Source organism: Amborella trichopoda, chromosome 3 (genome assembly GCF_054954075.1).
Source record: "Amborella trichopoda isolate Santa Cruz 75 chromosome 3, AtrichopodaSantaCruz75HAP2 v2.0, whole genome shotgun sequence".
NCBI lineage: Eukaryota > Viridiplantae > Streptophyta > Magnoliopsida > Amborellales > Amborellaceae > Amborella > Amborella trichopoda.
In genome coordinates this window covers 12,331,995-12,394,264 of record NC_142338.1, presented here as the reverse complement: position 1 = coordinate 12,394,264, position 62,270 = coordinate 12,331,995, and the positions used below count along the sequence as shown (strand labels likewise).

Here is a 62,270-nt window from a genome sequence, read left to right as displayed (position 1 = left end):
CTCCCCGCACAACGCCATCGTGGCGATGTGGAAATCTCTCCCCGCAATTTTCATCTCTACTATTTGTGTAATAAATATTCAATTTTATTAAAAAGAAATATTAGTTAATATTTTCCCCGCAGATTTTAAAAATAATAATTTTTAAGAGAAAAGCTTTATAATAATATTTTTTAACGAAAGAAGAGCTCAAAATATTTTGTTTTTGACTCTGGACCAACTATTTTTTTATAGGAAGATAAATAGACCAATTTGCCCCTCTTTTGAAAACAAAATTTGTCATTTTTTTTAATGGTTTTTTTCTCTCCTCTCCTAACCTAACACATTTTTCCCCTCTCATTCTCTCTCTAAAGAATGAGAGATGGGGTTTACATAGAAAACATGAGTGGCGGTAAAAATAAGATTGGATTTTTTATAGAGTACGAGAGGAGGGAAGAATGGGTTGGGTTTTTAGAGAGAGAATATGATAGTGGATAATAATAACTTTGATTTTTAGAGAGAGAATGTGAGAATGTGAAATAATGGTTTTTGTTTTTAGAGAGAGAATGTGAGAGATAAGAGCTTAAAAATTAGGTTTTTAAGAGAGATAATGAGGTGGGAAGAGGAAGAAACTACGAGAAAAAAATGTGGAAAAAATGGGACCCTAGAATTTTGTTTTTAAAAAGGAAAAAAATTATCCATTTACCCCTCCACAAAAAGAAAGGAACCTAAAGTAAAAACTAAACTTTCAGTATGTCCAATGTCTAAAAATAGAAACTAGTAAGGCGTTTTTCATAAAAAGCCCTTTAAAATATATCACTTGTATTTTGAAATTGATGCTCATGTTTTTTTTTATTTTCTTTTTATTTTTAAAAAAATGCACCTAGGGGAAACTCAAGTTTCGGCCTAAGTTATTTCTTTTTTATTCGTAGCTTTTGGGTTGTACCTCCGAGTTCCGATCCTAAGGTTTTTTAAAAAGACAATGTAGAATATGAGATTCCAATATGGTATTAAAAACTATTTTTTTTTTTTAATAAACGAGTTGGATCTTCATCTTAAAATTTTATATAATCTTTTTGCAAATTATTAGAGAAATCCTTTTTTATTTTCTAAATTTAACAATAATTCGATATTTTATATTTTACCCTTAAACCCCTATTCTTTAGTGGATATTATATATATATATATATATATATATATATATATATATATATATATATATATATATATATATATATATATATATATATATATATATATATATATATATATATATACTAGACACCAATTCTTCTCACTACAAAGCAATTAAAAAATATAATTAAGTGAAATAAAATTGACCACATTAGCCCAACCGTTCATTCTGAATGGAGGGCTAAGATTGCCCTAATCACAATGTCACGTCTCTACACTATTTTATTTGTAATTTTTTTTCTATAAACTATTTTGACATCGAAATTTGGACGTCCATTTCTCTATTAAACTCTCACTAGCGAAAAATATATAACAAATATTTTCAATACAATAAAATGGCCAAAATACTGCTGAAAGTTTCAAAGGGTATTTTAGTTATTATATTTTATCGAATTTTTTTATTTATTTTTTATATGTGCACCCAAATGAGAAGATAGCACGTACCAAATTCATATTCATACAATTTGTATAAAAAAAATAAAAAATAAAATACTTTGAAATGTCCGATCTAAAATCAAACGGTGAGTGGTGATCAAAATTGGATGGCTAGATGATAAAGCGTGGATAGAACATATATGCTGTAGAGAAAGCGTAGAAACCTTTCCCATGCAGAATAAGACTTTTTTATATCCCAAGAGATGCATCTTGCGGTTCGGTCTTTTATTCAAGGGGAGCAAGCATACTATGTGCTCCCGCGGGATCGCAAATCAGCGTTCTAGAAGGAAGCCCCTGCGCACAACGCTGCAAAAGTTGGAAACCTCCTATTCTCTCTCAAAATCTTCCGTCCTTTTTCTCTCTCAACGTAATAAATTATAAGAAATAGGAAACTAATAAATCGCGTATTACGGCAGAGGACGCTTTAGCCGAAATAAACATTTGTTATAATAATAGCTGCAGGAGAGGCCGGATCATACTAAAGACGATATGACGTCAAGTCAATAAATAATGGCGTTCTCCTCTCATAATCTTAAGCGTCCTTTTTTTTCAAACCTTCTTACTCTATCATCTTCTTCTGATTCTTTCGCAGTGGGGAGAAGAAAGAGGAAGGCACCACGCATCCCCACCCACCTACCTCGCGTAATTTGCAGGCAGACTTTGCGAAAGAAGAAGAAGAAGAAATAGTAAAATACTAAACCTATGTTGAATTTGAATAGTTTTTCCTTTTGTGTGGCTTCCATTATATGGGCATCCCTTCACTGGTGGGATGGTGATGCTGCAGCCTGAACTGGCTTTGGGCTTCCTGGGTTAGGGTTAAGGGGTTTGAAGCCCTTTCAATTTGAGAGAGAGAGAGAGATGGGGGCTTGTGCTTCGAAGGAGAGATCGTGTGTTGGGCATCGAAGAAGGAAGAAGATCGTGAGGACAAGACTCTCTTTGAAGATCGGCCAGGATCACAGGGATTTAGTAGATAAGAGTGATGGCTCTGGTTCTTTGGCCGTTGCTCTTCCAAATCATGGTGAGTTCAAAAATTGTCTTCTCGTTGTGATGAGAGATCTCTCTTTATCTGCCTTTTCAGTGAATTTTGATCATGTTTCTCTTGATCTTTTGCATATGGGTTTTTGATCTGGATATACGATGACTTTGTCAATGCTTTGTTTCAATTATGAGGAAATCATCAAGTTGGAGATTGTATTTCTTTTTTTTGACAATGAGATTGTATATTTTTATGACAATGTAACTTGGGTTACCTGATGCCGCTGTTTTCATTTATTTCAAATTTTAAAATTTTTTCCTGTTGTTCATCATATGGAAGTCATGCAATGCTAGTTGTTTCTTTGGTGATAAACTGTGAGTACAGCGAAGAGAAGTGTAACTCCCTTAACAAAACATGTAGGATATCAAGCATAGAATCTAAAGGCTAAGAAATTTATTCTTCTCAGATTAACACCTGAATTCCTAGAAATTCCAATAAATGGAAAGCCTTAAGGGGAAGGAAGAGTAGAGAAGGAGGAAAATATCACAAAAACAAAGAGGAATCCACCTCCCCAAATTTTATTAGCTCAAAATTCTTATAATTGATTCTACCTTAAAACCTTTAATAACAAGTATTTAAGTAACTCAGAAACCCTAAAAATCTCTTAAGTATTCCTAGCCATCCATTATTAACTTAAAGCAAAAGAGTAACCCCGCCCTCAATAAAATCATAAATAAGAATTGAAATACAAAATAGAAACCCAAAATAACTTCCCCTAATTACAATATTGTGCCCTTTTGGCCTCCATTGTTCTGCAACACTTCTTTCCCCAGCCATGAACTATTGGTTGTGGCTTGAGCATGGCTGCTTTATTCCCCTTGGTTGAAAGGAACTTGCGTGTGGCTAGTTGTCTTCAACATAGAGGCAGTACAAATCTGGATCTACCCTTTTGAACTCTTGCTTTAAAATCCACAGGCTATTGGAATATGGTCTCCCCTTCCATTTGATTAGATATTAGCGATACAAAGTCTTTCGAGTTTGAAAGCTTTCAGTTTTCAAAACTTGCTTAATTTCTTCTTCGTTATTTCTCGGTTGTGGACGCTCACTTTTTAATGGTTAAGATTGAACCAACCTCATCCATCATCCTCATCATCATAGGCTTTTTTCAATTAATTGGGGTCGGCTACATGAATCGTGGTCTGCCATTCTGCCCTATAAAAGGCCATACCATCAGTGAGACCATAAGTCTCCATATCTTTTTGGACTATTTCAAACCACATCCTTTTGGGCTTACCCCTTGCCCTTTTCAGTTCTTCCACTTGAACTGACTCATACCTCCTAATAGGTGTTGTACTTGGCCGGCGCCAAACATGGCCAGCCCACTTAAGTCTACTCTCTCTCATCTTATCGCCTATTGGTGACACACTTAAATTCTCCCGAATGGACTCATTTCAAATTCTATCCTTTCTTGTCTTCTCACTCATCCATCTCAACATTCTCATCTCCGCTACACTCATTCTATGGGTATATTGTTTTTTGTCCACCCAACATTCCGCCCAATAGAGCAAAGCTGGTTTCACAGTTGTCCTATAGAACTTGCCCTTCAGCTTCATTGGTATGCGGCGATCACATAAAATTCCAGTTGTATGTCTCCACTTCGCCCACCCAGCCCTAATTCTGTGTGTGATATCTTCTTCAGTCTTTCCATTTTCTTGGATTGTTGATCTAAGATATCGAAAGTACGATATTTTTTGTACCTTTTGGCCATCAATCTTAACTACTTCCTTGTCTCTACTCTTATTATTACTAAACTTGCATTCCATATACTTTTACTCCAACTAATCTTAAAACCTTTGGATTCTAAGGCATCCCTCTAAAGTTCTAACTTTGTGTTGACGGCGTTTCGGGTCTCATCGATCAAAACTATGTCATCTGCGAGCAACATGTACCACAGTATCTCATCCTGTAGGTGCTCAGTTAAGTCGTCCATAATTAAGACAGAGAGGTATAGGCTCAATGCTGACCTTTGATGTAGACCTATTGTCACTGAAAACTTATTCGTCTCTCCACTTATTGTTTGTACACTAGTTAGCGCTCCATCGTACATATCTCTCACTAAGTCGATGTAGTGTTTGGAGACTCTTTTCTTTTTCAACACCCGCCAAATCAACTCTCGAGCAGTGTTTTAAAATGCGGTCGCATCGCCGCATATGTGGCCGCATCAGGCGTTATGTGCCACCTAGCGCATCGCACTTTCCTGCATATGTAGTTTGGAGAGATGCGCCAGCATCAGAGCCGTATCCCTCCGCATTAGAGCCGCATCCCGCATGGACCGCATCAGGCCACATAATCTGTCTGCCATGTTTTTCAAAACTGTACCCCTCAAGCAGGGGCAATAAGGTCATTTTGACCTTTGAAAATGGGGGGAAGGGTTTGGGGGATATTAAACCTTCTAAACCGCATTTTTCAGCCACATCCATAACTTTTCCTAGGTCGATTGAATCAAGAAAAATTCTGGGCAGAAATTTTATTTGTTGAAGTTCTTCAATTTGTAATACAAGATACTACAAACTAAAAGTCCATGAAGATTAAACAAAGAACTTTACCCAGTACTTTTAAAATAAAATTTATAACTTTAAAGAGTTTCATGGACTAATACAGTAAAGTTACAAATTAATGAGTTTATAAAATTTGTTGATCTTCATAAATGCTCTGATATCGTAAAGTTACAACATTTTTATAAATTTATAAAAGTTTACATATCGAGTCGAAGAACTTCATGGACTTCATGGACTATTTTCAAGATTAAAGTGTTTATAAAATTTGTAACTTTAAAGTTTTTGATTGCAGATTTGTGCTTATGGTTGTTGCTTTTTGAATGTTTTCTGAAGCTAGTTTCAAGTTTCTAGTTTCTATCAGGGGATAGTGGATACAAAATCTTCGACAGCTAATACTTTTGGAGTTAATGAATAATTTAAATACTTACTATCACATATATCACCTCCATATTTTTTTATGCATTAACCTATTTTTTTAGAATTTTTATAATCGCATCGCCGCGATGCACCCGCATCCGGACCACATCGAGCTGCATCACCACATTGGCCCCCCCAATGCTTTTGGCCGCATCACCATTGCTCAATTAATTTCACTTTTTATTTCTAATTTTTATTTAAAAATTATATGAATTTGAAATTTGGGGTTTTAGCTTTATTTTTATAAGCATAATTAAGCAAAAATAATAAATGTTTTTTGAATAAATTGTTTGATCAAAATAAAGTTTGGGGTATTTTGCTCATTTTTATTTAAAATATTTGTTAGTTATTTTTACTTAGTTTTCTTTATAAAAATAAACCTACACCCCAAAATTTAATTAAATATTTTATTTAAATAAAAAATTAGTTTTTGGCCATTAGATATGGCATTGTGAAATCTCAACCAGTGGAAGGACTGGAAGGGTGCACACCCTTACACCTGTCTACATGATATGGTCAGGATGTGGACGGGATGCTTTTCCTCTCGGTAATTTCTGAATCATATCAACAACTACTTCTACTTGGAGACGTAGTGGTTCTCCATGTAATTCAAATAAATCAGCAACATTAAATATTGGGAGATATCCAATTTCATTAGTAAGTCCTCCTCATATGCATTATTCTCATATTTCTTCAAAATTCGGTAGGGAACCACCTTCTTGGACTTGTGCTAATTGTAAGTCCCCAATGGAAAATGTCTCATCTCACAATTACACTATTACTAAATCACCCTACTTGAAAATCTTCTCTCTTTGATGCTCATTTGATGCTTCTCGATACTCTGCATTACTTTCTTCAATTTTCTTCTTGATTTGAGTTAGCAAGTATTGAACATTCTCAACAAAAGCATTGACATCATCACTTCCCTTGCCTTACACAGGTAATGGTGCTAGGTAAGGCACGCGATTACTAGATTTTTTCAAGGAGTTTGAAGTTGAATTAGATGCGTCAAATGTTGGCATAGGGACAGATCTTAGTCAAGAGGGGCGACCAGTGGATTTTTTTAGTGAGAAGTTGAATGAAGCACGTAAGACTTATTCAATCTATGACCTTGAGGTTTATGCAATAGTGCAAATTATTGGAGACACTGCTTGATCCATAAGGAGTTTATTTTGTGCTTCAATCATGCGTCACTTTGGTACTTGAATTCCCAAAAGAAGTTAAATTCACGTCATGCTAAGTGGGTAGCTACCCTTCAAGAATACACCAGCGCAAGGCCAAAACCCAAAAAACGGTAGCTAATGCTTTAAGTAGGCTTTGCGTGGAACTTTGTCTATTGAAGTCTTGAGGTTTGAAATGATAAAAGATCAATATATGGATGACTCAATTTTCAGCAAGGTTCTAGAAAGATGTACTAATGTGTGAGACCCCATGGGTAAGTATTTAATGTATGATGGCTATTTAGTTAAAGGTGTATGGTTATGTATACATAAACGCTCTCCAAGGGAAAAGATAATTATGGAGCTTCATGATGGAGGCTTAGGTGGGCACTTTGGAAGATACAAAACCATGGCTATGATAGAAGAAAAATAGTTTTGGCCACGCATGTGAAGGGATGTTGCCAGATTTGTGTTCTGATGTCAAATTTGCTAAGTATCTAAATGTCACACAAAATTCTGGTCGTTATACTCCCCTTCCTGTTCTAGCTGCTTCATGAGCTGCTATCTCTATGGAATTTGTACTTGGACTCCCGTGATCTAGTTTCCAAAACAAGATGTTTTATTTAGGAAAACTATGAATGCTACACTCATTACCAATATCTTTTTCATATATATCATGAGGTTACATGGTGTCCTCAAGTCATTACTTCTGATCGGGTTGCAAAGTTCTTTCATAATTTTTGGCAGACTTTGTGGAAGCACTTGAGAACCACGCTTCAATTTCTAGCACTTGCGACCCTCAAATAGATGGGCAAAATGAAGTGGTGAATAAGAGCCTTGGTAACCTCTTGAGGAGTATTGTTGGTGATAACATATCTGAGTATGATCTTACTTTACTCCATGCTGAATTTTCTTACAATAGTTCGGTGAGTGGGTCTACGGGAAGATCACCATTTGAGATTGTTAATGGGAGGAATCCTAATCATGTGTAGGGGTGGCAATCAGGTCGGGTCCGGGTCCATGTGGAACTTGTTGGGTCGGGTCCGGGTCGATCTCGGATTCGACCCGATTTGTTGTCACCCCTAATCATGTGCTTGACCTAGTGCCATTGCTAGTATAAGACAAGGCAAGTGATGCTGCCAGTGCTTTTGCTAAGAATGTTTGAGATTTGCCAGCTTGACTCAAGAAGAAAATAATGCAAAGTGTTGAGAAACTTCAAATGAGTATCGAAGAGAGAAGATTTTCAAGGAGGGTGACTTAATAATGGCGTACTTGCGAATCGAGAGGTTTCAATTTGGGATCTACAATAACTCAAGTCTAAGAAGGTAGGCCCTTATTGAGTTTCAAATAAATATGGGAATAACGCATATGAAGTGGAATTACCAAATTCATTGGATATCTCTACGATATTTAATGTTGTTGATATATTTGACTTTCATGATGACCCTCTAGAAGCGCAAGAAGAAGTAGTTATGGATATGATGAAGCCATTACCGATAAAAGTAAGGTGCACCTCAAAAACCCACTGGAAAAGGTTGCGCCGATGCTGGAAAACCCTCCAAGTGATGTATTACTATGAAGAGAGAAGGATTTCATGCCCTAAAAATAGTGTACCTTGTAACATATGATCTAAACTGTCTATATTCAAGATTTTTGATGTTTATAGATTTGCTTGATCCCCACCATTTTTAGATCTTTAAGTTTCATAATTATAGTTGGAAATAGAGTTTTAGGCCATCATAAGGGTTTCCTGCATTGGAATTGCATCTTCTATTAGGGTTTGGAGGTGCACTTTATTTTGATTGTTTTAGGTTGATGCCTTACGTAAACCGCATCATACACACACACACATATATATGCATATATATATATATATATATATATTATGTATGTATTTAGTCCTTTGCAATTTCACAATCCAAGCATTATTTGCTATGAAAAATGGATATTCGACTATATATTTTTCTCATATCCACTGGGGCAAATTGCATTTTGGACTGATAGTGCAGTTGACTTCCTACTGATTTAGTGGTGAGTTCTCTTGATGGCCCATCCTTAAAAACTTGTTTTCAATTGGTAAAGGAGGGAGACTTGTTTTCAATTAATAAAGGAGGGAGGTTTCCCACTCTGACTCAATTGATGGTGCTGATAACTGTGGGAGTTGTCCCGGAAAATGATGCCATCTATAATACTATAGATTTATGAGAGCTGCAAATTTCAAAGTTGATACTTGACTAAATTGACCATTTTGATGAAAATTGATCTTCATAGATTTAACATGCTATGAGAGAACTTGGCCTTGCTTCCCTATCAGTTACCTGACATTTGATAACTGTTGGATGCTGTTTCATATATCCCTGCATATTGAGGTTGATAGAATATACTTTGACATTGTCTCAAATTGATTTAGGAGCAAAGTTCATGCGGAATGCCTTGTTTTGCATGTGAAGAATTCTTTCCTTTTATCAAATTACACCAAACATTGTTGAAATTCCTAACATAAAGTCACAAGTATTTGTATCTTAAGATATCATTTTTTGTAGAGTTTATATGTAATAAATGTGAGATATGTTAACATGCTCGATACTTATGAGCAATGGTGACCTGTTAATGTGCTGTTTTTATTCCCGTATGCTTTTATAATACTTTTAGGACCATTCTCATGTTTGATTTAGTCCAGTTTCTGAAGGATCTATACAGATTTGGGGATGGGTGTTCCTTTACTGCAGTTGCATGATTCACAAGTGTGGACCTGTTCTCATTTGCAAATAATTGTTGGAATAGGTCCACAATGTCCTATGCCCCATGCCATTAGTTTGTTTTATGGTTCATTACTGTAATTTCTTGATCCACAAGTGGGAACCCCTTAATATGTACAAGTATCTGTTGGAATCGGTCTCACCACGTCTCTATTCTCCTCTAGGTTATTTTTGTGGCTATCCAGTTAGATATGAATGAGTTCTGTCCATTTCATATTGTCTTGTGTATGGACCAGGTATGAATTGTTTGTATATCTCACTTATGTGGGAGGTTTTGTCATAAATTTATTAAAGTTGGTATGTTTTTGATTTTCTTACTCCATAATATACACTTGTGCTATTTTTTAGACTAATTTCCTCTCAGATACTCTTTCTTCCTAACTTTGCTAAAGGTAGGTATCATCATTCAAATTTTTTGTGAATGATAGGGTGATGTATTTTATGGCATCATGATTCTTAAGTTTATCTTAAACTGAACTTGTAGACTATTGGTTTCCCACTTAATGTGCTTTATATTTCATTTCGTCTATAGGGAGTGTTGAAGAGGCTTGGTTTGACTGTGTCACAGTGTTAGAATCTGACTGTGATGATGATTTTCTGAGTGTTCAAGGAGGTATGTTGCCTGAGTTGCATGTGTTCTCTTGGGGCTCATGAGGCTCAATTAACATAAAACACTGGCTCATCATAGTGTCCATTGGCTTTCTCATTCTCTGTGAGCAAGTATTTCCTCGGATGAACTCTCCGTCCATTATTTGTGCAGATTTTTCATCTTCACAGAGCCTCGAAAAAACACCAAGGTTCAGTATTTCCTCTGTGGAAGACCTTATGTTAAACCAAGAAAATCTGATTGGAAATGCGTCAGCAGTGTCTACTGCTTACAAGGGAACAAAACAAGCTCCATCGGCAAATTCATCGTGTGGTGATGCTACGTTCCAGTCCATGGTTCCTGGCAGTGGTGATGTTGTGCATTCTAAATCTGATGGTCTTGGATCTGATATTAGGCCTTCAGAAATTCATGGTGAAAACCCTACACAATCAGTCGATGAAACTACAGCGAGGGAGGATGGTAAAGCATTAGACAACTGTGGGATGCTGTCAAACAAGTCCTGCTTGCCTTGTCTAATTCCAATAGATGCCACTGAAAAGAGGAGGACTCTGAGTCCTGGCCCACCTGCTTCAAGGAAAAGAGGAGCATTGAAACTTTCTTTTAAATGGAAGTCAATGGAGGGACATACTAGTCCCAGGCTATGTGAGTATCATTTCTTCTATTGGATTATTTGGTTGTCAGTAGTTCTTCCTTCGTACCTATTTTGTTGTTATAACTTCTTTCATGTTTTTGTGGTTATTTGAATGTTATCATTTATTTAATCTTGTTAGATGTTATCGTCAAGTTAATATTGTTAACTAAAAAAAGTTTAAATAAATGCAATAATAGTTGTACGGCATTTGAGGGAAGTATCAATTCCCACTAGGTTCAGGATTTTAGTACTTATGCGAAAGCGGTAAGTCTTTTTTCTAGTTTTGTTATATTAGTGTCATAACTTCTTTTAGATTATTTGATTGTCATTAGGTCATCCTTTGTACCTATTTTGTTGTTACAACTTCTTTCATGTTTTTGTGGTTATTTGAATGTTGTTATCATGTAATCTTTTTAGATGTTGGTCAAGTTAATATTTTTAACCAAGAATAAGCTTAAATAACTGCAATATTAATTGTACGGCATTTGAGGGAAGTGTCAATTCCCACTAGGTTTAGGATTTTTGTATTTATGTGACAGCTCTGTGTCTTTTTTCTGGGTTTTAACCATTATAGCTGCATCCAAATCATGATGTTGAAACAGGGTGCTTATAGGCATGTGCATACCCACAAGTACACATGCATGAACACACACATGCGTGCACACCAAGTATGCATGTATCAACACCAATGGTTTAAAAAACGGATCGGTGACCTGGATCGGGCTTCCAAAAAACCGATCCGGATCGGCGAATCAGCGATCCAGATCGGGAATCGGGTGAATCGGTCCGAATAAACCTTAAAAATAATCCAAAAAAATGATTAAAATTCATTATAAATATTATTTTTTAGGAATTCAATAAGAAATGAGGGTACTCCATTAAGAATTTTCATGTTTTTGAATGAATATGCGAATATTGATATGTTCTTTCCCTGCATGAACCGCCATTCAGCATTTAATTTACATCACACAAAAGGATAAACATATAATTATCATGGAATAAGTATATCAACATACATGGACTGCAATAAAGCATAAAATTAGTAACATACGATCCAAAAATAAAATGATAGACGACGTTGTTGTTCTTCTTGGTCACGCTGGTGCCATTGATTGAATTCGTTTGACAATTCATTGATTCGATCTAAAAACGAATCATCGATATTAGCAGGCGTCTGACTATTCCCAAATCCTTGAGTGTTAGTGTTTTGTTGTGTTCCCAATCTAAAATCCCCGAAGCTTGTCCATCCTTCATGCTCACCTGCACTGTCGTGCTCATCCCTACACTGTTGCTGTTGGGACTCGATATATGAATAATTGGCTGGGATAGGGTGGCCTCAGAATCATCATCTCTCTCATTTTCTCTTTGACCCCCTTCCCACTCTCCCTCATTAGGTGCAATATCACTGACATATTGTGGATACATTGACTGGCTGCTTCCTCTTTCATGCTGCTCATCACTTTCTTCAATATCTTCATCACCGATAGCCTCAAGGAACGCTCTCTTGTGCAACACTGGCTCCTCCTCTTCTACTATCCATTGGTCTGCTGGGTCTGTGACAAATATTGTGTCTAAGTCGATCGGCCCATAGTCTTCAAGCTTCCTTCTTATTTGTCGCTCTCTGAGGTTTAAATTATAATGAACGTAGACTAGTTTATGAAGCTTCTCAGAAGCGAGTCGATTCTTCCTAGTAGTGTGCAACCATTGGAACGTACTCCAGTTGCGCTCACAGCCAGTAGCAGAACATGTCTGGGAGAGCACCTGGATTGCTATCCTCTTTAGGTGAGGTGCATCAGTACTATATATCTCCCACCATTCAGCTGGATTAAAATGTAAAAAGCATTGTAAGGGCAAGAACAATTCATAAGATTAAATATATGAATGAACAAAATATTAGCGAGGGGATAACCTGGATCCATCATAGTTCGAGAATTTCTGACAAGTCTAGTTCCGAAGGATCCTATAGCATCCCTATACATAGCAAGCAAAAACAAATATATTACGTTTTAATGCATTATTCCTCACAAATATAACAACTCAATGAAGTTCTTACCCAAACATTAAATAATACCTCTTGTATTGCTGCTACTTGGTTTCGATGGCTTCTCTCCAACCTTGCAATAATGTATCTGACCCCTTCCATAATCTTGTGGGGTTGTTCAGGTGTCAAATAGAAAAATTTTGGGTTGAAGTAGTAACCTAAAAAATATATAGGTAGAAAAATGTCATTTACAATTTCATAAAACAATGATTTAAACTGAAACATTGTAATGATATAAATATATATTTACCAGCATAATGAATTGGACGTCCGAATTTGGTGTTCCACCTCTTTTCTATAATCTCGATCACTTTGCTAGCAAAATTACACTTCTCCCCAATAGCTGATTTCGCCCTCTCAATACCTTCATAAAGGATACCCATGGTAGCTTTCTTATCAGCATCCACCATTCTTAACACCGTGACCAAAGGGGCAGTGGCCTCTACAACACTGAAACATCGAGACCAGAACAGCCTATTTGAGATTATGTTATCCACTTTTATACCGGTACTGGACTTCGAGAGGCGGTCATTTAACCACTCTTCACAAGTAAACAATCTCTTTAATGCACCTTCGGATTGTCGAATGGAGTCCACAGCTAAGTAATCGGTCGCAAAGCGGGTTATGGCAGGCCTGATTATCTTTTTTTTCTTAGAGTGTTCTCTAAACAGAAATAATATTTTAGAGTGGTTGTATATAAATCTCGACACCAACCTTGTTTCATCAAGAGTCTCCTTCACAATTTTGATCTCACCGATTTCCTCTAACATAAGATCGATGCTGTGTGCAGCACACGGGGTCCATACTAGATGCTTCTTCTTATCCATCAACTTGCTGCCCGCAGAAACAAATTCGATCTTGGATTACAAAAAATTCAATCATGGATTACCAAAAATTCGATCATAGATTACAAAAAATTCGATCAGATTACATAAAATTCGATCATGGATTACATAAAATTCGATCATGGATTACAAAAAAAAAAAAACATAAAAAAACAAAAAATTCGATCGTGGATTACAAGAACAGGAAAAAACAATTCGATCATGGATTACAAAAATTTCAATCATGGGTTACAAAAAAAGAAAAAAAACAAAAAATTCGATCATGGATTACAAGAAAAAAAAACAAACATTTCGATCATGGATTACAAAAAAGTCGATCATGGATTACAGAAAATTCTATCATGGATTACAAAAAATTCGATCATGGATTACATAAAATTCGATCATGGATTACAAAAAAAAAAACAAAAAAAAACAAAAAATTCAATCGTGGATTACAAAAAAAGAAAAAAACAATTAGATCATGGATTACAAAAAATTCAATCATGGATTACAAAAAACTCTATCATGGGTTACATAAAAAACAAAAAACAAAAAATTCGATCATGGATTACAAAAAAAAAAACAAACATTTCGATCATGGATTACAAAAAAAAAAACAAACATTTCGTTCATGGATTACAAAACATTCGATCATGGATTACAAAAAATTCTATCATAGGTTACAAAAATAAAAAATAAAAAATAAAATTCGATCATGGATTACAAGAAAAAAAAACAAACATTTCGATCGTTGATTACAAAAAATTCGATCATGGATTACAAAAAATTCTATAATGGGTTACAAAAAAAAAAAAAAAAAAAAAAATTCTGTTCTTCACAGAGCCGTTTTACATAAGCGATTTTAACTAAAAAATCCACCTCTAAGTGAATAAATTACATCGAATTGAGTATATTTTCTGATAAACAACAATATAAGGAATCAAAACCCTAAATTTTTAACACATTATTTCTAATATATCATGAAAACAAAATCAAAAGGCGGAAAAAAAAAAAAAACAGCGGAATTTTGGTTCTGCAGACATCTCAGTGTTCATCTCAAATTTCATGCTGTAATTGACCAGATTACGTAAAATTGAAAATTTTAAATCATACTAGACACAATAAAGATTAAAAACCCTAATTATTGAACTTATTATGTTCAAAATATTCCGTGAATTATATCAAATGGCGGAAAAAAAAAAAACCCCAAACTTCTTACCTGATTTTGTGAACCGAAGCCTTCAATCTCCAAAAAACTCTGTTTTTCTCGACGATTATCACAAATTAGTAACAAAATGTTTTGATTCACAGCTTTACGATCAAAATGCCTACAATTTTTGAAAGATTCATGCGCTATTTGGCATGAAACTTCAGAAAAGGCGGAAACCCTAAACACCAAATTTTTCAACCAGCGTTTTAAAAATCGCCGAGTCGAACCGGACTCGCCCGGTTCGACTCGAAATTTACGAAAATGGACCGGATCGGTTTAAAAAACGGGAATCGTCCGGTTTTAGAGAGAACCGGACGATTCTGCACAGTGACTCGCCGATTCACTGTGCGGAATCGGCGAGTCCGTGAAGAACACGGGTTGCATAGTTTTCTTCACGGGATTCTTTGAAATTTGTCATTTTTTGATCATTTTTCTTGTTTTTTTTGGCATGTGATCTGATTTTCAGGCTGTAAACAGCTTTATTCAGCTTTTTCAAGGATTAAATGGTGGAAAAATTGGTTGTTTTTGCATCACGAAAAAATCGGGGTTTAGGGTTTCTGCCTTTTCTGAAATTTCATGCCAAATAGGGCATGAATCTTTCAAAATTTGTAGGCATTTTGATCTTAAAGCTGTGAATCAAAACTTTTTGTTACTAATTTGTGATAATCGTTGAGAAAAACAGAGTTTTTTGGAGATTGAAGGCTTCGGTTCACAAAAACAGGTAAGAACTTTGGGTTTTTTCTTTTTTCCGCCATTTGATTTATTTCACGGCATATTTTGAACAAAATGAGTTCAATAATTAGGGTTTTTAATCTTTATTGTGTCTAGTATGATTTAAAATTTTCAATTTTACGTAATCTGGTCAATTATAGCAAGAAATTTGATATGAACAGTGAGATGTCTGCGGAACCAAATTCTGCTGTTTTTTTTTTTTTTTTCCGCCGTTTGATTTTGTTTTCATGATATATTAGAAATAATGTGTTAAAAATTTAGGTTTTTGATTCCTTATATGTTGTTTATCAGAAAATATACTCAATTGGATGTAATTTATTCACTTAGAGGTGAATTTTTGAGTTAAAATCGCTTATGTAAAACGACTCTGTGAAGAACAAATTTTTTTTTTTTTTTTTTGTAGCCCATGATAGAATTTTTTGTAATCCATGATCGAATTTTTTGTAATCCATGATCGAAATGTTTGTTTTTTTTTCTTGTAATCCATGATCGAATTTTATTTTTTATTTTTTATTTTTTAACCCATGATAGAATTTTTTGTAATCCATGATCGAATGTTTTGTAATCCATGATCGAAATGTTTTTTTTTTTTGTAATCCATGATCGAATTTTTTGTTTTTTGTTTTTTATGTAACCCATGATAGAGTTTTTTGTAATCTATGATTGAATTTTTTGTTATCCATGATGTAATTGTTTTTTTCTTTTTTTGTAATCCACGATCGAATTTTTTGTAATCCATGATCGAATTTTATGTAATCCATGATCGAATTTTTTGTAATCCATGATAGAATTTTCTGTAATCCATGATCGACTTTTTTGTAATCCATGATCGAAATGTTTGTTTTTTTTACTTGTAATCCATGATCGAATTTTTTGTAATCCATGATCGAAATGTTTGTTTTTTTTACTTGTAATCCATGATCGAATTGTTTTTTTCTGTTCTTGTAATCCACGATCGAATTTTTTTGTTTTTTATGTTTTTTTTTTTTTTTGTAATCCATGATCGAATTTTATGTATTCCATGATCGAATTTTATGTAATCCATGATCGAATTTTTTGTAATCCATGATCGAATTTTTTGTAATCCATGATCGAATTTTTTGTAATCCATGATCGAATTTTTAGAAAATTTGTGACTTTTTTTTTTTTAATCCATGATCGAACTTTTTGAAAATTTGTTAATTTTTTTTTTTAATCCATGATCGAATTTTTTGAAAATTTGCTGTACTTTTTTTTTTTTATTTCTTTTTATCCATGATCGAATTTTTTGAAAAATGATGATTTTTCGAAAAGATGTGAAAATCGTGATAAAGTTTTGATTATCATGATGTATTAAACCCAATTTTTAATTTTTATTGCTTGAGTTTGCTGTAATTTTTTTTTTTTTTTTTTCATGATTGAATTTTTTGAAAAATGATGATTTTCCGAAAAGATGTGAAAATCGTGACAAGGTTTTAATTATCATGAGGTATTAAACCATATTTTAAATTTTTATTGTTAAAGTTTTTGTTGAAAAAATTGTATGTTGATGGATTATTTATGCAAAAAAATGCATGTTATTATATTTTCAATACAAAACTGTATTTTTTTTATCTGTTGTTCATGGATTTTTTAGTTGGAATGACTGATGTTAGCCGGCTCTTTGAAGAATTGTTTTTATTATTAATTTTTTAATGCAAAAAATGTATGTTCTTGATAATTGAGTTGTAGCCATGTTTGGAGCTTGCATTTTGTATTATTCTAAATGTTTGTAATTGATATGTACGAAAATATTATTGTCAAAAAAGGTATTTTGCAATAACAAATAACAACGAATATGACTACATGAACTACCGCAACATATTATCACTACATATGGTGATTATTTTTCTTTTTGAACTGTCAGGTTAATTTAAACTTTTTACATCTTAAAACAGTTGAATCATGTCAAGATCTACAGAAGACCCTGCATGGCAACATGGGGTCAGACTTGATCCCAACAAGAAAGACAAAATTATTTGTAATTACTGTCAAAGAGTGAGTTGTCAAACGAATTCAATCAATGGCACCAGCGTGATCAAGAAGAACAACAACGTCGTCTATCATTTTATTTTTAGATCGTATGTTACTAATTTTATGCTTTATTGTAGTCCATGTATGTTGATATACTTATTCCATGATAATTCTATGTTTATCCTTTTGTGTGATGTAAATTAAATGTTGAATGGCGGTTCATGCAGGGAAAGAACATATCTATATTCGCATATTCATTCAAAAACATGAAAATTCTTAATGGAGTACCCTCATTTTTTATTGAATTCCTAAAAAACAATATTTATAATGAATTTTAATAATTTTTTCGGATTTTTTTGAAGCTTTATTCTGACCGATTCACCCGATTCCCGATCCGGATCGCCGATTCGCCGATCCGGATCGGTTTTTGGAAAGCTCGATCCGGGTCACCGATCCGATTTTTAAACCATTGTTTTCAACCATTTAATCCTTAAAAAAGCTGAATAAAGCTGTTTACAGCCTGCAAATTAGATCACATGCCAAAAAAAACAAGAAAAATGATCAAAAAATGACAAATTTCAAAGAATCCTGTGAAGAACACTGTGCAACCCGTGTTCTTCACGGACTCGCCGATTCCGCACAGTGACTCGGCGAGTCACTGTGCAGAATCGTCCGGCTCTCTCTAAAACCGGACGATTTCCGATTTTTTAGACGATCCGGTCCCCTTTTCGCGATTTTCGAGTCGAACCGGGCGTGTCCGGTTCGATTCGGCGTTTTTTAAAACACTGATCAACACACAGAAATGCAAGGTCTATGAATACATGTTTGTTTATACATGTGTACAGGAAAGAGGTAGGTTTAAATAGAAAAGCACCTTTAAAAAAAAATTATGCGTGATTCATGAAGGATAGACATTCTAAGATAAGAAAATTGAAACCTTTTTTGGCCAATATTAAATTAAATGGAAAACTCATGCTTACAAATCGAGAATTAATATTCCTATGATTGGGATCTTCTAAAAAAGAAAAATAGATGAAATATAAGAAAACAAACTTGTCCAATAACTTTCAGCAAAACAATTGAAATTGAGGTCAATTTGGACATAACTGTGTAGATTGTTTTATAATGAAAGGTTATTATGCTGAAATATGGAAACTTAGAGGATCACAGTGAACATATACCACTTATAGGAACATAATATGTCCTATAGTTAGTAAGATAACTGTAACGCTTAGTCGTGAAACATTTAACTGTTGTTGGTACCACAATGCTCTTAAGCACCTTCTCAATTTTTTTTCTTTCAGTCTCAACCACCATTAATCTTAATGGTACAGGATATCCAATTATGCCATAATACATTGTAGTATTGTAGTTTTCTAATATAGCAAATGCTTAATACAACATTGTTTCTTAAAATACCAAGTGCATAATACAATAATGCATATCTCAATTCGCAAAACAGAAAGTTGGTGTATAACTGTATATCAAATTGGTAAAATAATGTTTATATCAAATTAAGTGGTGGCAGAACTACCCTAGTTACGAGTTTCATGCTACTATTGTTCAAATTTATTGTTCTCTACTGATTGATGCGATAATATGTATATCCGTGGAGAATGAAACTTTTCAAAGCTTCAATGTCTTCAGCAGTCTATGATTTATTTACTTGTATTTGGCAATGGCTTACTGATTTGGTGATATTGCCTATTCCTATGTATGAAAGCTTCCATGCTTTGGTTGGTTTCATTCGTACTTTATTTGGATATTATGCGGTATTTTCTTGTGTTTGGATTTATTTTCTCTAACAAGATCATTTAAATAGGATTCTACAATTGCAAGGAAAATAAAGCCCAGATTTTGTTTCCATATCCATTATATTATCCACGTAACATTCTGTTTGGAAGAGAAAGGCCCAAATTAACAGAGTAGTTGTTCACGAGTGAATTTGATATTATCAAAGTTACCATTGTATGATGTCATGCCTTTCCTCAAAGTTTAATATGGTGGAGTCATTTATCAATCATAATGAATTTTATCCTTCATTCATCAGTTAATGCCATTTATCCAAAAGAACATCGGACTAGAACATGGGAGTTATTTATAAATTCAAAAGAAGTCATCATTCCTTCGTTATGGTTCCATATAATTGACTGTCTACTGTGATGCATGCATACTTTATAATCGGTGATAAAACTTCATCAGGTACCTTTCAATCATTTGTGAACTCAATTAGTAGCAAGTTATTGTCGCCTCTTTTGGTGTTCCTTATGATGTAAATTCACAAATCAGCTGCCTTAAATGGATTCAATTATATTTCCTTCCTTGACCTGTGATGATTTTGCCTCACGTTGTTGTTTAACAATGAAGTATTTTCATGTAAATTTATAGATTGCCTAAATGCTCAAGGAAAAATATCTCATATTTTATAAATAGGAATTGGTGCCCTAAAAGTCTCTTTAAGGGAAATAATATTTTCAGAATGGAGAATAATGTGCCCAAAGTCTAGGTTGCACTGGAGTTGGTCTATGCGTGTCCTAATACTTAAAAAGAGTTGGCATCCCCAGAGTTCCTCTCTAGGTCCTCATTTGATTAATTCTTTTTAGTTAAGGTTTTCTCTTTAGCAGTTTTTTCTTGCTGTCTAGTGGATGTGTTTGTGGCATGATTACTTGTAGGGGAATGATTTCATGCAACGATTGTATAATAGCATAATGCAACCACACCTCTAGAAAACCATGTTTTTGGCAATTGTATAACTCCTAATTTTGGACACACATTCTCTTCATCCTCATAATTAATCCTAAGACAAAAAAAATTCAATTTGCACCCTAGATATAGTCAAAATTAGTATTCTCTAACAATGAATTTCAGCCGTCCATTTGGTGAATTTCAAGATCTAGGACTTAACAAATTCAAAATCATGTTTTCCATTTTTAACACTGTTAATCTAATGATGATAACACTATATAAAAATTTTGGGAATAAAAAAATCCTTATGAGGCCTATATCTAACCATCTCACTAAAATGGACGACTTATATTAATTGGTCTAGAAAAACACTTTCTAAGGCATTTTTTGAAAATTTTCTTTTTTGTGATTGTTCTTTAGAATGAAAAGAGTGTACATTTAAAAATTTGTGTCAAACAAATGTCTCTAACAGGGTTTTAAAGATGGTTGCATTATACTACTATACAACAATCGTTCGTCTTACTTGTAATATTTGTAATTAGGGTTTTTTAGATTTTAAGACTTTATGAGTTGGTTAGACTGCCTATAGAGTTATTTGTTTGCTTTGGGGTAAAAATGTCATTAGGAATTTTGTTTTAATTAGGAAATATATTTCAATTAGAATTGGGATTTCTTGGGTTCAAAGTAAGGTCTTTAATTATAAGGAGGGGTTAAAGAGGAGTACTATCAGGTTTTCTTCATCCATAGTTGAGTTTTGAGATCTTATTTTTGGTTTAACCAATGCTACACTATTGAAGCCTTGTAGGCCTCCTCTTTATGTTTTATTGATTAGTCGATTTTCTTCCCTGCGAAATTTCTTTCTACATTAGTTGGTCTAATAGCAAGCCCATAGAAGAGCAAGTTTGTGCGATGGCTGCTAGAGGAGGACGAGTTTGTCATTGTGTTGGTGAAAAGGTTACATGGGAGGAATTCCATGATCTCAAGAGGAAAATTGAGGAATTAACATATGAAATGCATCGAAAACGTTCTAATTGAAAGAGGTTTGAGGAGATAGTGCACGAGGTTGTACCCAACCTGCTTTTATCGATTTCAGTCAATCATAAGATGATGTCGGGTCTGAGGCTAATTGTAGTGACAAGTCAAGTTCAGCGGATTTCAATCAATGTCATGGCCAGGAGAGAGACAATCCAACTGTGTTTAAAGATTAATGTATGCTTTCATATTTTTAGTTTGAATCACCCTTCTCTTGTTCCACGAGTGTTTCTATATTTAATAAGGATCATGTGGATGATCTATTCATTTTTGAAAATCGAGAGCTTGTGGGAGGTCCAATCGATGACAAGGATGCTATTGATCTCATGTTTGATTGTGAACCAATATTTGATAAAGAACCAGTCTACAATGAAGTACAAGATCTTGTAGGTAGTTTGATATATGACGACAAACGAGTTCTTGTGAATGAAACAATTTTTGATGAAGAACTTATGGAAGAAGTTGAGGAAATTGAGACCCTTCCTCTTGGGTATAGTGAGGAGATTAAATTTTGAAAAGGTTGATGAAACCCTAAATGTTGAGGTGAAATAAGAAGCCCTGGGGTCTTTATTTGTGGTGGAAGCCATGGAAGGAAACTTAGGCTTTGATGCAAACTTGGAGGCTGCTAGTAAATTTGATTCTTATGAGGAAGTCCTGAGTGACGGGTATTCGAGATTGATTAGGACTCCTAAAGTTGCAAAGGATGAAGGTAAGGAAGAAGTTTTAGAAGAGATGCATAATCTGAAGAGGAGAATTCATATCAAATTAGAATCCAAGAGAATCAGAAAGAGAGATGATCATGGGATTCCAAGGAATCTAAAAATCTTTGGATTCTTGCTGGAAGATTGCCATAGAGGATGTTTACCAAGTTGTTTATGACATTTCCCTTGATATTGAGATTCAGGCAGTAGATGAGGTGATTTGTGCACTGCGCTTTTGTCAGAGCATAATTTTGGCATGTAACTCAAAATCATTGTTATTGGTACTCATTGGAAAATCCCTACCATGTCTAAACTACTTCATCGATTTCCCCTACCGATTTCATTAGAAAAAGCCTTTGATAAAGCCCAAAATTGTGTAGGAAGTTTTCTATGCAATTTTCAATGTGAGTTTAGGGATAGCTGAATTTGATAAATTTGTATCAATTCCTCACTATACATATCAGGATCCATTTCTTGAAGATTTCCTCCGAACATAATAGTTAACGAAGGAGAAGAAGTTTGAAGAAGAAGAAGGTGATTTTCTTACTGAATTCATCTTAGGTTGCTTAAAAACTCGAGAACGAGTTTTCTCCAATCAGAGGAGTTTGAAGTAGGACAAGATACCTCTTATTTTTTGAATTTTTATTATTAAATCCTATATATAAATGGGAGTTTTTATGGTCATTTTTAGGGAGTTTTGTAAGCATTTAGTGCTTTTTGGATTTTTAATATTTTAGGAGTTGTTTGGAAAAGTAGTTAGAATGCTTATGGAGTTATTTGTTTTATCAGTGCAAAAATGTCATTACAAATTTTATTTTAATTAGGATTTATATTTCAATTACAATTAGGATTTCTTAGGTTCTAAGTGAAGTCTTTTATTACAAATAACATTTCTATTAGAGCTTTAAATTTATAGTTCAGTTTTGAGATCGTATTTTTGGTTTAATCAATGGAGCGCTATCGAAACCTGGATTGTGTGCTTCTCTTGAATTTTCCAATCATTAGATTGAATGATTTTGTTTTGCTGCAATCATTCTACATTAAATATAGAATTATAGATATTGAGGAACTCTTGGATGGAGAAGATCTGGTACTGTATTGGAGTAATGTACAAACTCAATAGGGAGTACGATTAGTTTTCTATAAAGATGAGGATTGATCTAGGCCTATAATGTCGCAGCCAGGTGGAGAAGAGTCATTAGGGGTGTGTTTGATAAGTGGACGTTTCTGGAAGTGGGAGTTAAATGTCCCAGTTCCATTAGGGGCGTGTTTGATAAGTGGAAGTTTCTGGAAGTGGGCGTTAAATGTCCCACTTCCATGTTTGATGTTACTGTGTGGAAGCTGTAAAATGGAAGGGAGACCTTCCATGCAGGCTTTTTTTAGTGTTAAAATGAGTTCATTTTTGGAAGACCTCTCTTCCATAAAAAATGATGGAAGAGCAGTCTTCCATAATTTGTAGGAGAGTCCCTTCCACGCTCAGAAACTCCATGTGTCAAACACACGCTAGGTGTTAGCAGTGCTTTGGAAGAAATGTTTAAGGTCTAGTTTTATCAATAAAAAAGAGTTTTAAGCTTTAAATTTATTTGCTATTAGCGCCTTTTCCTTTTTTTTAATGAGAGAGAAATTCTATGAGAGACAAAAATGTATTTATATCCGTATTCTATATGCCTAGTTTTCTTATCAGCGGCGTAAGTTTTCCATATGCATTGCACTATCTATATCATTCAAGGTCACATATATTGTTCTCTTGTGATTTTTCTGATCACCACTTGAATTCATTGTATAGGTATAAGATGTTATAGTTTTCCTTTCTTGTATCCACATAATTGAGTGAATTTTATAAATGCCTTTCCTTATGCATATCTATCTTCTTATTTAGTGTCCTCAAAAAGTTTTGTGGATAGACCAATTGCTGGTTCACAAGTTCAATTCTGCCCATTAGAGAAAGGAATGCTTGATAGCTGGTCCCCCCTTGAACCTAGTATGTTCAAGGTTCGAGGGCATAACTATCTCAGGTATGAGATCTCTATTTAATGTCGCTTTGTTCTATAAATGCGTCACTAATGCTGGTTGCCTATGATTATTGATGTGTTATGGCTCTGTTTATCTTTTTTGAGATAATAATCCCTAATTTTGTGGCAGGGATAAAAAGAAAGAACCCGCTTCAAATTATGCAGCATTTTATCCATTTGGCGTTGATGTCTTCTTATGTCAGAAAAAAATTAATCACATAGCCCGATTTGTGGACCTTCCATTCATGACTTCCAATGACAAGATTCCACCTCTTCTTGTTGTAAATGTTCAGGTGGTATCTTGCTCTTTCTCCTTTGAAATTGAAGGTTTCACCATTCTTTGAAATAATTATGGTTATTTTGATTAAAGATTATATGTATGTAAAGAGTGTGGATCACATCTGACTATTGGTCGCTCAAAATAAGTGTAATTTTTAATATCCACCAAAACTAAGATAAATGACATGGCCGCAAACAAGGGCTATTGACTTTGTCTTATTTCTTTGTACACATAAATTTTACATTTGGACAAAATGTTGACCCATATTTTGCACACATACATGTACATTGTACACTTTCTGCCTCATGCAAAATACCCGCATAAAGGTATTTGTTTGATTTTGCAATTTTGGAAATCATCTTAGTATCCCCAACTGGATATATAATCATCATCATCTGAGCCTTATCCCAACTATTTGGGGTTGGCTACACGAATCCTGTTATGCCATATTTCTCTATTAAGGGCTATACTCAATCAGACTATAGGTCACCATATCTTTTCTCACTACTTTCATCAATGTTCTTTTGGGCCTTCCGCTTCCCCTTTTAGAACCTTGCACTTGAACTAACTCGTTCCTCCTAACTGATGGTGTTCTAGATCGATGCTATACATGGCCAAACCATCTAAGTCTCTTTTTCCTCATTTTATCGCCTATTGAAGCCACCCCTAAGTTTCCCGGATGTATTCTTTCCGAATTCTAACCTTTATTGTCTTTCCACTCATCCATGTCAACATCCTCATCTCAGCTGCACTCATTCTATGAATATATTGATTCTTGATTGCCCAACATTCTGTCCCGTAAAGCATGACTGGTCATACAACTTTCTTACATAGCTGCTCCATTGATATCCGATGATTAACTCTAGAAGCTCATCTCCATTTCGTCCACCACCCAGATCTAATTCTATATACGTCATTTGCCTCAATTCTCCATTCTCATGGATTATTGACCCAAGATATAAAAAATAATCTCTTTGTAGGTACCCAAGATATAAAAAATAATATCTTTTTAGGTAATTCTTGGCCATCACTCTTGACTAATTCCTCGTTTCTTTAAAACCTTTTGATTCTAGAGTATCCCTCCAAAGTGGCATTGTCTCTAATCTCATCGATCAAAGCTATATCATCGAAACAACATACATTAGGGTACCTCATCCTGTAGATGCCTAGTTAACTCGTCCATAGCCAAAACAAAGAGCTATGGGCTCCACACTAATCCCTGATGAAGGCCTATTGTCACTGAAACTCACTTGTCACTCCAATAGTTGTCCTCACACTAGTTAGCACTCCATCGTACATGTCTCTTACTATGTCATTATATCCTCTAGAGCCTCTTTTTTTTTTTCAAATACGTACCAAATTAATTCTCTAGATACCCTATCATATGCTTTCTCTAAATCAATGAGACCATGTGGATGTCTTTTCTATTCTCCTTGAACTTCTCAATCAATTGCCTAAGTAGAAAAGAAAAGAAAAGATGGGTTCCTATTATCTAGACCTGACTATCTAAAAATGGGATGGTATGTACTCTTGGTACATGATTTCTTTAGGTAATTTTGGTGAACTATTCTTTTTCTTTTCTAGATTAGTCACTATGATGAGTCGATAACATCCCCAAAATTTAAGGCCTATAAACTTCCGAAAGTAGGTTTTTGCCTGAAAGAGTAAGTGTACATTTTACATCCTTGGAATGTAATGTTTCCCGGTATATGTATATATACACAATGTAGGAAATATTAGGAACAAGCAACTTGAGCTTGGTATTTGGTAGTTCATGTGGGGAGATTCTAATGGGGACATTGCCCTGCCCTTAGCTCCTGTCACTCATTATCTTCTTGTGGCACATGGCTTCTGGATGGGACCCTCAATTGTTTCCACACGTCAAACCGTACATCTTCTAGGCATTTGTCTCCCCATTTTTCTTCTCTCGGACAAATTCTTGGCTCCCCATTACCTTTGCTTATTAAGGATGTCAATGATTAACAATTGCTAGCAATTTTTATTTTTTATTCCCATCTCTTAATTTTCTTGGTGAAGAATCAATTGTTTAAGAACCATCTTGTAAATTTTATTGTCTTTGCATTCTGAATGCAAGGATCCACCTCCTTTACTTTTTGATGACATTGAAAGAGGTAATAAGCGAATATGTAGTTTTCACGTACTTTAGGGCTCCGTAAAGGGGTCCAGTGGAGTGGTCAGGACTGTAGGAAATGATTGAGAAAAGGATCTCTCTTTTAGAAAGTTTCGTTCTCCAGAGATGGTCTCTGGCGTCATGTTTCATGTGGCCTAGAGGGAAAGGAATGTTGAGTGTCCAGGTAGCCATTAGAGGATTTCTACAGTGTGTCTTGAATTGTAGGAGAACGGTGAGAAGGTGAACCACGATGATACAATGGTGACACTTCCATCTCAAAGCCAATGCCGAATGGTTGGTCGATGGAGTAGTAGCAAGGGCTGGAGAATCTGCCTAGGTGTCAGGTTTTTCCCTGGTCACCGGCATGGATGGCTTGCTGAATTTGGTCATTCCTAAACCTCTAGATAAATGTTAAATTTTGTTTACTCGTGCAGTTTCAGTCTTTCATTGCACACATTCGATTTTTTTTCCTCTTAATGTAGTGCCAAAGGCAACTGTCTGGTCTAGTGGGGGTTTATTGATTGTTATACAAAAAAAACTTGGAAAAAGTTATATTTATGGATGAATCGACTATTAAATGGGATTGAGATTTGTCTAAAGGAATGGCGTGGGTGGTGAATTGTTTGATGGATGGTGGGTCTGTTTGTGAAAGAGACAATGGGGGTGTAAGAGATTGGAACAAGGAGAAGCTAGGATAGTGGTGATAAGGTGACATAGAATATGGTTTTAAAGATGAAATGGCTTAATAGTCAAACAATGGCTAGATGATGGCTCGAAAGTTGTGTTAAATCCTAATGCAACAACTTTGTAATGCACATTTGAAACAACCGATGCAGGATTTGTTTACATGTGGAATAGCAACAAAAGGAAAGTATTGCTGCACTTTGGGAATCTTGTGCCATAGTCTGGGAAAGGGATGTAAATAACAACTGAGGACTCTTGCTGGGACTATCAATGAATTGAGTGGGGTCTCTGGGTATCTTCTCTTTGATCAAAGTGGCATTTTGCTAAATGAGTGCGGAGTTCATGAGGAGTGACCTTAGGAGTTAACTTAAGGCGTCAAATCAATGTGGTAACATAGCACATTATGCTGCGGCATCAATGCGGCATAGGCTTCTTGGCCACATCATTTTGGCCACTTAGGCCAGCATACATAATTCGCTTAGGCAGGCGAATTATGTAAGCCGACCTAGGCGGCACATAGGCAGCCATATTGAGGTGAGCCCATATGGCCACATAAATTGGACCTACTTGTGGATGTAAACATAGCGTACAAGCAGGGGTAAATTGTCTCCCTCCGGAGAAAGGAGGGGGGGTAGGTGGGGTGTTTAAGGGGTATATAAATCCCCCAAAACCCCTTACAACCTTTTTTTTCTTTGTTGGTTCTAAGGAGACTCCCAAATTGAATTTTATTTTCAATACCAATTTTTTGAGGAAAAACTCATATCTTATTGGCAATTTCTCCAATTGATTTCATGCTCACATGGGAAGGATATTTAGTCACGCAATAAGGCTAAGGGAGGTGCTACTTCAAATGCATTATGCAGCTGCATTTAATGACTACAAAGTATTAGAGACAAATAACCAATTAAAATGAACAATATCACATAAATCACATATTCATGCCATTCTTTGTATTCGTATAAAATTATACCTTTTTTGGATTTTTTTTAGGGTGCGGTTAGTATAGAGCCTAGGCTCTAAACAATCAAATTAGAGCCTACCTTCAAATAGTGTTGAGAAGTTTGGTTTCAAAACTGAAAATATTTGTGAAGCCTTAAAATATATTTTCATCTTTGTTTACAAAGTTAAAGCTTCAAAAATAGTGTAGATCAGTAGATCTATGAATTCTTGAAAATCTTGAAAATTGACAGTCCAAAAATGCATTACAAAATACAGTATTTCCAAAATTTGAAATCCATTTTTTTCTCATGTCCATGCATTGATGTCGAGATGATCAATTTGAGGATATTTTGGCATCAAAACAACCTCTTCTAGTGAAATTTTTGAGGTAGGGTCAAATTTGATTGTTTTTTTTGTTTTGAAATGTTGACGTTTGAATTGCTGTAAGAGAGAAGGTGCCCTACTAGACGGGACTCTCAGTGAAAAAGAATAGGTCAACAGACCCTATACAAAATGGGGTTATAAGTTTGCCCCCTTTTCAAAGTATACAGTTAGTTTTCAAAAAAGCTCAAAAAAATTGCCCGTTCGATGAGAAGTGTTCTCCTAGCAAAATTCTTTGTGGCCGGCTCAATGCAAAAACGTTATGGCTCCGTCCTTCGCCAGCAGATCCATGAGCTCGTTTGACGTCTTCGAGGTATGCATCCAAGAGACGGGCATATACTTGCAAAGGCTCAAATTTGATTGTTTAGAGCCTCGGCTCTATATAAACTTTTCCCTTTTTTTTTTTATACTTGTTACCTCACGAAAAGTGATGTGTTCTCATCAAAACGCATTGCTCATTAGGTCCCCCTAACGCCTTGCACCATATGCGCATTTGATAGCCTTGTGTTAAAGTATGTATAGTACTTTCATCTGGTTGTGAGGGAGGTAATATTGGTTGTGAAGTGGACTGAATCGTGATTTAATAGGAATTAAGAGAATGAAACTCGAATATCTTGCGTGATTGCTATTTCAGTGGGGCTAGAATATGGAACTGGTAAATGATCTTGTGCTTAGTTTTTGAAAATGTCCAAGGAGCATCTAAAGGAGGGAAAACATCAGTGCCAGCAGGCAAGGATACAATTCCCACTAAAACTTTCAGGACATTTTGCATGAGTATCTATTTTAGAATTGAGGATCAATGTAATTAAGATAAGACTGGATTGGCTGGTTCGGACGGGGAATCGGTGCCCCAACATGTTTTTTTGGGAGGTTGTAAACTTGGGTGGGGGACCATTAAATTGTACAGAAGTTGGTCAAAATTCGAAACCAGGCTAAACTAGTTGGTTTACATTTGTCCAACTGGTTGAACTGGTGTGAACCAGCTGGTTAATTTTGAACATTTTTTTATATCTTTTATATTTTTTGTTTATATTTCCTGATCAGTTTGATTGGTGAATTGACCGGTTTGACTGGTTTGGACCCGTGCCCTCACTTGTTCGATGACTAGTGAGGTCCGGATAGCACTAGTGAGAACGTTGTCTAATCATTGGGTTCCTGATACCATGGGTCTTTTGATTCATGTTTTCTAAAGAGAGAATGGGGGTCTTAAATTGAGGGGATAGGTTTCACGTGGTAGGCTTATGAATGGATGGTTGCATCGCTAGCACCTGAGGGAGCTCTCATTGGACACATAGAGTTGGCCATGATTGGGTATGCTTTGAAGAGTGTTGTAGAATGTGGGAAAATGTTGGAAAATCTTGTTATGACTGGCACTGGAAGAAGATCGAGATGACAACAAATTGAAGGATTGGAATGTTATTCGAGTGAAATAGAAGGGGACTCTAAATCTTGTCATGAAGAGGAGTCCCTTCATCAATAAGCTAGTAGTTGTTACTAGTTAGCTTGATTGTGAGATTTAAAAATGAAGTGGTTCGATCTTGCTTGCTGAAGGAAACCATTTTGTGTTGGAAGATGGGTGTGTGATCAAGTTATCTGCGATCTTGTGAGAAGAAGACATGCTAGACTTTGCTACGCATTTAATTGTCATTTTGTCCTTAATAGTGACAATGAAGGGTTAATTTCTTGATCAACAGAAGCATATCTAACGTGGCACACAATGGTGCCAGGTCGACAAACCTATATTGGGAATTATTAAAGTATATGTTAATTGAAGGGTTTACATGTGGTTCCACAGCTGTCATTGTGTGGGATGCACTTCTTGTGGGATGCACTTCTAATATATATAGGTATGTTAATTGAAATATATATATATATATATGTATACATATATGTATATGTATGCATGTGTGTATATACTGAAAGACTCACATGTTGGTTACTTATATCTCAATAAACAGACCAGAATAAAATTGAAATAATTAGTTGTGTAAAGGACTGCTCCTGAGCCTAAAACCCAAGATCCTAACTGAGAAATCTTATAACAATGTTGAAATAGGGAAGAAAGTAACTGCCTGTGTGGAGGCCTATGAGGATTATCCTTGAACCCTGAGGCAATGTGGTTGCATAGGTGATCGAACTTTTCCCCTGTGATTTGAGAATTTACATGCTTAAATCCTATTGGGTGACTATTGCAAAGTTCAAACTTCAAAGCAAGGACTCATTGCTGCGGTGGTAATATTCAAATGGGGTTTCTTTTGTTAAGTGTTGATTTCCTGTGTAGCACTTAACTGATCAACTTTTGGATTTCTCTTCCATAGTATATATATGCTTGATTGTTTCAGAATGGCATTCAGTTTCTCTGCGAGAGAGAGAGAGAGAGAGAGAGAGAGAGAGAGAGAGAGAGAGAGAGAGAGAGAGAGAGAGAGAGAGAGAGAGATTTTAATGTGATACGATCACTGTATCAGGAAGCTGAAAAAGAAAGGAAGAGAAGAATTAGGAAAACTTCCATTGCTTTTATATGTTCCTTTGTTGATCTTTTTTGTGAAACAAATTCATGGTGGTAGGTAACGTATCTGCTTAAGTTTACTACTCTATTATGTAAACTAAAACCAATAAAAGTTCAGTCTAGCTACAAGTGTTTTAAAATCTCACATTGATGAGGTGTGAATTTTGAAGATATTCCTCATGGGAACATTACACTTTTTAACCAACAACACCTTCAAGCAAATGAACAAGCTTTTTTAATCATGTGAAAGTGAGAGCGAAGCATAGAGAAAACAAAATCTTACTCACAGGGTCAATATGTGTCATTTAAATAAGGGTGTGGGTTTCTATAAGGTTGCAACCTTAAACAATCCAATTAAGATGCACCTCCAAATTGTATCATAACATGTAATTTTGGTGAAAAAAATTATTAAGATTTTCTCAAAATCTATTTTTATATCTAATTATAAAATTTTAAACTCCAAAAATGGTTAAAATCAAGTAGATCTATAAACATATGAAAATCTTGAAAATGGACCGTCTAGATAATGTATTACAAGATGCACTATTTTTTGGGACTTAATTTTTTTTTTTTTTCATATTCATACATCTCAATGTTGAAATGATTAATTAGAGGTTTTTTTTAAGATTAAACAACCTTTTTCGATGGATTTTTAAGGTGCATATGTAATTCTACATTTTAAGGTTGCAACCTTATATAAACTTTTTCCTTTAAATAAAATGGTAATGAATGGTAATGATTAACATATATACCTTTATACAGAAGAATAACTAGAATAAAGGGATAAATTTCAATTTAGAGAATCATGTGGAGGCGAAATAGTGCTACTGCATTACTGAGATGTTCATGATAAGCCAAGAGTATTTCCAGTGGTAATAGATTCATTCTTTGGCCAGTCAAATAGTACTAGATTCTTGCTGTTTTGAACAGTAAGTTAATTAGTAAAATATATTGGAATAAAGAATCTATCCATATCCCCCATATTTTTTTCCTTTATTCATATTTTGTTTCTTGGTTGTATTACTTCATTTCATAGTTATTTATATTTTTATATTTTCATGAGAGTATTTTCCCTGGTCAACTCAATTGATATTTGTTCTAATGGTTGAGCGGCATTCCTTTTTCCACAGATACCCTTACATCCGGCAACAATCTTTCAGAATGAAATTGATGGAGAAGGGATGAGCTTTGTTTTATATTTTAGAATTTCGGATAGTTATTCAAAAGAACTGCCACTTCATTTTCAGGATAGTTTCAAGGTATGGATATCATGTTTTCAAATAGTCCTTGTTTTTGGAGATCTGATTGCTTGGGTGTCTGTGGCATATTGTCATTGATTTCTTTTCAACTGATATTTTTAAAATGTTAGTTATATGAATTTATGCTACTGAGTAGATGTCATCCTCGTGTTGATTTTCAGTAAAATGAATGGTTGGGTTGTTTGATGAGAATTTTATATGTAAGCATAGGCAATTCTGCTCTTATGTTCTGGCTAAAATTTTTGTATGTTAGACTTGATCCCTTCATGGTATGTTATGTGGCATTCCGTTGCATATCATGAGCAATTTTTTGGCTCTTTGCTTAAAGGAATTTGTAGCTTCCTATAGAATGTCAGAATATCCTAACTGCCCACCTGTAAGAAATCAGTAATGATATCTTGATGATGTATATTAGTTGGGTCCAGCTTGAACTATCACCAGCCCTTTTTCTGCAATTATCTACATCAAACTAGGCAACAGAGACATACATGGATTGGATCTCTGTAGCATATGAGTCCTGCTCACACACATAACATATATTTTTCTACATTTTCAGCGGTATACAAGTGCTGCTTCATTCTGATACATGGGGCTACTTGTTGGAAATGAAAAGTTTTCATCATCAGGAATGTCGTGGTTGAAGAGTAATCCTGTTGGGACTCTGTCATGTAGATCAGATGAAGTTTGAAGAAGATAGTGTTATCATTAGCGGAAAATTACATTTTACATAGATTGTATTATGTAGTAATTGTGTGGATGTTGCAGTCCAGGAATTGGAGTACAACTTAGCAGAAATGAGAGTCACTGGAAGGAAATAAGCTGGAACGATAAAGAGGATAATCGAAAGGGTGGCATTTGTGAGATTGGGCCCCTCTCTCTAGGTCTTCCTGGAGGTCTACCTAATTTTTCTTTACGTACAAATTCTGCAACATGTTCTAACAATGAAAATCTGAACTCCTCTTCATGGATCACGTACTTGATATTCTTCATTAAAGTGAGAGGTTTAAATAACAAGCCAAGCTACTATATGGAAATAAAAGAGCTTCCTATCTACCCATACCTTGCCGTAATGTATCCTTGTCTAAGTCACCTAAAAGAAATTTCAATGTCCCTTACAGCTACAGCTGACTACGTTGTTGGACGGTGCAACATGCATTCCATGTCATTGAAGAGGAATCGTGTGGTGAAACTAATGCTTACAAGATGCACGGACTCAGTTTGGTTGTGGTTCGAGATTAAAAGTTATTTTTGTGTATCTTCCACACTTTTTTGGATTGTAAGACCCTCCATGTCATGGCATAAGCTAATCTTTCCTGGGTAATATTGTTTATGATAGCTTTCCTGTAAACGACATGCTATACTGGTTGGCTGAACGGAACCCAAATAGTTGGGATAAGGCTCGGATGATGATGATGGTGATGATAGCTTCATTTGAAAATTCTATAAATCTATTGTATACCATCATGGTACAGATTTTGACCAAACTTGTATATATAAATATTCTGTTTAAACAAGATTGCAGACGCTTCTGTAGTTTCTTTTGTAAACATTAAATAATTGTAGACCAGGAAGTTATAATTAGGTCTGTCCCTGATATAATGATGTATAGTTGTTATTTACACCAAAACTATCTTATTGGCTGTGTTGTGCTAAGCATGCAAAGGAATACAACGGAAGAGGATAAAATGGCACGATGCCCTGAACTAACCTTAATGGAAAGCAATACTTGAAGTGTTATTCAAGTATCTGTGTTCTGTGAATGAAGTTGATGACAACTATGGAATGCCTCTTCATCATAAGTCAATGTAGGCATGAAATTTTTCAATCAATTGAGGGCGTGGCCTGTGTTCAGGCTATGTGGTGGTATTGGTGATCGGAATAATAGATTCCTTTTCTGTCTTCCATTAAAATAGAGAGAACCCCAACATTCTTGGCAATCCAAACAATTGACTGCATAGTTGGAAGACAAAATTAGTCAACTCAGAAATTTGCCTGAGTCTCACCTAGACTTGGTTGACTTGGTAGAGATGTGAAGCTAAAATGCTAGGATGACAAGTAGATCATGCCTTTTAAGTGGTGGATAATGTTAATTTGACCATTGTTGATAAAAATTAGATGAGAACCATGACATTGAATGGTGTTTGGCCTCTGAATGGTATGTCATACAAGGAATCTATTCTACTGATTTTAGGTGGTTGTTAGTTGGTACTATACTTGCGATTAGGCTCTTAACGGCCTTGAGGATAAATAAGATGGATACTTGTGGGAATAAGTGATCAGGTTTACTTGTGCTAGGAGATAAGGAACCACATGACTAAACCTTTGGAAGTCCTAGAAAGTAATTTTCTATTCAAAACTTTGATGATCCTTGAGTTTTTAGTTCCCTGAATTCCATTGTTGTAGAGCAAATCATCATGTAGACGGCAAATGCCACAGTGCCCCATTTTGTTATCACGTTAAGAAAGAGGGATGGATGTGCATTGTATAGCTACATGAACGAGAACAATCCAACTCATCACCAGCCAAGTGCCTTGAGCTGGTTTGAGACGGGAAAGTTCTTTGCAATAATGTCAAGGCTTGTAGAAGTTGAAATCTTAGTTGTTAGGAGTTGGTATCGTCATGGAGACTGGTATTATATGATTCAATGAAAAAGGTTTTTGGTGCATTTTAGTCAGTAACAATTGGGGCGTGACATTATTTATTCATGTGGGTGATGTTGAAATGGGAATGAAGTTGACAAGATCAATATGTGGTTTGTGAGACATTAAAACATCATAAATACTGGCTTATGCATGCTATTATGTATTAAAGGGCTTACTCTGTTAACGACTATTTTATTGCTAAGTATTGTGGTCTATGCCAAAGTTGTGCAACACTTGCCAATATGTTAACTTTGAAAATTACATTTTATGTGAATTTTCTAATTTGTATTTGATGCATAGCAAATTTAATCTACAGTTAACAGTTTAAAAAAATAAATCCATGATCACATATTTTACAATGTGTGCTTCTGTATTTCATGGAGCTTTTGAAATTCTTGCAATGTGATGGAGGATTTATAGGCAGCATCATAGAGGAATTTTTTTAATATTTATGATAGAGTTTGAATTTTGAGGAGTATACAGGATTCGTTAGTTCTGTTGAAATGTTGATTTTATTTGTTGGTAAAGTTGACTCTGATACTCATTGCCACAGGGTGGCCATCACCATCCAATCAATAGGTTGAGTGGCCATCCCTTAATTAATTACCTCCTGACCCATTGAGTGGTTAATGTGACCCTGTGAACCACAGGTTCCTCATTGTCCTGTTATTACCATGCACTTTCCTTTTTTTTATTCACTAAATACATTCTTGGAATACTTGAAGCAGAAGCTAATTGCTGATGAAGTAGAAAAGGTTAGAGGATTTGCTCTGGACACGATATTACCCTTTCGAGAAAGATTAAAGATTCTAGGGCGTGTGGTAAATATTGAGGAACTCCATCTAAGTGCTGCAGAAAGAAAGCTAATGCATGCTTACAATGAAAAGCCTGTCCTTTCACGACCTCAGCATGAGTTTTACCTGGTAAGTTATACTTAGATTTGTCAAGATTATGAATATTATTCATGTTCCTTTATGAATTCATTGAAAATTTGAGTTTTCAATTGTCATTATTGTACTTGTAACTTGTTTAGCTAGAATTCTAAGATTGCTTCGTTATTTTATTTGTAAAGTGACTATTTATTGAATACTGAGAGAAATGTACATCAGTTTGTCTCTACAAAAGTTTAGTGTAAGTACATTCAGTCTAGGTATAGGTATATAAGAATGTGATCTGTGGATATTTTGCGCAAAATTCTGAGGGGAATCCAGAATGTGTGACAGTCACCTTGTGATTGTCAAATTTTGCGTGGGAGCTCCATTTTTTGCGAGTCTCTCGCCTTTTGAATTTGATTCATGACATATATGTCTAAAGGACACTTGAAATTCATCCAAAATTTGTGTTAAATGGGTTGCAGTCCCTAAGAATGAGGGATTGTTTTTTTTCCCCCCAGTTGATGACATTCATCAATTCTCCTTCGGCGAGCGGGGGGAGCCCAGCTAGATTCGGAAGTTTCTTCCCACTGAGCAGGGTAATGGCTTCTGGAATGGTGGAGTTTGTTTGACCAATTGGGCCTGAGCATGCAAGGATGGTTCAACTGTGCACACTTCCTGCAGTAGCCTAGACCCAGTGAAGCAAATTTAATATAAAGGACCACATCTTGGTGGCCACCTTGCAGATTAAGATACTCAATAGATTCTTCTCTATCATGATTCAGTGTGCAACTATTTGTGATATGGACCCTCTCTGTTGCATGTGATTGACTGTTAGTAAATTCGGATATGACCAGCCAGTTGATTGCTTGGATCTTAGGCGGGACTGGGAAAATCCAAGCTCTGAAAACCACAGAAGGGAATGATTTGGTATGGCTACTTTGGGTTAGATCAAAGTAGAAAGAGTAGACTGAGATGTCATTGCCATGTTAGGGGTTGAAGTGTTGTTCGTGGGTTCAGCACCACTACCAAGTTCAAAAACTCTTCATTGCTGACTTTTCTTTGTAATTTTGGAAACCAAACAGTTTGACCATTTGGAGGTCAATGACATTGGGTGATGCAAGCCCCTTGGTCCAGAGCAATTGGAACAGATTAGGGAATTCATCTTCCAGGGGTCTTTCACCCCACCAAGCATCATTCAAAATCCTAATTTGGTCCCCAGCTTTTGGCTCAAATCGAACTCCTTTTTCAAACTCCAAAAAGTATGGCACCACCCCTCCCACATGCACGAGGCCTGGTCATTTGGGGTCCCTTTGGGGATCCTACCAGGTCATACTTGTGCATTATGACCTGCTGCAAAAAAAGTTTCCTTTTGATTGACAAAGTGCCACGGCCACTTGCCTTAGATGGCTGTGTTGGGTTTGTTCGGCTTTCCGATGCATAGTCCAAATCGTTTGGATTTGTAAACTGTTCCCATTTGATGTGATGCAACGGGTGTGACTCACTGGTTCCACTGCAAGGAAGATCCCTCCTAAGATGCTCCAATCCAGCATTCAGATTTGGGTGAGCTGGTACACCAGGATGTGGACAGGGTGGATTTGATATGAGTTATTCCCCCATGAAGCGATAGAATCTGGCCTTTGCGAGCAGCCAGTCTTTGCTTGAGCTTTTCAATAATGCCATCCTATTGATGCTTTGAAGATATGCCTAAGCAAAGCGGTAGACCAAGATATTTGCTAGGCCCCACACGCTGTCCTCTTGGCCAAGTTGCTAACTAGTCCTGGTTTTGGCTTGGTTTTGTCCATGTTGATTGTCAGACTTGTGGCGAGCTCAATACATCTAAAGAACAACCAAAGATTGTCAACTGTTCGAGATGAGCATCATAAGAGATGCGGGTATCATCAGCGTATTAGAGGTGTGATATTGTTGGACATTGAGAGGCTGCAAAGCCTTTAAGGAAGTTCCGTTACAAAGGTTCATGATATAAATACTGAAAATTTCAGCAACTATGGCAAAGTGAAAAGGGGAGAGATTGGAGATCTGTGGATGTGGGGAAGAAACCTTGAGGTGTACCATTGATGAGGACAATGAAGAGGGGGGATGGGATGTAACCCACAACCAATTTGTCCATATTTGTCCAAAACTCATATGTTTCCAGTAGTTGGGCTGGGATGTCTCAGTCGACATGATCGTATGCATTTTCCCAATCGAGCTCCAAAACTAACACAAAGTTTTTGAGATGTGTCGGGACTAGATGTAATCTTTGGCTATTAGTGTGCCATCAAGGATTTGACTTTGTCGAGCAAAACCCCTTGAGATGGAGCGATGAGTAGGTCAAAATACTGTGGAAACCCATAAACCTAAACCTTTGAGATAGTCTTGTGTGTACTGCTGTTAGACTTATGGGCCTAAAGTCTTTCATCTCCTTAACACCTTAAACTTTTGGTATAGGTAGAGCTGTTAACTGTACAGTGGGCTTTCTGGTCAAGCCGGCTGTGTAGACTGGGGACTGGCCTGTATTTAGGGCCCAAGGCGGTAGTAGAGGCTAGTCTTAATTTCAGGCCGGGCTCCGGCCATCCTCGGCCAGCCCAAAATTATATAGTCTATACATAGACTATTATATTATAAATTCACAATCAAGGTTTCAAAAAACGCTAGGCAGCCTGCCTGGTGCCCAGAACCTCGGGCGCCTCGTAGTTTTAGAAAAACGAAAAACGTCTAGCCCGCTTGGGTGCCCACCTAGGTACATCCGCCCTGGGCGCTCGCCTAGGTGCCTGCCTAGGTACAATCGCTCGTGTAGGGCCGCCTGGGTCTTGGAGGGCGGATTTTTGGTCCAGGCCACCTAGGTGGGCTCCTAGGCGCCAGGCAGACCGGTTTTTAAAACATTGTTCACAATCTATAATGTAAGCTTTCAAATCCTATGGTCTATAGAGTAGATTTAATTGTTTGTTTATAATTTTGCAAAATTAGGACAATACATTTTCTTTATTCTCTGTACACTCTAACATGTCCTTGCTTTCCTTGCTTTAACTCTTCCAAATGGAGACAAACAGTGGGTGCACAAGCGACTCAAGAAAGAATTGCATTAGTGGGTTGGGTTATCCCTGCGAAACCTATTTGATCAAGAATGCTTAGACCTTTGATAAATTGGTAATTCTGCACATAACCCACATCTAAGGAGGCCCAAGTAACCATATCTCTCTTAGGCATTAAACCATTATTTTGTGACTTCCATCTCTCCAAATCTCGTATATATCATACCCAAGTCTCACATGAAATCCAACTCCCAAATTGTACCTCTATGCAACTCGCAAAAAGATTGATAACCTAATTTCTTAATAAAATGCTGAAACGAAACCCCCATTTTAGAGCAATGCCATGGCAATTCTGCCGCTTTTAAAGAGCGAGCATCTTATAACAGGCAGTGATCAAGAATGTGAATGTGAAGTTATCCGTGTCTACCCTTCTTCAACTATTCCCTTAAAGAAGATGCACGCTTTTGAGGGAGAGGAGCTTTGGCCATAGCCTCTAATAATGGTGTTCAGAATTAAGGTTTGAGATGAACTTGTTTATAAGATGGGTCTACAATATCAAACCAGTGATATTACAATATCCAAGCATAAAAGGAGATGGGTTTACAATATCAAACCAGTGATATTACATTATCCAAGCATAAAAGGAGAGAGAGAGAGAGAGAGAGAGAGAGAGAGAGAGAGAGAGAGAGAGAGTGAGAGAGGGCTTAGGCTGTATGTGGTGTAGTAGAGAGAAAAAGATTAACAAAAGAGCCACTAATCAATCGAAGGGAAGGGGGATGTTGGAAGTGAGTGACGAGAGAGATGAGGGTTTAGTCGTAATCGGCTACAGGGAGAGAGAGGTAAAGGACATGTGCATTACAAATTGTGTCAAAGCAAAATAGGAAACCTTGCTTTCTCATTGTATCTATCAATTCAGGCCGCGCTCGGCTTAGGTCTTAGCAAAGATATTTGGGCAGGGCCCTAACTTAGCCAAAAAAAAAAACTGAGGCCTAGGCCAGTCTCTTTTTTAGCTTAGAAATACTCAAGTCTGGTTGGGGTAGGGACGGCCCTGCCCATTAACAACACTATATAACGGCAATGAATGAGTTCATCTACTATATATAACCCTTTTATGGTAAAATTCCAAGAAAGTGGAGATAAGTTGGGACCAAGTGTCCCAAAACTGGTGGAACAGGCCATAGGGGACCCATCTTACCTAGAAGTCTCAGGGGACCCATTTTACTCGGAATATCTTTGCCAAGATAGGCCACAACTTCTCAATTTCTTCCTCTAGGAATGGCCATTCAATCCACTCAGCCTCTTCTTATGGAGATGAAGTTAAGACCATAATTACCTTGAACATAAGTGACAAGAGCTCCAAGATCGGGAGCTGGAGTATGGAGCGAGGTAGGCTCGAAGGGAATGAGATCCGTACATGGTGAGGTAAAGGAGTTGACATCCCGAACTTTTAGGGAGCGCGTTCCATATATTCATCGGAGCGAATTCCTTACTGAATGGGATCACGTTCTGCTGTGATTAGGATCTAGGTTCCCGAAGTTCACTTATCCACTGTATTGTAATTTGGGAGCGAATTCTATTGAACATCATGTTTAACTTTTTTCAAATCTATAAACTTAAGTATCAATGTAAACAAGAATCATGTCATTGAAATTCTCTTTGACTTTTTGTTATCATAGGAAAATGATTTCATTTGGCACCAATCGGTTGGATTGGACGACTCCCACTCGAATATCGAGATGATCAGCTGATTGCATGTAAGAATGCTGCAATAGATTACTTCAAAAAAAAAATGATTAGTTATCGCTAAGCTCTCCTTTGTAATGCTAGAAGAAAGGAAAGACATTAGCTTATGTAATTCCCAATAACTTTCCTCCATCAAAGATTGCTAGGGCCTCAATGACATATACACGAGAGAGACCTTAATTTTTCAAGTATACATGTCATTCCATCACCCTTTAGGCAACTACATGAGTGGCTCGATTTGGCTGACCATCGCTCAAGCGATAGAAGTCCTTGGGGAGGCATGCCATATATGAAGGAATCGCCCAGAATCGAGTTCCCATTAACATAAGTGGCAAGATTTAGCTGACGAAGGCTGACGTATAGATAGCAGCTGTTGCGCCCTTAGATCTGGCCATAACACATGATGTGTAAAGTTATGAACTGTAAAATATGTAGGAAATTATGGCATTTAGAAAGTTTGAAAGTCATAAAAATTGGAGATCGACACTCCATTATACATGAAGAAAAGAACGTTATGGTGAAACTCACTCCCAAAGTAGGTGATACTCAATTCTAAGTTGTATTCGCGGTTCTTCTTACTCATAGAACCATGATTTTTAGCATAGGGATCTGGATCCCATTAACATGGATTTGAGTTCCTTGATTTCTTAGATTGAGATCCCAAATATCATGGAATTGCCCGGAATCGAGATCCTGGGTCTCAGAGCTTGGGATCGAGCTTCCATAGCAGAAATGACTCCTCCTTGGAAGATATTGGTAACTATGATTAGGACTAGAATCTTAGGTCTTGACAGAGGCTTAGATGCGAGGTGTATTTTGAAAGAATGAGTAATTATCAGATTGATCTCATTAAAGTCGTTAATGATGTTTCCCCTGTCTTTAAACTTGAAGGATAGAGATAGACATTCTACTCCAGAAGAAAGCAATGTTTCCATCACCCTCATCTGGCCCATTTTACCTCTAGGTCTTTAGTGCCAAACGATCTCTAGTTTTAAGACCATCTTAAATTTTTCCTTTGATTATTGCCTTCTAGCTGTTGGGGTTTGTGGCCTTTAAATCCCTTGAAAGCATGTAGATAAAGAATTGTAGTGGATAATGTCGGTTGACTGAAATAGGATTAAGCGGTCTATGGTTCTGGTCATGTTCAGAACCCTTTTTCCTAGGCATAGGGCACTACTATAGATGGTTTTTTGGAGGGTTATCCCTTGTTGAGGTCTGAGAGATGCTTAGAGATGGATTGTAGTTCTGGAGGGTTTCTTAGCCTCATGTGTGTAGAGTAGGCCTATGAGAGTAAGGATTAAATCTTCAAAAAACTTCTGCACGACATGTATACATAACACTCCATACCAAGAAGCAACCCTAAAAAGTGATACATGTATATATATGCATAGAGCGTCCCCCTTGCACTATAGTGATATGTTCGTGTGACTTTTTCTTAAGGGGGAACCTATAATCTACATTCCATGACAGTGGTTTCACTATATATTGGGCACCTTTGATGAGCCAATCATGAGCCCTTGTATGAGACCACGTGTCATGGGTCTCGTTTGTTTGGGTTTAAAAAGATAGTCGAGGATCACAATTGTAGGGTCGGGTGGAATCCCCTGATAGTCACTTTTCTTGATCCATTGGTAATAATCCACTTCTTAAAATTTTAGTTTAGGCATAGATATTTCATTGATTTATATGAATCTTTTTAGAATTTTTAAAATAAATTGTCAGTATTAAAAAATCTTGAAAGGGCATTTTGGAAAATTTTGGAATTGTGGAGGGGCTAGAAAGAGCACATGGGAACCGAGCTCCACATGTGAACCACAACCACATGTGTGGGATGTGGGACCTATAGGGCCTACACATCACACAGTGGTGGAACGTCCTTCTCTCTTCTTGAAATTCTTTTAAAATAAAAGAATTTTTTTTTAATGAAATCTTGAGGAAACATAGTTACAAGGATCTTCTAAGGAGGGGGTTGCTCTTGCTCCAGAAGCTTGATCCCACACTCTGAGACACACGATCTCAATTTTGGGTGATTCTTTCATATATGGGGTCATGATCTGAGAAATCAGGAACTCTATCCCATGTTAATGGGATCCATATCATGGTTTCATTAATAAGCGGAGCCGCGATTCAACCAACTTGGATAGAGTATCCTCTACTTTGGGATCAAGTTTCACAAGCACATTTTTCGGTTCACGAATATTGGAGTGTGGGTCTCCAATTTTATTATGTCGTACAAACTTTCTCAATGTCATGATTTCCTATATATTTTACAGTTCACAACTTTGCACACCTTGTGAAATGTGACTTATATTTAGTTTCAAAGGAAGGCAAGAAGAGAGGGCAAGGAGAGAGGTAAAAAGTTGGAAGGAGATACTCAAGTTAGTCACTTTTAGTTCTATTAAGGAACCAGGTCGCGATCAATATGCTTGTCTTTCTTGGGGCTAGGTCATTGGATCTTGTCCACCCCTAAAGTACTTCGATTGCTTTAGTATTGGTGAACCAAATCGACCACTTATGGGGTTGCCTTATGGGTGATGGAATAATATGTATGTTTGGAAATGTGAGGTTTCGCTTGTATATGTCATTGAGCCCCTAACAATCTTTGATGGTGACGAGGTATTGGGAATTATATGCAGCAATGTTTTTCCTTTTTTTGGTTTTGCAAACGAGAGATTAACAATCATAGCTTTTCCTTTTCTAAAACAATTGATCGCAGCATTCTTAAATGTAATCATCAATTGATATTCGAGTGGGAGTCATACAATTCAACAGATTGGTGAAAAAAATGAGGACTTGTATGTACGTAGGCAGACCAATGTAGGTAGGTGTGCAATTTTTGTAATAGACCCACATGAGTAATTTTTTAGAGTAATTCTTGCATAAGTAATTGTTTATATCACCCTCCATTCCCACCACTACCATATAAAAAAAATTCTTTTTATCAGGATGTGTGACGAACTTTTTGTTGACAGCTCAAAGGACAAATTAAGATGAAAAAGATGTGAATTATGACCTGTCAATGGTGCAATATCACCTAAATAGAAAATTCTTGCATAGCAATCTCTGTGAGTGAGGTTGGAAGTGGTTGCACAACATCGTAAACTCTGATTGTATGGTAACGATCTACCAATGATAGCAAATTGTCAAAAGAGAATTTCAATGGTATGATTCTTGTTTATATTGACACTTGAGTTTCTTAATTTGGAAAAAATCAAACATATTGTTCAATGGACCGGCCCAAATTACAATACTATATATAATTGAACTTTGAGAACCTCGTTTCTGATGATTAAGGAACCTGATCTCGCTTAATAAGGTATTCACTCCTGAGCATATATAGAACGTGCTTCCTAAAAGTCAGGGATGCTGATCCCTTTACCTAAACATGTATGGACCTCATTCTCCTGTTCGTGGAACTTCGAGCCTACCTTGCTCTGCGCTCCCACTCCTGTTCCTGGTAACTATGCGAGGAAATCTTTTAAAAAGACTGACCATATTTTACAGGAGTGGAGATTATTGTGTCTGGAAAATATTCTTTCAATCTTTGAATTCGACCCAATCTTTTTGACTTTGAATTCCTACAATCTTTTGTGAGAGAAAAGGAAGTTCTAGTCAAAATAGAAGATGTGTTTTGATTGTTCCTATCGTAGGTTGACTAGAAGTGGATGTGGGTCAAAGAATCAAGCGATAAGATTCCTAGATTCCTCCCTAAATCATGATAAGCTGATTCATGGCAATGAATGGCTTAAATTTGTTTCTCGCACCTCATAGTTTACCTAAGAGTCCAATGGCCAAGATGAATTCTATATCAAATAGGCATACCTAGATCCTCTTGAAAGCTATAAATATAAGGATGCCCCCTCACTCTCACCATATAGATTTCTAGCCTCCCTCTCTCTCACTCTCTCCCTCTTTCTCTTTTCTCCTCCATGCCATTCTCTCTCTCTCTCTCTCTCTCTCTCTCTCCTCTCTAGTCTTTCTGGAAGAAACATTATTCTTGTTCTATTCTCTCAAACCTTAGATCTGGAAGGTATTGTCTAAGGAGCTTTCCAACTCAGAGAATTCAGTAAGGCTATTAGGATCAAAGTGCGCCATTGGTTAGGTAATCCAGTGTTGGGTGTATCAAGTCGTAAGGGGATGACCCTAGGCAAATTGGAGTAAATCTTCCTGGTGGTTTTTAGTTAATTTTCAGTTACTATTGCTCAATTTGTTTCAATTTTCAGGAACATTATTTGTTAGAATTCATGGTTAAAACTTGTATTTTGTCCCTAGATTGAATCTTATTATTTGTTAAGGGAAAGATCCTAGGTTAGGTTGTTGTATCTTATTTACAACATTGTTTTTGTGTCACTTGTAAGTGGGATTCAGTCATATTAATAAAAGAAAGAGAAAATTTATTTTATTCCTTGGAGTTCTGCATAGCCGCTTCTTTCACTGGATCTTTCTATTTGAGATGTTTCCCCTTGCTTCTCTATGAATCTAAAGCTATTATTTTATTCATTAGAGTCCCATTCTTGGATTAAATGTTCCCAATATATCCCAAAGTTTAATCTTGTCTTTCAAGAGTTGTAGCTTCTTACGTAGTCTATACCCAGCCAGACCTTGAACCTCAAACAATGACCACTAGACTGGAATATGTCGATGCTGAGTTTGGTTCCTTTAGCTACATCATTTTGACCATCAGCGTCTAAGAGATTTGGAGCATGGTCTGAAGTGGGTGTGGGCAGAGCTTTTGAGTGAGACTCTTGGTATTCTTCCCGTTCCAAAGATATGATGAACTTGTCAAATTTGGAATGAATAGGTCTTTCCGCTTATTAGACCTGGTGAAGAGGGAAACATTGCGGAAGGTCTATGAGATTGTTTCTAAAGATGAATTAGAGAACCCAACCATGTTGGTTGTGATCCTATTGCTACCTTCCCGGTTTTTTTTAAGGATCCACCAGATGACATTAGAGTCACACCAGATGCACCAAGAGCAAGGGAGGAGAGATCCCATTGTGTTCTGCCCAAAAATCATCTTAGAGGGTCAGTCTATAGGTGCCATAGACCACCTTGAGCTTGTAGAAGTATCCGATGTTCTTGGAAATAAATTGAGATAAAGAACGTATTCAACATGGGAGGATGTTTTTGAGTAAATGGTGGGATCCCAGTTGCTGCAAATACCTGGAATTCCCCTATGACAGAAGTGCTTCTCAGGCACATGGCCTACTCCCTCAAGTCTGGCGGGCTTGGGGGAGAGGGGGATATTTGGGCTTGGAATCAACGATTCCAAGGATATTTGGAGAGGATATATCGACATAGTTGAGGATGAAATTCCTCATTGTGGGGTCACGCAATCCCCAAATGTTCCAGAGGAGTATCTTCATGTTGGGGAGGGGGAACAAGACAGGGGGTGATGCCTCAGTGAGCATTTGTGTGATAGCTCCTCAAAGGTTGATGGTTTATAGGTGGGAAGAGCCTAGTTAGACGATTGGGGCATCTCATAGTTGATGTTGCTTGATAAGTTCCTCATCTCTTGATGCAAATTCAAATAAACAAAGAACCCAAAATAACTGTTAATTAGATTGAAAAAAATCTAAGGAGAACGATGCAGTCCGGCTATGTGCAACAAACTTCAGGGCCAACATTCAGGCCTTCAAAGTAATTTTCTCGCCTAGTTCGCTGAGTGAAATCTGCTATGCGGCACTTGCTTTGCGACTTCTCTAGAATTTTCAAATAATTATGTTCTTAAACAATAAACAACTATGAAAAGAAATGCGAAATATACCCCCTATTTATATACTTTCTTTGGATGCCCTAACTCTAATCTTAATGTAACTAGACTTTCTAATTAAAACCGGAAACGGATTTGATACTTTTGCACTTGGGAAAATTTGGAAAGATGAAGTCATCTTAGAAAATCCTCGACTTCGCATGGGCATAACTTTCTTCTCAGGTGTCAAAATCGCTATGATGATTTTATTTTGGAAATGGTATTGTAAGTTATATAATGTCTGAAATCCATTTTGCATGTTTTGCTTGGCAAACTGGGAACGGCTTTGAAGGCCTGGACTTCACCTGAATTTTTCTATTCATGACTGGATTGCATCAGTATCCCCTGGTTTGGGAGAGCTTTCCCTGGAGTTTTGATCGTCTTTGGACTTCTTCAATGCTTTTGCTGCAATCTTATCGAGCTCTTCTGAAATCCATGAATGCTCTGACTTAGGTTTGCCTCTCTATTGGACCAAATTCTAGCTGTAGATTTACCTAAAAAAAATAAATAAATATTAGCTATAGGAACCACAATGCATAATTATCGTCCTAATCTAATGAACCTTTGGATCTGATCAACAACTTGCTTAGGAATTTGTGTCTTCCATTCAGCAGCCTCTGGATCAACAGGCTCTCCATGATACTGATATAGATCAAAGATGTTAAATAGAGGAGATGCCTTGTATCTCCCTGGAAGCTCAATCTTGTATGCATTATTGCCAATTTTTTGAAGCGCATGGCACATGCCAATCTTCTTATATTTGAGCTTAAGATAGGTTCCACCAGTTAATCATTCTCACTTTAAGATCATCAAATTATCCTCATTTCTCACTTTAAGATCATCAAATCACCCTCATTTAACTCTGTCTGATGTCAGCATTTATCAGCATCTGCCCTATATTTTCATAATTTTCTTGAAGCTTTTTTCGTACCTGCCGATGAACATCATGAAGGTGCGCAGCTTGGGCTTTAGCATCATCGTTTGCTCGTTCCTTCTCAGGCAGTGGTATTGAATCTAGCCCTTACTTGGATGTGGTCCATACACTATCTCAAATATAGGCAGATTCAGCACACCATCTCTTTTGTCACCATTCTGCCACAATTTCCAATGTCCATGAGTTCACCTTGCCCTGGGTTGTACATCTCATGTGGGAAATATTGGTTCGAAGCTACGACTCTTCTCTCAAATTAGGGGCTGATAATAACTGTCTAATAACAAAAATTCTCTTTCTTCATGATACAAATCAGCTGCGCCACCTTTATGTTCTTCATCTGGCTCCTCATCATAAAAAGGTCCTGAGTTAATGTCTCTTTGTAGTTTTCAACCTGTCATATAGATGTGTCCTAGGCTGCCTTTTAGGTCACTCAAAAGATCAATTCCTGGCTTGCGACGCTTAAAAACATTTAGGCCCGCTGTTCATGGATTTGAAGAGGCTTGTTTGCTGCTAGGATTTTTCCTGCTTTAGATGCATCACCAGGCTCAGAACTGCCGTTTTTTGAAACAAAAATGATGTTCCTTGATAGGAGGTGTGATTTACAGAGTCCCTCTTCAACTTTGTTTCAACTTTTAGGGCCAGCTAATAGCTTTCATCCAGGCTAAAAATTCTAGGTAAAATTAAGTCATCTGAATTTGAATTTATATACCTCGCAACAAAGCTGATCATCAGGCTTATTAATCTTGTTTCGACTCATCAATGTATAGAAGTTGTCTATTTATTCTTGCATGGTCGACTCCTTTTGATGGAGATGATGAAATCTCTTGGATAGTTCTTGTTCGATGAGAGGGAACATTTTCTCCTTTAAGCACAATTTCATCTTCCTTTAAATTGCAATTTCATCTTTTCCGTTTCATACTTGGCTTGCCTGCAATTGCTGTCACCACATAAGGGCATGACCCTTTCAATTGAGTAGCCACAAATTTTGCCTTCTCTTTGGATAATTCTTTCCATTCGAAGGTCTCATGCTATCCAAGAAGTCCCTGGATAAATGTCCTTGATAGGAACATTGACCTGAATTCCGTTGATAATTAGTTGTGGCGTTCCAAGTGGTGGGGAGTGTGATCCCACAACGTAGGAATCTCGATTCCTGATATGTGCATTGTATGGATGTTGCTTCCTTCCATATGAAGCTTCTAGCCTGTCATAATTCCCCTCTTCTGATATTTAAAACACTCCCAAAATGCTCTCACATCCAACAACTGTGCCGTAAACATTGCCTAGTTCTAAAAACATCCTAATGCCAAGCATGAAATGGGATCCCTCGAGCTTTGATCCCGAGTGTGCCTGGATTTCTAATCACCAATAGTTGGGACTGGGGTCTAAAGGGAGAACTTAGTCCCTTTTAACTTAGCCTTTTCTTGTTGCATGGCTTTGTGAGTAGTGTACGAAGAGAAGATGAACAGGAAGTTCTCTCTCTCAATAGCTCAGTACTGAATCTGGTTTGATTTCCATGGTTTTGCAACCAGTCTAAAATGTCCTTGAGGTCTCCTCTCTGTGGGGTCAAGCTACCTATCAAAAATGACATCAAAGAAGAGGATCTTTCCACAGTTATCTTGTTTCCTACTCAAATCAAGTATGAGCTGTTGGAATGAATAATCCAAAGTCCTGCCATTGGAATAAATGGATGTGGACTCCTTTCTTGCTCTAAGAAATTTTCTGGTCAAGTTCCTGCAAGTTTCTTGTACTGCTGGCATGGGGTGGCGTTGTAGAATGTGTAATGGGGGTTGGTTGAAGGCTTTGTGCCAAGGATCATGGTTCTGCAACTATTGTAGGAGTGAGTATTGGTGCTCTCGTTGAATCAGTGCTTAGTGAAAAATCTCCTGGTTAGAGTTCTGTACTGCAGTGAGAATTAAAGCTCTAGCTGAACCAATGTTTCAATTGGAGATTCAACATTAATTGCTGATGCGATATAGAAAAATTTCAGATGTCATGGAAATATTGTTTATGCGTTCTCTGGCATACAGTTAGTAATTTCTGCTACTGAATTACTCATGTTTACCCCGATAACAATATGGCAGCTAATTTATGACAGGAGCAGCAAACTGTTTTGTGAGGTAGAAGACGTTTTGCCCAGCCCTTTTGTACAATCAAACTACCTGGGGATTAGTTGTATCTGCTGCAGCATGTATGGATTATTATGCATGGTCACACATATAGATGTAAACAAATGTGCAAAAATCACGTATCAAATATGTAACAGATTCTTGTATCTTCATATACATAACTACACATATACATGCATGTTGCATATCAAATCCTCTGCATACTGATTCCTGAGATTCCATTAGACGAAGAAGTCTCATTTAATTGAAATATCAGAATGCTTACGCAGTGGAATAATAGTTGTTGCAGTATTTTAAGTTTCTTAGATTTTATTTCTACTCTCTTAAGGAGCCGAGCTTCAGATTTATACATAAGGAAAGCCATGTGCAGTGAAATTTGTAAGTTCGGTTTGGGGAACGATCCTCTCTCTTATTGGAACAGTGAGATGGCTACTCCACTAGTTTTAGTTCATCTTTGGTAACCCATTTCTAGGGGTGGAAACCTCCCAGGGCTTGGGCTGGGCCAGCACTGGTCCTAGCTCGGTGAGCCTGGCCATGCTTGGACTAGGCTAGAAAGGCCCTAGGGCTGTGTTGGGCCAAATACAATAAAAGTACAAAAATAAAAATAAAAAATAAAAAAGGAAAAGGGAAAAAGGGCTGGCCCGGCCCAATTGCTGACCTAGTCCAAGCCTGGCCTGGCCCAATTGCTGGCCTAGCCCTAGCCCAAGCCCGGCCCGCCCCTATTCTCGGGCCTAAGTGCCCCGGCCTTGGCATGACGCTTGTGCCACATTTTGTGGGCTGGGCCCTAGTCTTTTAGGGCCGGGCTGGACCAGGCCAACTGGCCCATTGCTGGTCCTACCTATTCCCATACAGAAATACAGCGAAAATGGTTTTTGTTTTTGTTGAATTGAAGAAACTCTAATTCATGTCTTTCACCTTGATAGCGTTGATCTTTGTATATGCATATTTTTTCATTGTTTCATTGACTGTCAGTTGTGATGATTTCAAACCAAATGTGTATCAACTTGGCTGCGGTATAAATTTTCCCTGTTCATTAAGGAATTCCTTTATTGGCTGCAGTATTTATGCACTTTGCGACTTTCACCTGCAGTGTTTAGTAATAGTAGTATACTGTAGGGCTGCTACTACGAGGATGTTGATTCGTCAATGTTTTGTTGCTTCTCTTGATGTTTTATACAGGGTTCAAATTATTTTGAGATAGACTTGGATATGCATAGGTTCAGTTATATTTCTCGGAAAGGGTTTGAAGCCTTTCAAGACAGACTGAAGCTGTGTGTGCTAGATATTGGCTTGACGATTCAGGTACAAACGAGTTCTAGTCTTCTTTTTTTATTTGGCAAGGATTGTCTATTGTTCCCTTCCTGTTATTTATATTTATTTGTTTGTAATTTTTTGTCGTCAGGGCAACAAAGCTGAGGAATTGCCGGAGCAGATACTGTGTTGCGTAAGGTTGAGCAAAATTGATTACACCCAATATGCTCAATTAGGAACAGTTAACCCCTGAAATTAGGGGTCCAAAAAAGGAAAAACCAAAGAGAAAGGTGGCAGAGATGTACGCCTGCTCCATCAATAATAAGAAATATCTTTGCTCTGCATCATTTATCTATCAAAATTTATTCGTCAAACAGAAGAAGCTCTTGTTAGTGTGCAATGTCCATCCAGATTAAAGGGTTTTTCTCGTAAAAGGCTCCAAGTTTCACATTTCATCTCTTTGCGTACAAACTGCCTGAGGCTTACTTCAAAAGGAAAATTTTTAGAATTTGAGATGATTATTTTTGAAAGGAAAATTTTTATATAAGGTTAAGGCCACTTCAAAAATTTACTAGAAAAAGTTATTTTGATAAAAAAAACCTTGAAATCCAATCATCTCGACCTTGAGATATATCGAGATAAAAAAAATCGAATTCAAAGCTTGGAAATAGTGCATCTTGTAATATAGTATCTATAACCTTAATTTTCAATATTTTCAAGTATTTATAGATATACTTGTTCTACATGATTTTTAAGCTTTAAATTTTATAATTAGAAATGAAAATGAATTTTCAGGCTATCATAAAGATTTGCGGATTAAAATGACATCTTTTGACACTATTTCAAAGTGTACCTTACTTTGATTATTTAGGGTCTCAGCCTTATACAAATCTCACCTTTTTAAAAAGCATAAAATTGGATTTTCCTATTATTTGTGGATTATGTTTACCGCATGTGTTCCCATAAAAGTGTGCTATACTCCTAAACAGCTTAAGTTTATGTGAGTTGAAAACTGGTCTTCAAATGATTGGAACGCACAAACACGAGAACTAGTCTATCACTTGAAAAAGAAAATATATATTAAGGAAAATTGTTTCACGTGGGTTGGACCACATTTCTACATATGCGATCCTGAAAGTATAAAGCATCCATCTTAAAGATGGATGCAAGTAAGTGTTCCATCCAAAAATAATGGAAACTAACAGTCCAAATGTTTTCTTACTAGAAATGTTCTTTGTAGTTTTTAAAATTTATTTATTTTTCATATTCATGATCTCTATGTTAAAGATTACATGTAAATATTACATGTTTTTAAAAATTAAGTCTAAAATCCATCTAAAGAATAGTTTTATTAAGAGTCCCATAATTCTACATATGTGGGCTTGGCCGTATAGAAACCGGATCCATATATTAATAACTCAGTTTGAAACTTCAAGTGATGAACTCATCTAGCACTCAAAAAATATACAAGTAGGTAAATTTGGAGCTTAAATTTCTGAATTGAGGGTATTTTAAAATAAAATATCAAAAAAGAGGTGCAGGGTAAAATATGAAAATATGACTTTTTAAAATAGCACAAATCATAATTTAAAAGAAATGAGTTATAAAAACAGTGGAAAAAACTATCAATGGATGGCTCCACGAGATGATAAACTTCTAGAAGTAATGGCTAGGTGTGTGAAAGACAAATTGATGTCGAATGAGTTATTTTGTAGGGAGGGTTGGGCAAGAATCACACGTGTGTTGTGTATACGTGTTGTGTAAGCAATATGACCTAGGATTCGATAGAATGAGAAGAAAGAACAGATTATGAGCTTTGAAGATTTCATATTCCCACATTAAAAGACTAGGGGAATCTATGTTCGGTTGGAATGAGAATGGAGTGATGATGATTGTGGATTGGCAATACGGGAGCAGTATTGTGAGATACAGACTATCTGTACTACTTTATATTAGAATTATTCTTTGTATAACCTGTGTCTGTTTGTTCATTTTGTATGGTTGTTTTACCATAGAGATACAGTTGAGCATCAAAATAGAAGAGCAAGAGCTTCTCTCATATGGCAAACATGTACATAGTGTTTGGGAACATGATAGGTGACGGAAATAGCAGTGCTTATGTAATGGATGGTGCTAACACGAAATATCAAACTGTGGGGAGCAGTGAGACCGAGCTAGATCATGCGGAATTGAATTGGATACCTCAAGATGTGAAAGAGGAGGCCATGACCATAGAGGAAATATCAGATGCCACTGGTGGGGGTGCTAGTGGGCACTCCTTAGGCAAAAGGAAGAGGAATCGTGGTCAGTCATCTACAATGGGGGTTTTAAGAGGCAAGAGGTTGTTTCAATAGGATAATAATTGGCTTTTGCACATGGGTTAGTGTCTACCTCAACGTATAGGACGTTCGATCATTATGTCCTATTCTAAACACGACGCTGAAGTTGTATTTTGTTTCCAAAGAGGAAGGTATTAATCTACAATTCCACATTAAGGTTGCTGACTTATTTTGTGGATGCTATGAAGGCCCGCGTATTGCTATCTATTGGTCCACAATATTGTAAGATGTGGTTGCAGACCCATGTCCCTCAGGATTAGTTCCATGTAGGTTGTTTATTTTGGATTTTTTTTAAAAACTATAGATCTTAAATCCCTATCATACTAAAGAGAAGACTTATTTTCTTGACTTTGTAGTTGTTTATTGGACTTCTTTTCTTTGAAGTTGTTTATGTGGATGAATAGTATTTTATGACGGTGTTTATGTGATGTGGATGATAAGAGAAGTGGAAATTTATGTGGACGTTTATGAGAACATTTATGTGTGGAATATACTTATATAACTTTATGTGATTGTGGATGATAGTAGATGTGGATATTTATGTGGGTTTTTTTATTTTTTATTTTTTATGGCTTGGATTCTTGAGGCATCATGGATAATATTAATGATGCTGTAACTTTATTTTTTCATGGTTTATGTATATTTGGAATGCAGGTTAGACTGTCAGTATGGATCCATCTGAGGTATATGATATGTATGTGAGATATTTTGTTGCATATATAACAACTTTGTGTTGTGTTTGTACTACTATATCTACTTGATATCAAAGAGTCTAGTTCACACATTTAATTTTACTGGTGCCTCATTTATTTCATATTTACTAGAATCCCATAAGAACAATTGATTTAATTTATTGCGAATGGACATGGATGCCTTTCTAGGCATGTGTGGAATTTTCAAGGAAGACGGTATTCTTCGTAATTTTCGGTATATAAATGGCAAAGAACAAGTTGCCATATTCCTAAATACAATCACAAAAAATGGGTGTAATAGGGTAGTGCAGATTCACTTTCAGTATTCTGGGTAAACTATTAGCTATTACTTCAATAAAGTCCTAAGTACAATATTGCGATTGGCTCTGTATTTTATCGTTCCTATTTCAACAAAAACACAGCTGTATCAAAAGAAAAAGAGATTCTTCCCAACTTTCAAGGTGAACATTGTATACATTTATCTTAGATATAATAAATAATGATGGTATTGTTACAATTGTTTACCTAGGAAATCCATGTTAGGATTGTGTTGGAGCATTGGATGGGACCCACATTCTTGCATGGATTCCAAAGCCACTACAAAAGCGATACCATAACTAGATTGGAGAGTTATCTCAAAATGTTTTAGCTACAGTTATCTTCGACATGTACTTCACATATGATTACAAGGGTGGGAAGGTTCTGTGGCATACTCTAGAACTCTACATAATGCTATTGAGAGGGACAAGCATCCCTTAATAGTACCTCGATGTAAAAAAATACTTGAGCTATTACTCGTTATAAGCTACGTTTGACAAAAAACAATAATATATTGGCCATTTGTGGTGTAAGAAAGTATTACCTTATGGATGCAGGGTACCTTATTATGCGTGGATTCATCACCCCATATCATGGTGCATAGTAACACTTTAGTGAGACCCAAGGAAGGAAATCTCTAAGAACATTGGAAGAGCTATTCAATTATCAGTAGTCGCCATTAAGAAATATCATGGAGCGAACCTTCAGGGTTTGGAAAACAAGGTTTCCCATCTTGAGGTCCGAATTTCAATATCCAATTGTGACACACGATAAAAATGTAAATGTCACTTATATTTTGCATAAAAATATCCAAATGAGGACAATCAAGAGGTCTGATCAAGTGAGAGCATTTCAATGCTGAGTTCTTAGATAGTGAGAAGAAATCTTGAGTTGTGCAAAAGAGATGTAGAAGAAGATAAATATGAAGGTGATGAACTTAAGGAGATGAATTCCCAAAGTAAGGCTGCCCATAATTTTGAGGTACAATTGAGGGAGCAAATAATGACATAAATGAGGTAAGGATATTGAAGACATCGAAATCATTAGTGTATTCATATATGCGCATGCCATAAGTTTGTCGTCTCTGTCTCTCTGTCTCTCTCTCTCTCTCTCTCTCACTTCCTCTCTGTTCAAGTGATAGCTTTCGTGTTATGATTTCAAAGGAGACAAACTTATCTTTTGTAATGCACTAATGTGATGGCCAAATGAAATGGTTAACTTTGAAACTTTTAAATATCTATTTATTAAGTAACTAGAATATGTTTGCTCTTGAAGGTTGCTAGTGCATTGAGTGAAAAATTTGATAGTAATGTAGACACCCCATTTTGAAAACTAGCAAATTCAATAGTTTCTAAACCATAAACAGTCTTAGGACTACACTATCTCAGTAAACCCCTGGACCATATGCCACCATAGTCTATACTGCCTGCCCTGTGATCTAGAATCCTGGATAACACCTTGTTTTAGTAAAAAAATTATTAAAAATATCAAAACACCTCGTTTTGACCTAAATTTTGGCAGGTAGTAGTATCACAAGAGCCTGTAGATCCTCTCAGAACTGGAATCTACTAATTTTTGGTAGGCAGCATACCGATAGTCCCAAAATCAGCCCAGACAAGAATCTGCTAATTCTAGGCAGATTTGGTCGAGGCAACACGCCACTGGTGTCACCCAGCCTAGACTGACCCAAATAGGCTAATTTTTAGCAAGCAGTATCCCAGCATCTCAAAAATCACCCTAGATTGGAATTTGTCAATTTTGAATAGATTTGGTCTGGGAGATACCACAGCTCCGACTGCCCCAAATTCGCAGTTTCTGCATGCCAACTCCTCTCAAATCATTTTTTGCCAAGTTCATTAAACTTGGACATTTTGGTATGGGCAACACCGGTAGTGTTGCCCATACCTTGGACCACCAAAACGGTAGTCCATGCTGGGAAATCTTCTGGTTATGGTTTGTAACCTATTCTAGATGATTTTTAGCTTATAAAAAGGCCATTTCAGGATCATTTTAGGTTAGACTCTTTAGAACTTGTTAGCTTGTGTGCCCAAAGAAAACTTTGAGATTGTAGATCTGAGAGAAACCTAGATCTAAAAAAAATCTTAGCTTTAAGCCACCTGCAGCCCTTAGATTAAGAAATCCGTCCAACTAAGCCAAGACTTGATTAAAACCGGAAGAGAAAAAAGAGGACGCACATCATAAACTCATCATGTCCAGATACGGGTGAGGCCTCGAAGCCTCGAGAGTCCTGGGCCAACTTGCCTGGTTTGGTATGTTTTTACTCTTTCTGCATTTTTTTTTGTATTTATTTATTTTTATTAGAATTAAATCCGTTTTATTGTATTTTATATTGTATTTTATATTTTGGATCAATGTTGGCTCTGCCACTGATATGAGAGGAGATCTGCTCACTTATGAATAGATCTAGCATCAGATCAGAATTTGATTGTTCTACTCTCTATCACTCTTTTAAAAAATTAGTTTGTGGTTGGAATCCCGTCGAACCTCATTCAGAGATCGTCTCGATTTACATATGATCTGTGACCATTGAGTCTATTATCCGGCAATCAAGAAGAAGGGTTCTGTATGGCAGAAGAACCATTGTTGTTACTTGATTGCTGATAATGATCACAATTATAGTGATGAGTTTGAGTGGTTGCAGCTTGAGCGATAGATCTATCTGTTGTCTTATTACTACTATTTCAATGCCTTTTTATTTCATATTTCTCATTAGTAGCAATCAAAAAAGATTTCTCAACACTTTTTTTAGAGGTTCTAAATTTAAATTTTCCAAAGAGAAACGAGAAACAATTTTCGACCTAAGCAAGATAATAAAGTCTATTCAAAAGAATAATAGTAAGTTTCGATTTGGAGTTAAGTTCTAAATCGGCCGTTTCAATGAAATAAAGGGATTAAAAAGTAAAAGACACCCCAATTGAAGATCAGAATTACAGTTTTTCTCTCGAGAAACAGGTTTGCAAAACTTTTGCTTTGCAAGAGAGACGACCTTACAATGCACTGGCTGTATATCCCGGAGGGGCACTTCCAAAATTTCCGTAACCAGAATGCATCTCATAATATCCAATCCTATTTTCTCTCTCAAAGATGATGAGAAATTAAATAACAGGGCTCCAGAAAGGGAATATGAACCAGGCCACTGAGAAACCCCGACCAAAAGGTGAGATTGGGCTTGCCGATGAGACGAAAGATCACTCTATTGCCTCAGGTACATCATCAATTCTCGAAACCCTAGATCAGGGCTCTGAAGCCATCAGAAAATGCCAGCCGATCGAACAGAACACGTTAATCTTCCAAAGCCACAAGTCCGATTGGACCTGTTCAAACTGTTGCACCACCTTGAAAGAAAATAATGACCACTGCCCAAGGTATTTGGATGACCATTGCCAAAGGTAGTTGAGCGCCTTGAAAAGTACAAAGCTAATTTTCATTAAAGGATCGTGCCCAAAAGTATTTGAAAACAACTGCCGTCCCAACCATGAACGACCCAAGTCATATAGAAGAATGTTATTGTGCGGAATTTGTTGCTGTCATATTATTAGCAATCAATTGCCCTGCTCTGATACCATATTCAAGATGCAATGAAAGGAATAGAGAAGAGAAATAGATTGATATTGGTTCGGAAATGATGTTTATGTCCAAGGTAAACCAATATTTCATTCATAGAGATTTATGTGGTTTACGAGTGATTTATAGAGCTAAAACTCTTGCCATTTTAAGAAACAAGTTCTATTACAATTTTAATATCGCAAAATAAAAAATTTAATAAACTCAATATAGGAAACTTTATATCTTATAATATAGAAGACAGGAAACTCAATATCAGGTTTTTATAACTATCAACATCAACCAATGCATTTCGGACATCAGATCAATACTACCAATTTTCACTTGCCTCCCAGAACCTAGGAAGGTCAGCAGCAAGGATTTTCCTTTTTCACTTGCCACCCAGAATTGGAAGGTCAGCAAAACGGATTTTCCTTTTTCACTTGCCACCCAGAATATAAGAAAGTCAAGCCGCAAGGGTTTTCCTTGAAAAACTGTTATCAAACTCCACCAAACCATTTCTATATTGCTCACTGATCTATTTTAAATAACAAAAAAATAGCGAAAGTGGATCAGTTGGCAAAGTTCGGATCGAAACAACAGGTTCTCTTCCCATTCTTTCTATGCCTTGCCTCGAGCTAGGGGTTGGGTAGGGCAATGGAAACATGATACATTTTGTATGAATTATGATGAGAGATGCTTCTTTGATGCATGGCCAAGGTGGGGTTCGGATGCTTTGTAGTTTTGCTTGTGAGTGTACGACTGTTCCACCTTTTTTAATTTTTCGCTTCATTGTGTATCTCTCTCTCGTATGTAATTGAGATTTGATGAATTCTTTCAACAAACATTAAAAAAAAACGACAAAAAAGTTTTTGTTCACATGCTTTTTTAGTGAAGAATATTCTTTTTAGATAGGGGTGTCAATGCCAAGTATATATATTCAACTTTCACTTATAGAAAAGAATTATATAAGTTTGGCACCTTGAAATGTAGAATTAAAGTGCACCTCAAAAATCCATCGGACAAGGTTATTTTGACATTGAAAAACCATCCACTAGATCATCTCAACATCGGGATGTATGGAAATGGCTTTTTTTTTTCTAGTCATAAAAATAGTACATTTTACAACACATTATCTGAAGTGTTCATTTTGATGATTTTATAGGTTTATAGATATGCATGATTTGAACTATTTTTGGAGTTTAAAATATAACTGGAGATGAGAATTGATTCTTGGGCTATCCTAAAAATTTTTGATACCAAAATTGTATCTTATGACAAAGTTTGGAGGTGCGTCTTACTTTGATTAATTAAATTTGCAACCATATGTAACCCTCACCCTTCTCTTATATATTAATTATTAAGTAAACAAATTCCATGTTTCCAATAAACTTATCTTTGTACCAAAATCAAGGATTTTAAACTTTGATTCACATAAAAAAAGAAGAAGGAAAGCTTACTCTTTAGGAAGTTTTTTTTTTCAAATCCTCTTTATGATATGTTCTAAACATTTTTCTAACCACTTACATTTGGTACAAGGATGTCACAATTATTTATAACCATTGGATATAAAATCTAATAGTTCCGGTGTGTTACAAAGTTCGAAAAAATGCTTTTTGAGTTTTGAGCTTGGTCAATGGAATAAATGTAGCTACCAAATTTCATATCCAACAATCAAGATTAATTGTGACCATTTTGTACCAAAGATAAATGAACTCATGATATACTTTTCTTTTAAATTCACCATCCTTTTGCCATTGTTTAAGTTATATAAGTACATAACATTTTTATTCATTTTTATATATATATATATTATTTTTTACCTTGAAAGTTGCATTTATGACGCTAGATGTTGACAATGACCGCAACTTGTGGGAAGCATCGAGCCTCTTGTTTGGACTCAGCAAGCTGGACCGTGGGCCACAACATTTTTGATGAAAACTTTTCATTTCTTATGACGAGAAACAGTTTACATGAATTAGTTTCCTTGTCTAATGCTATCTTAGGATGATATACTTGGAAACCATCGTCAGCATTTATTTCCAAATCCTTTAAACGAGAGAGAGAAAGAGAGTTGTAAACAAAGACAAGTGATAATAGTCATGAATCATGACACTTCTTTCTTAGACAACTCAACTTTTATTCAGAGATTATTTTGTTCTAGTTACACCAATAACTTTTAAGAAAGGGTGCGGTTTGTATAAGGTCGAAGCCCTAAACAATAAAAGGCGCACTTTCAAATATGGTCGAAGGATTTTGTTTCAGTATTGAAAATCTTTGTGATGATCTGAAAGTATATTTTTATCTCTAATTACAAAATTTAAAGTTTAAAATATCTTGTACATTGAACAGAACTATGAATACTTGAAAATCTTGAAAATCAACTGTCCAAAAAATATATTACAAGATGCTCTATTTTCAAGACATGAAAACTATTTTTCTCATGTCCATGTATCTTGAAGTTGAGATGATCTATTTGAGGATTTTAAGTATTAAAACAACTTTTTCGAGTGAACTTTTGAGGCAAGTCCTAATTTAATTGTTTAGAGTCTCACCCTTATATAAACGTTTTCCTTTAAGGAAACAATCATTAAATATAAAGATACAAAAGGGACCAAAAAATATTAGACGGGGACCAATTTAGCCTTAAAATGTATTTCCATTTATACAAATTACAAGTAGTCTTTGCAAGAACAATTCCATCAAATTAATGGAACCTGCTATCCCATCTCTCTCTCTCATCTTATACAACAGCTTGGGCCCCCTAGGATTCGATTTCCTCAGTTCTCTCTCTTCTTTTCTTATCATTGAATCATCTAGTAGGAAATGAGTCCTCTTCGAGATGGAGCCCGACACACATGGAAGTAACATTCTCCATTTTTGTGGTGGTTTGCATTGTCTTTGTCCTGGTTAACTAAGGAGCATGTGATTAATAGCCTGAAAATCATGAAGATGTTTATGAAAACAATTGAAGGATGCCCTTCTTGTAAAGATAGTTGATCTTGTATATCACGTATTTATTTTAGAGTAATGATCTTATGAGACCTTCTCATACCCATGTGTGTAGGACCTCAAAGGATCACCATTAAATTTGGCACATATATCTAGAAAGTTATCACATGGGTGTGGGCTTTGACTTTTCTAGAGATCTATGCCAAATTTAATGGTGATCTTTTGAGGTCCTACACACATAGATGTGGGAGGATCTCATAAGATCATTTCCCTTTATTTTATATATATCATGTATAGAAAGTTATTTGCTATAACTTATTTTATAACTTATTTTACTGTACAAGTTAACTTGCGGTACAAGTGTTCTCTTATTATATTATATAATACATATTGATAATGGTAAAGAATAATGAGAGATTTTTCCTCTACCCTTTTGTGTGTTTGACACTTCTAAGTTTCAGGCACACACTGTGTGCTATCTCAAGCTAGTTTGCCCCTACTAACTCAAATCGGACCGCACAAGAATTATATGGGTAAATTTAGCCTCGAGATACCTGATAAAAGGGTGTTGAGATCTTATCTCGCCTATCCAATGCACTTGAATAAGGAGACTTTAATGCACCAGAGTTGCCTAATTTTAAGAAGTGATTGAATGAAAATGAGAGTATATTGTGGGCAGAAAAGAGAAATTCGAAACCATATTTATAAAGTGAAAAAGTGGCTCTTCTTGTCGAGTTGTGATTTTTTAATAGGTTCAATAGGTTTTTGATTATTTGTTTGTATGCTTTACTATTTGGTAGTAATCTTGCATATATTAGGAATACCTGTACTTTGAGAAAATTCAAATCAGGTAACTTGCATATATTAGGAACCCCTATACTTTGAGAAAATTCAAATATGGTTTCTTGTTAAACCAAGTACATATGGAGTCTTGTCTACTTTCTTACACGACACTCTACTAATTATAAACATGTTGAAATTAGAGTTTCATCCTGTAAATTCAAAAGTAAATCAGTATTAACATTAAGTTAACCATTTCTACCAATGTTCTGTTCTTTCTCTCGGCTAAGCTATTTGTTGAGCGGTTATCTTCACAAATCATTTGATAAATATTCTTTATTCCTATCACTTAGGATTTAATTTTTGTATTAAGTTGATTTTCAACTTGTACTTTATAAATTTAAACATTTTGAAAGCCTCATATTTCTGCCTTAGTCATGTAAGTGTAATGAGAGGAAACATCTATGAGTGTGATAAATATCTTTTTCTTCCTGTTGTAAGTATGTTGGTTAAATCACAAATATCAATATGTACAAGTCCAAATAACCAGATATTCTTTTTCATTGAAGGAAAATGATTTCTTATTTTCTTGGCTTGTATATATGCCTCACATTTCATTTTACAAAGGGTAGGATTTATATAAGGCCCGCATTAAACGATCAAAGTAGGGCGCACTACAAAACCATACTAGAAGATGCAATCCTAGTTTTGGAAATGCTTACGATAGCTTGAAAAATATGTTTCCACCCTTGTTATGAAATTCAAAGCTTCAAAATTGTGTGGATTGAGAAGATCTATAAGTGTTTGAAAATGTTGAAAATTTACGGTCTAAATACTGTGTTACAAGATGCACTATTTTAGTGACTTGAATTTTTTTTTTTTCATATTTATATATCTCAAAGTCAAGATGATCAATTCAAGATTTTTTTAGCATAAAAAAAAGCTTTTTTAAAGAGTTTTTGAGTTGCACCTCACTTCTATAGCATAAGGTTGGCACCCTATACAAGCTTTTTTTTTTGATAAATCCCCAAAATTCAGAGATTGGGCGTAATTTAACCATAGATTTATAAAAGTATAAATTAATTGTTCTAAACTAGCCTGCCACAAGTTACATGGACTTACAATATAAGTAGAAGATTCATTAT

General features: G+C 36.1%; 1 protein-coding gene across 4 annotated transcripts; it reads left to right on the top strand.

The window, feature by feature from the left end:
- The first annotated feature begins 2,191 nt into the window (after positions 1-2,191).
- LOC18432591 (uncharacterized) lies at positions 2,192-50,854 on the top strand. 4 transcript variants are annotated; one of them, XM_020666294.2, is made up of 10 exons: positions 2,192-2,291; positions 2,390-2,623; positions 10,008-10,088; positions 10,236-10,724; positions 23,813-23,948; positions 24,076-24,238; positions 31,997-32,125; positions 35,496-35,690; positions 50,409-50,531; positions 50,632-50,854. In XM_020666294.2, the coding sequence occupies exons 2-10, from the start codon at positions 2,464-2,466 to the stop codon at positions 50,731-50,733; spliced, it is 1,578 nt and encodes a 525-aa protein (XP_020521953.1). In that variant the 5' UTR covers positions 2,192-2,291; positions 2,390-2,463; the 3' UTR covers positions 50,734-50,854. The 4 variants fall into 4 exon arrangements, with proteins under 4 accessions (XP_020521953.1, XP_088719597.1, XP_006842757.1 ...); XM_088863471.1 differs by lacking the exon at positions 10,008-10,088; XM_006842694.4 differs by having other exon boundaries at positions 2,192-2,623.
- Positions 50,855-62,270: the final 11,416 nt, after the last annotated feature.

What these genes read in the sequence shown, in the direction of transcription:
- LOC18432591 (XM_020666294.2), top strand. Translation starts at nt 2,464, where the DNA reads ATGGGGGCTTGTGCTTCGAAGGAGAGATCGTGTGTTGGGCATCGAAGA. An exon ending in CGTTGCTCTTCCAAATCATG is followed by an intron (nt 2,624 to 10,007) that starts GTGAGTTCAAAA and finishes TTTCGTCTATAG; the next exon opens with GGAGTGTTGAAGAGGCTTGG. An exon ending in CGAGGGCATAACTATCTCAG is followed by an intron (nt 23,949 to 24,075) that starts GTATGAGATCTC and finishes ATTTTGTGGCAG; the next exon opens with GGATAAAAAGAAAGAACCCG.